This window comes from Talpa occidentalis, unplaced genomic scaffold, assembly GCF_014898055.3.
Source record: "Talpa occidentalis isolate TD23 unplaced genomic scaffold, MPIMG_talOcc4v2.1, whole genome shotgun sequence".
In the NCBI taxonomy this organism is placed as follows: Eukaryota; Metazoa; Chordata; class Mammalia; order Eulipotyphla; family Talpidae; genus Talpa; species Talpa occidentalis.
Genome location: NW_026555331.1, coordinates 143907759 through 143979847, shown reverse-complemented (window position 1 = coordinate 143979847; position 72089 = coordinate 143907759).

The following is a 72089-nucleotide window of genomic DNA, read 5'->3' as shown; positions in this document are numbered from 1 at the left end:
CCATGCCTGGAGTAAGTGGCCTTTAGCAAGTGCCAACTACTTGTCAGGGAGGTAGTCCCTTTGCTACAGCACATCACTGTTTCATGGCCATTCTAACAAGTGGGTGTTGCAATACTCATTGCACATCTGCACCTTGAGGCTCAGAGAGGTTAAGTATAGGACAAAGTCTTATCTTGCTCAGTAAATTACAGAACCAGGATTCAAACCCAGTAATGATGATCACAACAACTTGGCAGTTTATCATGCTAGGCCTGGACATCTGAGTCCAGGCAAAATGCACTGCGGGGCCAACCACACAACAGCACCGTGTAGTGCACTGTGGATGGGAGCATCTCCAGGGAACAGCTGTGGGAGGCAACTTCAGAGTAAACACAGGGCATCCATTCCCAACAGGTGGCTGCTGGATGAATCTTCCTTCCAGGGTGAAACTGTGCTTATAAGGATATAGATTTTCACCAGGCAGGAAAAGTCACAGCATAGTATGAGGAGGTGTCTGTTTTCTGGCAAATCTTACTTCTCCCCAAGTACTGTCCCAGAGGCTAGAGATGCAGGTGAGAAGAATGTTCCCCTGTTTCTGTGCCCAGATTGAGGGCCAAGATTGAGGGCCAAGTTCCTGGCTTGGATGCAAGGCAGCCTTTCCCTCCAGTCCTACTCTTGCCGACAGTGTATCTGCTGAGCATATGTTTCTTGCTTCTCAGTAGTCTAATGCAAGAAGAGAGCAAGTGTACAATTTCTGAAGCCAGAGCAGAACTTTCAGAATTAACACTATTTTAAGGTTCCAATGTTTTTAAAATACCAGCATCAGAAAGTAACTGAGAAGCAATGGAGAATAAGGGGATTAGACGCTACTTGTAACCAGGTCCTTGGCAATGGTGATACCAAAAACTTTCAGTTTATTAGTTCGCTTGCTGGCATGTGAAAGACATTTTCCGTGAGACTCTGTGTCCACCCTCCCTGGACCCAGTTATCGGTGGTTCACTTGTACAAAGGAGGGTATTGGTGTTCAGCGACACAGGCTTTTCCCAGTCATGAGGATGGGTTTGAGACAGACCATCATTCCTTTGCTTGAAAGTCTCATAATTAATAATAACAGAGTGTAAAAGAAGCTGGGTAGGCTTACAAGGGTTTTCAGGCCAGATTTTCCATATAAGGATTTTTTATTTCACCAATAGTATTGTAACAGGGTGGTAACCCTGAAAAAAGACTGTCTCCTAAGACTACACCCTGAGATCTGTGCCACCATAGATATGGTGGAATAAAAATTAAAAGGGGGGATTGTAACAGGGTGGTCCCCAGGAAAGGGGGAGGTTCCCTGCCCCACCCAAGGGAGGGTGGAGCTGAGCAGGAAGAGGAGAAGCTGGAGAAGAGACTGAGGAAGGAGCAGGATGGAGCCAAGAGACCTGGAGGAGGCGCATGGAGCCTAGAGACACGTGAAGAAGCTGCGCTTGTCTTTTGGTCGTGGACTGGGTGACACAGATGTGGGTGAGACCCATGGGGAGGTGACAATGGCAGCTTTTATCTTGATGTTGATTTTGCTCTTTTCCTTCCGGGCTTGTCCGGTTGTTTGTGACCCTTTTCTGTGGGTCCCCACTGGAAGATGCTGTAGACTTGTGGCAGGCCTTGGGGCCTTGCTCTGGGCCAATCCCATTTGGATGGACTTTTACCCACGAGGGGACGGGTAACTTTGGGTGCTTCATTTAGAAACTAGACTCTTTGCCTTTCCTGTATTGTTTCCTAGTTTTATTAAAGTTCCTTCCCATTAAAGTCTCCTATGTTTTGTGTTGATGCGGCGGATGGCAGAACCCATGTAGAATAGGCAGGTTTGCGGGGTTTGGGCTACCCCTCTCCCTGTCCTATAACAGTATCACCAGAAAAAAACACATCAAAAACACAATTAAAGAATGATAAAAATTAAATAAGAGGGCCTCCCCAGTGGCGCAGCGGTTGAGCACTGGGCTGCAAAGCTGCCCACAGCCTCTGCAGCGCTGGCTCGATCCCCGGCCACCGGGGAGGGTCCCACATGGCACGCAGACCTCTCCTGCTGCTCACTGCTGCCCTCAGCAGTGTACTTCGACAATCTGCCTGTTTTGTTCCCCGCTCTGGCTCTCATGAATTCTCTCACCCTCCCGTGCTTCTGTCTGTACCCAGTGCTTGTATAAACAAAAAATAAATAAGTAAATAAATAAATAAATAAATAAACAAACAAACATCTTTTTAAAAAAGTTAAATAAGAATGCATATAAAAAGAGAACAATTTTCTCTTCTCTACATTTCTTCTCCTAGATCGAAGAACAGACTGAAGGTGCTAGAAGATATCTTTAAAAAATAATGTATTCAACCATCACAGGAAGGGATTAGGACTTCTTTTCTTCCTTAAATTTAAAGTTAAAGCTTTGAGGGAAAGGGTTACTTGCTTCTCTTTATGTCTTCAGCAGTGTCTAGCATATTTCTTGTAGATGATCGACTTTAAAAATGCTTATTAGATTTATTGAATTAAATTGCCTCAAATAACACAGCTACAAGAAGACAAGCTGAGGCTAGAGTGCCGTAATTTAATAATTAATATCATGGTTTTCTCATTCCACTATGCAGTCACTACTGACTATACAGTCTATATAATAAAATGTGCCTGTGTACACTGAATATCCCAGACAGGTTGCAAAAATATATCTTTTCATGGTGGTAGTTAATTTCTGCTTCCTGGTATTCAGCAAATCCTAAACTGCTCCCTCATATTGTAGATTACCTTCTGTATTATGCTAGAGCTGTGATGAAATAATGTATAGGAATCTTTAAGGCACCATGCCCATTATCATCTGTGCATGGCTTATAACCACATCAAAGCAAAGTAGGATGAGTCAAGATTGTTCTGCCATTGGGCTTTCTTGTATACCTGATAACCCACACGTGAATATTTGTCTGTGCAATTTCCGGAATGTCACAGAAGCTTAAAGTAAATACCACGAATTACAGAGAGATGTATAGAAAATGAAATAGAATCTTTCAGAGATAAAAAGAAACTTTTAGAGCAAAGTAAAGGCACTGTCATTAACTTAGTAAGAGATGAGCATTGGCAACTGAGATGAGACCAGGGAATTGATGGCATCAATGCCAGATGACTTGAAGACAAAGATTAATGGGAAAAGCTGTAGAGAGGGACTAGGACTTAAATGATAAAATATCAATATATTAGACTTGATTTCAAAAATAATCCAATTACCTTTAAATTATATGGGAGAAAACAGAGCACAGAGACAAAAAGACAAATCAGAGGGACAATCCCGTGGCAGGAGTGGAACTGGAATTATGTCTGCACAGCCTTGCTGTGCGGAGACCTGGAAGATTAGTAATTCAACAGCAAGGATATACAATAATCTGATGTAAGATTTTGGGCTCAACAGAGGACAAATAGCAACTCCAGAATAGAATCCTGTGTGTAGTGCAAGAAGACAGCAGGAAGGAATAAATTAAACTGAGACAGCCAAGGACTGCAGAACACTTTTTTCTGTCCCTCAACCAGCTGAAATTTTCAAACTTACCTGCAACTAAAAGCCTTAAGTGAGTGCGGCACCAGGGCCTTGTCTGTGGCAATCATCCAGATTTGTAGAGGATGAGATGACAGAGCCGAAAGTGAAGTATGTTATGTTTGTGAACAAATTGGATTACTGTCTGGCAAATCAGTGGCTGAGTCCTATCTTCTGGGACAGAGATTTTTCTGTTGAGAACAGAAATAACATTAATGCTGATGCCTCTTGTTTGTAATTGTACGATTACTCAACATTTATGAGAGAGTGAGTGCATTTGCTTGGGGGCCTTGTATGCTCACACATACCCAGATGTTCATGGGAATAATAGACAAATTATAAAGATTCTTTTTTCATTTATTTAAAAATCTAATTAATGGTCTTCACATAAGGCAGTATGATTAGCATCAGCTTTAGAGTTCCTCAGAGGACACAGTCAGATAAAACTGGATTCAAGTCCATCACTTTACTTTTCAGTTTCCTTATCTATAGAAGGGGGGTGCTGCTGATAATAATAAATAATAACAGCAATAATATCTGTCTCATAGTGCTGTTGAGGAAATTAAGTAGTATAAGATATATAAAACAGTAGTCTAGTATGGGTTCATAATACATAACCTTATTATCTTGGTGAGATTGTTATTATTTAAATGGGCTTGTGTTTTCTACTCAAAGTAAGAAAGTAGTAGAAAAAAGACAAGGATAACTAACAATTATGAAGGACCCACTGTGAACTATATGAATTAATATGCATCCTCTCACATAATCATCACAACAGTGTATCAGGTAGGTATTATCATTCCTATTTAACAGATGCAGAATAGGAGGTGCAGAGTGCTATATTTAACGTGCCATAAAGTCACACAGCTTGTAAGTGGCAGATACAAGATTGGAAACCAAAACTGTATCCATTTTGAATAAATCACATGAATTATTCTCCTCATTTGGAAATTAGTTTGTTGGAGAGAAAGTAGAAGGTTCATATGTGTCTATATTGATTTAACAAGTCTTTGTTAAGCATTTACTGTAGTTGCTGGACACATTACCAAAAAAATCCCATAAAGCAATTGCTTAATGTCTGGCCTCTATGTTCTTCCAGTCTGGGGAAATGAGTATCCTCCTTGAACTTCCACAGAGACCCTCTCTGTGCTGGGAAGGAGGAAGGTAACTGCACGAGCCTGTCACCTGCATAGTCACAGCAGCCTGTCAGGCAGCCAGACTCAGCCACTGATTGCACAGCTGACATCTGTATCTCATATTAATCACAGTGTCTTCACTGGCCACAGACACAAAGACACAGTCAAGGAAGCAGCAAACAGCCCCTGTTCCTCTGTGGTTCTTCCATCTGTCTGTCAGAGATGCGTCAGCACGAGTATTACTAAAATGATAAACTCGGGAGAAATAGGCCATCAGCCAAAAAGCCAAGGACAACACCCTGGTATATATGAGATGTAGAGAACATTCTTGTTGAAAGCAGTGGTTTCTATAATTTCATGCATGTTTACCCCAAATGTCATGTATGTGTTATGTTTGTGAAATACTGTCTTCTATTCCTTCAACCCATATGAGCAATTCCATCACACTTCCTTGGGATACCTCGATCATATGTGTGAAAGTCTTGAAGATGTTATAACAAAAGGCTCTTCCAGTAGAAAACAGACTGGGTTTTGAACAAAAATGAGTCATGTGTTATTCACTTGTCATGCTCTTGATACCTAGCTAAGGTTTCTATCCTCAGTGTTTCTTTATATGCTACTCTAAAAAGCCCTGAATTTCCTATTGACTCATCTTCCTGAAGTCTGGAAAATCTAGTAAGCTCTACGTATCCATCAGCTCCCTATGCTCTAACTTGTCTACTCTAACATTTAGATAAGTGGTCTCTAGACACACGTGAGAGAAACTATTGAGGTGTCAGTAGAAAGATTTTAACACAAATAATAAGGCAATTACATTTTATAAATATTACATATCTATGTATTTATATGTATATATCTGTATCAATATAGTAGGTGAACGTCTGTGTGTATATAGATAGAACTGGAGATGCACAAATTACACAGAGAGACAGAGTGAAAAAGAGAGAGAGAGGAGAGGTTTGGTACCATCCCTTAGAATATGGAGAAACATGGTACGACAGAATGTGTAGGACCTTCTAGAAAGTTGGGGTAACTGTAAGCAGAGATTGAGACAGCAGCCTCACTTATTACCTATCAGTGGGCAGAGACATCTGACATTTCTGCAAGTCTCATTAAGTGTATTTCTGCATCATATCATCTAATGCACTTTAATTAGCCCTTTAACAAGTGAAGAGCCCTAAGAAAGTTCCTGTAAGGAAACTGTGGTTTGACCTTAATCCAATAATGCTAGAATAAATAAAGAGGCAAATGACTGAGCTGACACTGCTGCTTCAGCGCATCTGTGCAACATCTCTGCCAGCAACTGTAGAGACAAAACTAATTACTTCCAGTACTGTGCTACCTGGTAGACAATGGAAAAATTAAGCATATAAACTACCTCTTTAATGTAGAGGAATCCTTTCGATCATACCCAACAGAGTGACTGAATATTAACAACACAATATACATATAGAAATAACATTTTTTAAATTGGATATTCCAAAATAGTACCATGGTTGAATTTAGGTTAATGGAATAAAACTCTATTTAGATATAATAAAGTGCAATTTCCTCCTTTAAATTCATGAGAGAAGTGTATTAACACCAGGAAGATCTAGAAAAATAGTTTTTGAGTCATGTATGAATATAGGAACAGAGGTATTCCTGCAGTATGGTGGAGACATAGAAGAACTGGTCAGCTCTACTGCAGGAGTGTGTGGGGATAGAGGCATAAACACATTTTAATATTCTTAAGTTGTCCCTTTCAGAATGAATCAGGGAGAACTGGGAGAAGTTGATCAGAGACTAAAATATTTGTGAACAATTTTTGATCATTGTGCATTCATTAGGGAAACAGTAAGAGAACAGTATTGCTAGAGGAAGCTTGCGCATTATAGAGAATGGTTACAACTAAGGCTAGAACAGTAAATAGAATTAATCAGGAAGATTCATTATACTATTGAATATTTGAAAGTATGTGGAGTCTAGAGGTGACAGGAGACTACCTAGAAAGCAAAGTATCACAGTCATATTTACAATGCACAAAGGTCACCCAGGCAGGAAAATGGAGCACTGCATGGGAGGGTCAATTAATTGGGAAGCAGAGAGCCTAGTAGAAAAATACTTAAAATAACACAAGTTAATAGATCTGAAGGTCCTGAATAGAACTAGGAACAATGGGGACAGGAATGAAGAACAAAATGGAAAGATCTGAAGAAAATAATGTTTGATATATGTCCACACTTGACTGAGGCAAAGAAGATAGACAGAGGGCTAATGAAGCTATGTAGAAGAAACAGAATCTCTCAGAATCCATTCACACACTCCCACTAGGGACATAGGAAGCAAGGCATCTATTATGCAAAGATGCCTCAGAGACCATAGGTCACCAGTGTCTTCGCTCAGAATTATTTTCTCCACTTTCCAAATAGGGTTGTTAAAATGCATCCTATTCTAATTTTTACAAAATGGTGGTCATTAAAGATATAAAAACAATGGTACCAGGTAATACAAAACTTGCTTAATGGAAATCTGAACAAAGAAGTCCAGACAATAGAATTGTTCTTTATTTTTAATGATCGTATTCATTTAAAAGCACTTTGTGGTTAACACTGATGAACAACTACTAATACTCAGCTCTTGGTGATGGTGGCAAATGCCAGGCTGCAAAGGACAAGCTGGCAATGTTGTAATGGTTCTCTCTATGCAGTCAAGAAGGGCAACCCACTGTTACTAAGGATAGAAAATTATTCTGTCAGAGGTTAGACTGCATTGGGGAGATATAACTTTTATGAAATATTGATCAATTTCAATAGGGTAGGGAATAATAAGTATAGACTGGCAGATAAATTTAGAAATTCGAGGAAATTTAAGGTATCACAAGAAGAAGCAGAACACAGTAATTCTGTTCAGAAAAACTAGCATATCATTCTCACCTTAGATTTTTCCAGTGATACTAAAATCCATATGTCTACCTAAAGCTCAGTGTGGGTTTCCCGGTAAATTATTTCCTATCAAATTATAAAATGATACACTTTGGGTATTTTACGGAAGTAAATGCATTGAAAATTCTTTATTATTATTATTATTTTTTAATAGAGGCATGTTTTTATTTATTTGTTTGTTTGTTTGTTTGTTTGTTTGTTTATACATGCACTGGGTACAGTCAGAAGCGCGGGAGGGTGAGAGAATTCACCAGAGCCAGAGCGGGGAGCAGAGCAGGCAGAAGGACCGAAGTACACTGCTGAGGGGAGCAGCAGGCGGCAGGAGAGGTCTGCGCGCCATGTGGGACCCTCCTCCGGTGGCCGGGGAGCAGCCGGGGATCGAACCGGTGTCGCAGAGGCCGCAGGCAGCTTCGCAACCCAGCGCTCAACTGCTGCACCACCGGGGAGGCCCCGCATTGAAAATTCTTATTAGGAAAATGTATGTGTTATATTTAAGTCATTATAAATTTAGAATTTTATGTGATGTCTTTCCATTTTCAAGTAAATTTGGTTGTTTTTATCAATATGAAGTCATGACAGGTATGTATTACATTCTTCAACTGCTTTCAGGTGATAGATGTATAATATGTATGTAAAGGTATGCTCTGAAAAACTCATTTATTTATCATATGTCATAGACTAAACTGGCTTTTTGGTTGCTTGGTTAGTTAGTTTTTATTAATCACAGTGCTTTTTTAAGTTAAATTTATTATTTATTTTTAATTGAGGTAATAATTGGATGCCCCTATCAGGTCTCACCAGCATAGTGCACCTGTCCCCAAATCACCCATAGCCCACCATCATAACTCATTGGGCTTCCTTCTTCTTTGTTCTTACCCAGCCCACCTCCTTCCTTGGTGGACCAGTTCTGTAGTCAGCTGTCACGTGTTAGTTTTTAAGTTTGTTTTTATCTGTCTTTTAGTTTAGTTACTTTATATTCCACATATGACACCATCTGGAATTTATCTTTCTTCTTCTGACTTATTTCACTTAGCATTGTCCCTTCCAGCTCCATCCATGTTGCCACAAATCACATGAGTTTATCATTTGTGATTGCTGAGCAGTATTCCATTGTGTATATATACCACATCTTCTTGATCCACTCTTTGCAATGAAAACTATAAACTGTAGAAAAATCCTTAACATAGCTTTTGGAGATTCTGGATAAAATAAACATTAATATGATTTTGATGGATTTGTTTCCTACAATTTATTACCATTCTTCCAGAGAGCAGAGAAGATGTATGACAAGAAGATAAAGTTTTGGCTTTCACAGTGGAATGAAGTCTACTAATAATTGAATTACAGGATAATGAGTGCTAAACACCATGTTCCTTAAGAACACAGAGCAGGGACTAGCTGGGGGAAAAGGCTGTGCTAGGAAAGTTCTCAAGGGAGTTAAAATTCAGTGGAGCCTTGAGCAATGAGGAGAGCTTGTCAATTAGAAAGACAGGAAAAGAATTCGACGCAGATAGATCACTTCATGCAATAACAGGGTGAAATCATAGATTCTAGCCTTAGTTGGCCATATTGCAACCCTAGTTGACTACATAAGGCACTTAGGAATGGTAAAGGCAGGTGATCACATAAGGACATGATGAAAGGAAAGGAACACTCCAGTTGGCTTGGGATAGGCCCTGAATGCCATGGTGAAGAACTTGAGTTTGCTTCTCTTGACAAAGAGGAATAATTGAAAGTTTTAAGCTGAAATTAATATAATCATAGTGATCATTTGGTATCTGTAAATAAAATACAAGTAGATATATAGGGATATGGAGTCACATGAAAAATCTATTAATAAAGTCAAAGAGAGAAGTAGATCTTTAGATAACTTTATGACTCTATCATAATACTTACTAATTTTGCTAATAGAGACACCAATGGTGAGTTGAAGTAAACTGTGGTCATTATGAAATTAGAGGTTATTCTAGGATTGTCCCTTAACCTTACTGTTTCTTTCTTACAACTCTGATCTCATTTTTCTTTTTAGCAAGAGCATAAGTTAAAAAAAGTTATTGGCCAATTCTGCCTCAAAAAAAAGCTAACAATTATTATTTTTAAATATTTATTCTAGTATCTTATGCATTTATGCTTTTAATAATTTTAAAAAATCAACAGATTAACTTCATACAGCAAATCATGAATATGCAAGTGTATATAGAAATAAGATAAAATTTAATTGTCACTTTCTTTGTTAATTTATAAGCAGTATTCCAAACTCAGATATTCACAGGCAGGGGAGGAAAGCTATTTTCTTTTTACATAAAACTTCTAAGGAAATCATAAAAGTATCTCTAAAATTTTGAGTGCAAGCTTGATATCATATTGCTGTATATGTTAAAGGGGACCTGCAAGAGGATATTTCAGAAATACTAAGAAAATTCTAGATACTACAAGAAATCCTAGGGCAACCTGGGTCCATTGAGGCTCAGCTCTACAGAGTCATTAGAATTCTTTTTATAGCACTTACTGTTCTGACTCTGACATCACATATAAACAGTATGAATATCAGCTCTGCCCTAACTAACCAGGATTTCCAAGTTATTCAGCATCCCTTTCCTCCATTGTGGATAGCATCATGATTATTTAACAGGGCCGATATGAAGAGTTTTTCATTTAATTTAATCCATGCTGAGGCCTCCCTGGTGGTGCAGGGGTTAAAGATAATGCTATCAAGCTAGCACCAGACACTGCAGCACAAGTTAGATCCCCGGCTGGCCAGGGAACTGACTCACATGGTGCAGTAGACCTCTGCTATCTCACCCGCTGCTCCCCTCAGCAGTGTATTTCAGTGGATCTGCCTGTTCTGCTCCTCATTCTCTCTGGTGAATCCTCTCACTCCCCTCCCCATACCTCTGGCTGACATCCCAGTTCTTGTATGCATAAATAAATAAATCTTTATTAAAAAATAATAATTTAGTCCATCTAATGGCTTTGCCCAATGTGCAGCCAAAAGTGTGTGTGCAAGACGTTGCAGCTGTATTGTAATCATAAAATCAGAGCTAAAATGAATTTCAGTGATCTGAGCAACCCCTTGATATTGTAATTGAAAAAAATCTAAGGTCTAGACAGAAAGTATTAGCCCAAGGTCACATAGCTAATCCATCACAAAGCCAGGACTGTAACCCAGACCATTTAGATTCTGATCTGGTGTCCTTTCAACTAAAACACATCAACTTTAGTGCTGTGAGTGATACAGAGATACCGTGAGTTGCTCTACAGCAGATGTGCGGCAGGCCTGTCTGGCATAAATGTGTGCAGCTGAAGCTCCAGCAATTTGGTTGTGCCCAGGGGAATGGGTGGAATAAAAAAGTGAGCCTCAAACTCAGGCATAGATTGAAGAATCAAGCAAAATGATAATGTGAACTGTTGTCTTTCACCTTTGGATTCTATGGGATTTATAGATCCTTCCACCTAGGAAGCTGACTTCTTTGAAAGACAGGTAGTGTGAGACACATGCCCTGAGCTGGAGAGTAAATAGCAGCTGAAACAGCTGCTGGAGCCCCAGCCCCGCAGCCGAGCCCCTGCTTCATCTCTAGGCTGACAGATAGCTGCTGGCAGCTTCTGATCTGTCAGCTCCTCACTCCTGCAGAATGAGCAAATAGTCTGGGCCCTGATCTAAGACGAGGAAAAACAACAGCATAATCAGTAAAACCTCTGTCACTGACGCACATGCAATGGCAGTTTATGACAATGAAAAAGAGCCATATTGTTGGATAGAGAAGCCCATATTTATATTAAATAGCTGCAAATAAGTGCCTGGCTCATGTTCAGGAGAGGAAAAATTCTTCCATTGGGACTTTGCTCTGACAGTGCCATTTTCTTTTCTTTTTTTTAAGATTTATTTTTTATTAATATATTTTATTTTATATAATTCTTACATCATTTTTCATTTTTGCACAATGAATGCATTTACATTTTAGTTATATTCCCTATACGGTTCTGCCCCCCTTATTTTGACCCTAATCCCTCCTCTCTTCCCCTCTCCCCCCTGTAGTGTGTCTCTAGTTTATAGTTGCTTGATTTTGAATTTTTTTTTATTATAATTAGTCTTTTTCCTGGTCCCTTATTTAGGTTTTCCAAATTCCTGCTATGAGTGAGACCATCCGGTATTTTTCTTTTATGCATACAAGAACTGGGGTGTAGACCAGAGGTGGGGCTGTGGGGGTGAGAGGATTGACCAGAGAGAGTAGGGAGCAGAACAGTCAGATCTACTGAAATACACCACTGAAGGGAGCAACGGGAGAGTCAGGAGAGGTCTGCTGTGCCATATGGGTCACCTCTCTAGCCAGGGATTGAACTCATGCTGCAGTGGCTGTGGATAGCTTCATAGTGCTACGTCTTAATCCCTTGCACCACCAGGGAGACCCCCCCAACTCTATTTTATTATTGTGAGTTGCACTACTGCATTAGATCCCCTCTAAGAATGCTTTCATTCTGCATAATATTGTAACACCTGAGCTTAACGATTTAATGATTAATTCAACCTACACATATTCATGTATTTTTTATGATCATTTACTAACTCTCAACAGGGAAAGTTCCCAATCGATTCAATAGTCTTTAAAAAAATATATTAAGAAATCAGGTAATTTTCTAGAACTGATAAGAACTATTTAGCCTCTTGTTACATAGAGAAAATGATAGCTGTATCTAAGCTGCAAAAGATGAAAAGAAATAGAACACTAATACTTTATATTAAAAATATTTTATAGCTTTCCCAAATAATGTCTGTATATCACCTTTTATATAACTCTCACAAAACTCAAGAAGTACATATTTTTTCTTTTTTTCTAAAATTCTAAAATTCTATAGAACTTATCGAGGATACCACAACCCAACACAAGTTCAAATCTTCAGCATTAGTCTATTTCTGCCTGTGGATGAAGGATCAGTATTCCTCAATTAAATGCATACTCTTAATGAAGAAATGATAATTTTAAAGTCCTCTATTTTAGTGACTCATTTAAAATACATAAACATGGATACATGCTAAATATAAATTGTTTACCCATACAAATACATGAAGCAAAAGAATAAAAGTAGTTCTAGAATGAAAGAGAAATTTGAGATAAGAAGACTTCTTGGAATGGAGAGATAGAAATAGGATTGGGAAGGGATTTATACATAATTTTTTAAGAATCCAATGCAAAATGTGGTATATAGTATGTGTATACATACCAAGAATATATTAAGTATGCATATATACATATGAAGAACATTCTATCCAAGTTGGCATGTGGGTACATTAAAAAATGATAAGACATACAAAAGGGAAAGAAAAAAATTAAAATACAACATAATAGGTAAAGAAATAAACAGAATTAGATTCAGATATGATGAGAGATTTTGGAACTCTCTGACAAGGATTTAAAGTAACTGGAATTAATACACCAAAAGCTGTAATGAACAAGATAGGTAGTTTGCAGTTTGGATGGGTAAATTTAGTGGCAAAATAGAATCTGGGAAATAATAAAATAGAAACTATAAAATTAAATCCCAGTGAGAGAGAGTAAAGTAGGCTTTTGACAAGTTCAACAATAGATTCAAAGAGTCAGTGAACCAAAATGAATTATATAAAATGAAACACAAAGAGAAAAATATGAATAAAAACTCCATAGGTTCAAAGAACTGGGAGAAAATATCAACTTATATAACATATAATTGTAATTACATATAAATGTAATTACATAAGAATTAATGACAGAAAACTGAAGATCTTGAAAGTTCACAGAATATCGACATAAACATTTCATGTGTGTGTATATATAGCTCTTCATATATATGTATGTATACATACACATAGGTATGTATACATGCTGGTATACATACACACATGCACATACACACATATACACACACACCCTTAGGCTTATCATAGTCACAGGGTAGAAAAGCAAAGAAAATGAGAACATTTTGAATGCAGAGAATAAAAAATACATAACAAACAACAAACAAGAACAGTAACAACTTTTCAATGAGAAATGCCAAAAAAAGACAATGGGCTAACATTAAAAATGCAGAAAGAAAAAAACTGTCAACCCAGAATTCTCTACCTGCCAAAAATATTTTTCAAAATTATGAATACATATACCTTTTTTATCAAACAAACTAAATTTATTTAGCAACAGAACCACACTGCAAAAATTACTTCAGGAAGTTCTACAAATAGAAATTGTACTCTATACAAAGAAATGAAGAAATGGGAAACACAAAAAATAAGTTTTTCTTGGGCCTCCCCTGGTGGCGCAGCGGTTGAGCGCTGGGATGCGAAGTTGCTTACAGCCTCTACAGCGCTGGTTCGATTCCTGGCTGCCGGCGAGGGTCCCATATGGCGCACAGACCTCTCCTGCCACCCGCTGCTCCCCTCAGCAGTGTACTTCGTCACTCTGCCTGTTCTGTTCCCACTATGGCTCTGGTGAATTCTCTCACCCTCCCGCGCTTCTGACTGTACCCAGTGTTTGTATAAATAAATAAATAAATCTTTTAAAAAAACAAGTTTTTCTCTTATTTCTTAAATTTCTCATTAACACTAAAGAAAATATAACAATATCTTCTTTATTTATAGCATACATATATACTAGTAAAATATACAACAAAAGTACAAAGGAGGAACAGAAACAATTGGAAAAATAATGCTGTAAGATCTTGCACTACATAGGAGGTTATATGGTATTATTTCATCAAAATAATAATATAAATAGCAATATGTCCATAATGATATAAATAAATGATGGAATATTTGTAAATAGAGAAGAAGGGGCAGCTCTTCCTCATAATAGTATCTCAATAAATAAAATGTAAAAGCACTTAGGAAAACAGAAAATCACCATTAGACCACCATGTATTAACTGTTGCTGGATAGATATGCTAATAGTTTGTCAAATAAGTGGATAAGATTTGAAAAGAACTTGTATCTCTCCCAATATATTAGCCAAATTCAAAGGGAAAACTAACAAATGTTCAGTGCAAGAACAATAATACATGATCCTAACCAGAAAAACTTAATGAAAGATATGTATTTAGCAGAAAAGCATGTCAAAGGTTGTGAAGAAAAACATGAATAAAATGAAAAAATGAAGACATAAGGAAACATTAATTTAACCTCTAGAGATAAAAATCATTTAAAATGAAAAAAATACAATGGCTAGATTTAAGAGCAGATTACACACAATTTCAGAAAATGTCACTAAAAATGAAAGCATGACATGAGAAATATCCTATGTGAAACACCAAGGAAAAAGAAAATAGAAAAAAACAGAAGACTTCAAGTGACCTCTGCAATAATATCTAGTAGATGAAAATATGTATAATTAGTACTAGAAGAAAGCAGGAACATTAAAATATTTGAAACAATAACTGCTAATATTTTCCAAATCTGATGAAAATTACAAACATTCATTAGAATTTGGGAAGCTTTCTTTTTTTTTTTTTTTTTCAGAACAGCAAGGTAAATCATTATGAAATTTCTGAAAACTAACAATAGAGAAAAATCTTAAAATCTTCTAAGAGAAAGGACAGGTGCAAATAAAAATGACAGCAGATTTCTCAGAAAGAGTGGACATCAGAAGACAATTAGAGTAACGTAGTTAACGTGCAGAATGGAAAATATCTTTAACCTAGAATTCTCTACTCAGTTAAGATAACTTCCTAGAGTCAAGCTGTAAAATAGACATGTTTCAAACAAACAAAATCTGTGAGAACTCAATTACCAGCTAGTTAATACTAGAAGAGATACTAAAGGAAATCAATGATAACAATAAATTTAAAAATAAAAATAAAAAATAAAAATGATGTTTATGTGAATAACTATTTTTCAATTATCTCAACCTATTGAGAGACCACTGTATTTTAAAGACACAAGCCTAAGTATATGGCATTTATAACAGACATAGACATATACTGCAACCATTTCAGAAAGGATAGGAATGGTAAATTTAATTATAATATGCAATTCTTTTATACTACTGGAAAATGGTATGATATTTCAAAGTAGACTGTAATAAAAGTTAAAGATTTATATTTTCAACCCTGGAGCAGGGCTTGGCAAAAATGACCCACTGTCCAATCAGGCCCTTTGTGGGCCAAATTTAGTCATGTATGTTTGCTCAGTACTGTCTGTGGCTGCTTTTGGGTTACAAAGGCAAATTTGAGTAGCTGCAACAGAAACCATATGGTCCACAAGCTGTAAAGATCTGTCATGTTACAGAAGATGTTTACTAATACTTGTTCTAAAGAAATCACTAAAATATAAAGCCAAAAGGCACAAATAGTAAACACAAAGTGAAGAAAAATGGAATCATAAAAGATATTCTCTATAAAAGAAGACACAAATAGGGGACCAGAACAAAAAACATTAAATAAATAGAAAACAAATAGCAAATGATAATTTTAGATATAATATCAATTATATTAAAGATAAATGCTTTAAAACCTAGTTAAAAGTCAGAAATTATCAGAGCAAATAAAAAATACAAGAGAAAATAATGGAAAGAAAAATAGAAATACATGGCCACACAAACAGTTGTATATGAGTATGCATGGCAATTACATCACAGAAGTCAAAAGTGCTTAAATGCCCATTAACTAATGTAGAAGCAGAGTAGTATTGCTGTACAAGGAAATATCACTCAGAAGTACAAAAAACAAAAGACCTGATATATGTAATGACATTTATAAAATTATAAAGCAGTACGCTAAGTGAAAGCTAACATAAATCACAAGTACTACATGATTAAATTTATATGAATTTTTTTTTTTTTTAAAGTACAATGATGTGAAGAGAACCAGTGTTTGCTTATGTTTGTGGAAGGAGGAGAGGTTGTCAGCAAATGTAGACAAGTTATATTGCAGGGTGACAAAAATGGTGTCTAGGTTAACTGAGGTGATTATACAAATGCGTACATTTGTCAACATTCATCTAACTCTACGCTTGCAGTTGGTGAATTTTATTTAAGTTCTATAACTCAATAAAGAGTATATTCTCAATCAATTATACTACTGTAATACATTATGTTACTATAACTCAATAAAGTTAATTTAAACATATGTGTGGAAAGAGTAGGTAAGTTGCTATTTTTATTTATTTATTTTTATTTTATTTTATTTTTTATTTACTTTTCTTATTTTCTACATTTTTTACATCATTTTTAATTTTTGCACAATGTATGCATTTTCATCTTGGTTGTAGTCCCCATACAATTCTCACCCCCCTTGTTCTGATCCTATAGGAATTTAGAAAACCTAAGTAAGGGACCAGGAAAAAACCTAATTATAATAAAGTAAAAATCAAAATCAACAAGCAACTATAAACCAGAGACACACTACGGGCAGGGACGAGAGTATGATTAAGTTACTATTTTTAAAACTCAAAACTGCTCCGATGGTATTAAAAGTCAGGATGACAACTAGCTTGGGGTAGAGAATAGAAGGATACACAGAGGACTATCTGGGGTTGGCAATGTTCTAAGTACACAGATATGGACATTATGTATATACTTTTCTGAATGCATATTATTCTCTAGGGGAGCAAGAATCTTTCCCCTAACATATGTCTTTTAAGCAAAATGTTGATTGCACGGAAGGGGCTCTGAAGAATGAGTGGGGGTTGCATTTGAAAAAGATATTTCTCCAAAAGGGCTTTTCACTCACTGTACTGGGAAGACCTAATGTCCTCATCCCTTTTTAATGGAGAAGAACTAAATCTACATAACTTTGTTTTCTGTTCCTTTCTGTGTAAACTCCCTGACCTTCTCCAATACCCTCCTCTCTCCTTCCCTAATGCCCACACTCCCCCCTTGTCTTTGCTAAGCTAGTTAGATGGTGTCTGAAGCTCAGTGTCAGAGTACTGTTTTGCTGGGTCTCTCCCATGCCTACAGGAGATATACATGTTATCATTAAACTTCTTTGGACTTGTTCTCTTATCAACCAACCTGTCTGATGTTTTTTTGATTGTTTGCCAGTCTAGAAAAACCAAGAGGGGTGTGGGATGATTTTCTTTACACCCCCAAAACACCTTACCTAGTTTTCAGACAGAGTTCCATATAACAACAGCAAGGGGCAGGGGATAAATAAAACTGTGCAGTTGCTTCATAGTCACATGTTTGTTTGCACACCTGAATTGCAATCATTAGCCTTTAAAAGGGGGGAAATTAAGGGATTACAGTATTTTGTATGCATGTTGTTAACAATCTTAAAGTGTCTCCTAATGTCTTTTTAGAAGATTTGTACCAGATGAACCATCAGAGATTTCCTTCATGATTTGATGCTGTGACTACAATAACATCAGTATTACCTGCTGAGGGAATCAGCAATTATTTGAGATATGTTTGAACAATTATCAGTGGTAGATGAACATAGTATTAAATAGCATTATAAAATATGTTGCAAATGTTTTCTCACACTAATTTCAATACTTTTGATGGAATGAAGGGGAAAAATTCTGTTTGATGTTAATTTGTCTTTAATATTAGGATTGCTAATATCCCTCTTGAGCAAAAAGAGTATTATTATAGGAATCTTGTAACTAGAATTAAATATTTTTATTTTGTTTTGTTTCTTATGGCCACCTAAGTGTGATATGCAATAATAATTTCCCAGTACAAGTATTATTGTAAATATTTTAAATAAACTTTAGAAAGATAGTTGGGACTTCAAAGATAAATATAAAATAATAGTGCCTTGAAGAGGTTATAATATGCCACCCCAAAATACGCCACTTTGACATTCAAATTATTTTGAGCTGCAGGCAATTGAGATGAAACATAAAATAGAGCTGTTATGAAACTAAACGCTCTTTATAAAGGTGTCCCCCCACCAAATCCATCTTTCAGTAATGAAATGTATTGGAAGTGCATGCATTAGGCCACCCCTGGATTCTCAGCACTGTTTTCCTCCAGATGCCACCATGCTCTACCATGCAGAATATTATGAGTTAATGTTAGCACATCACTAAGGGGTACACCAGGGCCCCCAAACTTGCATGCCCTAAAGGAGTCTAGCCATTCATGCCCACAAAGACAAAGCATATTTAATGTGAAAGAACTTTGATAGATATAGTGTGTCTAGAGAAAGAAGAGAAGACATGATAACAGTTTCCCAATAAAACGTCCAAAGTTACCCATCCCCTCATGGGTAAATGCCCAGCCAAGCAGGTTTGACCCAAAGTGAGACCACAGTGAAAGTTTGTTACAAGTCTAAGGCACCTTCTGGAGGGGGAATGTAGGAAAGGGTTTCTGAAGCAGGTCCCAGATTGCTGGAAGCAAAGGGACAAAATCAAAGTACAGATCAACGTAACAGCTGCCATTGTCAGTCCCACCACGGTCTCTTCTCCACATGTGTCCTACAAGTCCCCCAAGTCACTAGTGCAAGTCTAGAACCAAGAAAGAAACACACGCTTCTCCACGGGTCTCCCTTGAGCCCACTGGCTTCATATTCTATAGCTTCACCTGGCCACCTAGCTCCACCCCCTAATAGGTGGGGCATGGAAGGAACCTCCTCTTTCTCTGGAGATGTCTCTATACACTGAAAACCCTGGAGGCTGGGAAGGATATTTTGCCCTTTCTAACTCCTTTTTATAGCCTAGAAGAACATAGCTTGGGGGTATCATGCAGGTGAAGGTTCACCGGTAAACACTTTCTCTCTTTCTTTGCTCTTGGGGGAGATGAAGTCATCCTTTCCTTGCCACGTGAAGTCTCCCTCATTTCTTTGGGGCACCTGCCACTCCTCACTAGGGATTACACCCCTTTTTCCCTAACCAATGGTGGACCTGCTTATTCATCGCAGCTCGCCTTGAGCATGTTATTAAATTGACTTTTCTTTTGCTAACCCGCCTGATGCTTTGATTATTTGACCAACCTGAGAAGAGCCCAAAGTGTGAGGGACTTCCCTCTGGCCCCCTACATTTTCAGTAGAGATAGCACCAAGATGAGCTTGCACAAAGCAAAGAAAGTGAAGGAAAAGAGAAACACCTGGGATTACATCAAACTGAAAATCTTCTGTACAGCAAAAGAGACATTAACCAAAACAAAAAGACACCCCACTGATTGGGAAAAAATCTTTGCATGCCATACAACCGATAAGGGACTGATCACAAAGAACCTAAACAACTTTTATCTTCAATTATTTCCCCCATATATTTACCTTCCCTTAATGTACGACACTGACAAGCCTACAGTGCTTCCCTTCTGTATTATCACCTCCACAAATGTATTGCTCTTCCTTGAAAGGCTATCCAACCCCAGGCCAAAGCACTTCTTTGGGTTTCAGCATTTTTCTGTTTCTGCAGCCATTTCTCCTGTTTGTTCATTGTCAGTTTAATTTGTAGATCGCAGAGGCTGAACTTAAGAGGATGGAGAAAAACGTTTTCCCTACCCTCTACTCTCATAAAATTTCCTGAAGTCTAACTCGCCGTGCTCTGGAACAAGCCTTGGCATTCAATTCGTTACTGAGTCTTTTTTTTTTTTTTTTTCTATTTCTCAGACAAAACGAAAAAAGATAGGGTAGGTCAAAGACTGTTCTTTCCTGCATATTGTGGGTCCCCCAGAGGTGGCTAACCCTTCCAAATGAGCCTCTAAGGCCCTTGCAGCCCAAGGAGACTGGCGGAGCACCTGTGATACAGGAGGTGAGAAGAATCTAATATTCTCAGCTCTGACTCCCCGACTTGACTGCAAAGGAACAGGAATCTGTTTCAATCAATAAAGAAAGCAGATTTTACTCTGAAGATACTAGCGCTACAAAAACATGGGGCTAAAGGTGACAGTGTGCTTTGCCTGGTCTTTTTCTGGAAGTAACAGCACTTACAGGGTGGCCATTTAACTCTTTTGTTATTTATTTAAGCAGTAAATCCAGAGGTGAGCACACCAACTTCTTGAAAACTTGAAATTGACCTCCTAGAGTCTCTGTAAACAAGAGAAATAGAATGAACAATAGCCAGAAGACTGAGTCATCCTGCAGAAAATGCTTTCAAATGCAGTGGATTTGCCTTATTTCCCACTTTAAGAGCTATGAAGTCTGAAGAAAAACAGATGACTGTAAGGAAAGAAGCTCTATAAAGCTGTTCTTTAGGGTTGTTATTTTTATGTCGTATTTGCAGGAGGAAGATATCCAAGTCATAACTTGGATGTGTTTATACATACATATATAAACATAAATTATATTTATATAATACATAAAATATAAAACAACTTCCAAGCTTGGCCACTAATGCCAGTAAATTAATGTATCATGCCTTGGCTTGCATTTCTGTTCTCAAATGTAATGGTTCAGTTAAATGCTTTCTGTTTTTATTGTGTTTTTAGACTATGAAAGTGATTGCTTTGTCTATCTTCTAGGGCATGCAAATTTTATGAAATCCAAACATATTTGAGGAATGTAAACATACTTGTATTGACAAGGACTATAACTGAGGATTGAGTTCTGATCTGAATTTTTTTTTAAAGTGTTTTATAATTTCAAAGCCTGTTCATGGGCCATATTTCATTTAATCATCATAACACTGTGAGGTAGATATTGCTATAATTTTTATTTGACAAATGGAAGGCCTACAATATAGATACGTTATTTTCTCACATTTAACAAAGAGTATAACTGTTTATAAGCCATTAATCCATTCATTCATTAGACTATGAATAGCTATTTATGCCACATGGAATACTGGATGGTAGAGGATAAAGAAAAGTAAGGCAGGGTACCAATATTAAAGCATACAGATGAAATACAAGGCTGTATACTTGAAACTTACAAAAACAACCAAAATGAACTCATAGACTCTGAGAACAAAATGGGGGGTGGCCAGAGGGGAAGATTAAAAACGAATAAACTGTTTGGTGGTGGATGGAAATTAGACTTTTGGTAGGGACCACATAGAATTAGAACTATAATGCTCTACACTTGAAACTTATATGTTATAAACCAGTGCTACTTCAATATTTTTTAAAAGGAGATACAAAATAGTGACAACATAGATAATAAGCAATTAAAACACAGTATTACTGTTCTAAGAAAGTAAGTCCAGAATGCTATGGAAATCCATAAACTGTAGGTAGGAAGAGCTACCAAAAGGAAAATAATTAAAATTCTAAGTACAATGAGGTTCATTAGGTAAAGGGCAGCACAGAGCAATCAAGGCTCAGCATCAGGACATGATGACAGATTCCTATACAGTCATAGAAACAAGGGATCCACCAGCAGTGCAGCGTAGCCACTAATGAGAACGCAGATGTGAACCGCCAGGTTACAGAAGCTCTCTAAGTCATGCTGATGAGGCTGGAAGGCAGTCTGAAGAAATGGGAAGCCATAAAAATATTTCAGTAGATACATAACAATCTTAGATAAAATAAAAAAAAAGAACACTGGCAGCAATTGGAGAAAGGTTTAGGGTAGGGAGTAGGACTTGAGGCAGGCAAATAGGTTAGGAAGGTGGAACAGTTAAGGGTTCCCATTAAGGACAGTGAGATGCTGAGTGAAAATGGGCACAAAAGAGAGGAAGGCAAATATAGGATACAGACAACTCCAAGTTTTCAGATTTGAGCCAGCAGGTGGATAATAAAACAAACCAAAGAAAGTCACCGGAGTTCAATTTTGAAGATGCTCAGTTTGCATGTTCAAAGGGATATTGGTTGAATATGTGAATCTAGAGACTAGAGGTCTGGATGAAAATTATATTTTCATTCTGCCAATTTTAGTTCTGTCAATGTTTATATACGCAAGGAAAGGTGATTAAATGTATCAGAGTATTAAAAGTGAAAACTGAAAGTATTTAAATGTAAATCTCTGGAGAAGAGTAATGTGCAGTGAAATCTGAGAAATTCTGTGGGAAAAAATGGAAAATCACCACCACCACTACCAAAAATCACAGATAGTGTTGAGCAGAGTGGATCATCAAAAGGGATTCTCCTACTGAGTGAAGTTAAACAAGTACCTTTTGGTGAAGTGTAAGGCAGTAATGCTAGTGAGCACACTTTTACCAAGGACGTACACACACAAGCGTGTAAATGGGCAAGTGTAACAGATGAAGAAATGAGGAAAATTAGCAACTAGTGTAGAAAACTTTCCGGAAACTGGAATGTGAAGAATGCAATTGCTCAGTACAAAAGAAAACACAAATTCACTACCCCTTTCTATATTTTAAAAACCTGATTTCTTATAACCTGTTAAGATTTTCTCCTGAAGCATTTATAGTTTATCTGGTAAGAAGTTGGTGTGAGGAGGTGGAAGTTCTCACTCAATGATACTGGCACTCTTGACCCCAGCTGAGGGCCTTGTAAATGCACCTTCTGATTAAAAAGAGAAAATGAGAACGCTTGGGAAGCTAAGAAGCTCATTATCATCCTATGCAAACTCTAGGTCACAGGTCAAAAGTATCCACTTTGTATAAATGGATAGGGCTCTTAACGATGGTAGAAATAGCGTAAGTTGCAGAGTTTCTAGATGTAAAGACAAGAATTGTGCTGTGTTTCTCGTTCTAACCAGCAGCCTCCTCCCGGTTCCCATAGTCAAAATGGCAGGATTGTTGTATGTGTCTGTGTGAAGCTCTCAGCAGTGGACTTTGACTTTGTTCCCCCTTCAATTACCCAAATCTCATGTGCTGTTGGACCACACTTTTCCTAAAAGCTCCCTCAGTCAAAACGTATTTACTAGACCTGAGCTTTACACCAGGCATTAAAGTCCTCCAAGAGCTTAAAGACTGGTAGCCAGTAGTTTGCTGTTAATAAGCTGGGGAATGTCATGTTGGGTGGATGCTGGGTGGAGACTGCCTTGACCTTTGTCCTCTGAAAGACCCATTAGTCTTTAGTTGACTGGGATTGAATGGCACACAAAAGCAAGCAGATTCCTTGGTGAGGTCCCTCTAAAAATATTATGAATATTCATCTGAAATTTGCTTAAAATACTTATATAGAAAAAAAATAATGATAGTATAAATAAAACAAGAATATCAGGATGTTGATAAATACTGATATTAAGAATGTACACGCTGCTATTATCAAACACGTGTATGATGTGTTAATACGCTATCTTCCTCGTTGGTAGATGTTTAAAAATTTCCAACTAAGAACTTTTCCAAAGCAATATATTAAAATGAAGGGAATCCAACAAGCAATCCACACCATGCTAGACTTTCCCCAGCCCACCGGTGATATATCACCAGCTGTATATGAATGTGCCTTGTTAAGAGAAGACAAACTTCGCTTACACTTCTTCGTGGAGCAGTATGGGAAAAAAGTGCCAATAAACAGACATGATTGGTTATGTCCCCACAATGCTGGAGGTTACTGTGTGTGGAGTGACAACAGCAGAGGTGATGAGTCTTGACAATCTAGTGAGATGCTAAGTATTTCCAGTGACTTTTTTAAATTATCTATCTATCTATCTATCTATCTATCTATCTATCGATCGATCGATCGATCGATCGATCTACCTACCTACCTACCTATCTTTCTATATTACATCATTGTTCATTTTTGTACAATATTTGATTCCTCCTCTCACCAGTGACGATTTTTAACTCGTCAGACAAGGTTGTTAAACTGAGGAATATTTTAGGCTGGATAGCGTCCCTGCCTGCATAACATCTTTTATATGGAAACTAACTCATTTCTCTACTCCCGGGAAGCGATATTGTTTCAATTGCATGACTGTGGCAAGTTTGAGGATTGAAGTCATTTCTCATCAGTGTTCCTGCCTAAATGTAATAGAATCCGTCAGAGGGGGTCATAATGCATTCATCCAACACCCTGTCCTCTCATCAGTGCAGGATTTAAGGAACTCAGAAAGTCAAAATCAGTGATACAATTGAACAAAAGGACAGCAAGGCAGAGCAGATCAGGAGCCAGCAGCAGTTTTATAAGCAGCAATTCTAAAGGCCACACAGAGGTTTCTCCTGGGATGGGGAAGGGAAATAGAGACTGACATAAACAATGGGAAATGAAGCCTGGCATGAGGACCTGGCCACAGCTCTACACTGATTTCTTGCTGAGCTTTTCTTGTATCTCTCTCAAGTCTGTTCTGGGCCTCTGCAGAGGCCATAACCTTCTCTGTGTTCACATCTACTTTCCTGACCTACAGGAAGAGCAGTTCATGAATAAGCTTCCTTGGCTGTGTGCTGCCTGGTCTCCCAGCTCTCCTCCTGGACATACCCAGGAGCCACAAGGCAGGCTAGTAGCAGCCTTATTACGTTTTGTTGATTTGTTTTTACTTTCAGGTAACACCTCCAAGCTTCTGGAATTTCCAAATGGTCCTTTTGCTTCTGGGCTTTGGTAGTTTGGAGACTCTGCAGATGTGATGAGTCATGAATAACTCAACTTCCTGGATATGAGGCATTCTGGTCTGACAGTGAGCTGGGGACTCTACGGTCACCAGGTGGCTCTCAGCCAAAAGATCACCTAACCACCAGTCCTCTTGAGGATCCACAGTCACCCCCAGAGGATGTCCCACCACCAGGATGACTTGTGAGAATGCTTTCAACCACTCCCTAAAACCACATCGCTACAACATGGCGTCCATTGCATCCACCATGGTTGTGTAAGGAGCCACAGCAAAGCACATGACTAGCATACACTTGCGAGGTTTGTTAGGAAGATTTATGGAGATGTATCTTTGTCATAATCCCTTCTTTGGGATTTTGAGTATTGCTTTTTCTGTGAATCCCATGAGGTGAAGGTCAATACTTACAAAAGTGAAGTGTATCATGAAGACCTTTATCTCTATAGGCAAACACTCAGGTAGAATCCATCAGTCTACTTATAACTTTGTAGAATATACATTACTATATAATGTTAAAAAACTAAATCCAAGGTTCTCCCTAAATTCTAGAGTATGCCTTTCCTATATCCTCTACTTCCAGGCATTCTTAAGGTTGCAGTCATCATGAGAAAGAATTTTTTTCAAATAGGAGATGGGACCAGCATCATTTTTGCCATAATTTCTGCACAAAAGCAGCCAACCAAGGTTTTCTAGAGGAAAGTGATTTTAAATTTGAAACCTGGAGAACCTGGTCACAGCTCTACTCTGATTTCTTGCTGAGCTTTTCTTGTATCTCTCTCAAATCTGTTCTGGGCCTCTGCAGAGGCCATAACCTTCTCTGTGTTCACATCTACCTTCCTAATAGGCATTAGACAGTCAATGAAGAAAGGGAAGATTGTTCTAGGTAGTGGAATACTAAGGGCATTTGCACTTAGCATAGTGGGGACATAGTGAATAATTAGGAGTCCCATGTAGTTTAATCAGTGGTAAGAGTAGTCAGTGGTACAAGAAGCAAAGGCATAAAGAATACACTAAACACTGCAGACGGGTTAGAGAATCATATTGGAACATCACCAACCTATGAGATGTTAAGTGAAAGATGGAAGTTAATAGTCTTTTTTTCCCCCCACCCAGTCAGGCCTCTGAGTGTTATCATTTCTCTTGAGGCCTCATACCAGATGAAAAAAGTTCTCTCTTAAAGGAACAATCTTAGTTTTATATTCTAAGTTATAAAACTTAAGATTCCTTTTATTTCTCATGCATTAATGATCAGTTAGAGGTTGAAATGTTATTACTTTGAGGTGACAGAGGAGTCCTAGATGAAATCATTTAATAAGAGTAAGTGTTCCCTAAGAACTCAATCAAGAAAATATCCAGAGTAAGTTTTTATCAGTAGAATAGTTTTTAAAGTGTTTATTTAAGTAATACTAAGAATAAATAAAAATATAATTATATAAATTGGACTTTTTTAAAATAAAAATGTTATTTAAGAACAAATAATATACAGAGACTAATAGAGGTATTGTGTGCCTCAAATATTTGTCTCAATACACTTTTCTCCTATTTTATTTAGTCATTTATTTTTGTGTAGAAGAACTGGGGTATAGGCCATGGGTGGGGATTCACCAGAGACAGAGTGGGGAGCAGAACAGGAGGATCCACTGAAATACACTGCTGAGGAGAGCAGCGGACAAGATAGGAGAGGTTTCTGCTGTGCCATATGGGTAGCTCCCTGGCTCGGGATCAAACTCAGGTTGTAGGGGTGGTAACAGAGACCTAACCCTTTGGCCACCAGGTTAAATCCCTATCTGAAGCAATTTAACCCTCACCGTATCTGTATGTGTGAGCTCTAAGACACCCCATTTTTTCTGTTCCACCAATAAAAATTCCACGTTAATGCAAGATGTTCTTAGAAAAAGAGGAGTAGATCAAAAACAAGGATTGAGAGATTCTCATCCCCTGAACTTCATCATCTTTGATAATTATGTCTACTATTTTGGGGGAGGTGAAAAATAATTAATCTCTGTTTGACTATTCTTTATGCATCCTGTCTTCTCTAATAATATTCTCTTACCAATTTATATTCCTTCCTCTTAAATATTTAAAGCCTTCTAATTTTCCATCCAGTGTGTACCTATGCAGATGCAGCATGTTTAATTAAAGGATTTGCCTTTGCCTACAGTTTATAATAGGGTTTTTAAACCACTTCAGAAAAATCTTGCAAAAACAAGTTATCGTAAAATGCTAAATTGCGTTTCAAATTCAAGCAAGATCTTCGGAGTTATATTTATTGCTGTGATAATGCAGTCCCCAGGATTATCTGTGGTCTTACCACTCTACTTTTGAGTATCTGAATAACCCAAATAGATCTGTGACTATTTATGGAAACTAAGAAAAAGAGATGCTTGAAACCATAAAAGATTCTAGAGATTTTTAGGCCCCAAACTATATTTTAATTTTCAATTTATGAGGACATAAAAAAGCCACAGGAAATAAGAAAAAAAAAACACAGTTGCATAAGGAAAGTGGACACATTCTCTAGTCAATGCTTTTTTCATAATTTTACTCTATATGTAGATCTATTTTAATTAGTAACAAAATATGTTTCTATGATGAAAGAATATTTGACATCTTACTAGGATGAACCTTCTATTTCCTCTCAATAATTGAAAACTCATTTATCAAAAAAAAAATTCCATTCATTGCTACAATTTTCCTTCTTCTGTTATCAAAAATTTTAGTGCATAATCCTTAATCATTTAAACACACTTGAATGTGTTATCGTCAGTCATTCACTTTCTTATCTTGCCTGTGGCAGGTCATGGGGGAATTTATTAAGGTGAGGGAGGAATGCCTGTTATACACTCAAATTCTTTTGTTTTTTAAGATTTATTTTATTTATGTATTCAAGAACTGGGGTACAGGCCAGAGGTGCAGGGGGTGAGAGGATTCGACAGAGTGGGGAGTAGAATAGGGAGACTGACTAAAAGATATTGCTGAGGGGAGCAGCAGGTGAGAGAGGAGAGGTCTGCTGTGCCTTGTGGGTAGCTCACTGGATGGAACTCTTGCCACAGTGCCTGCAGATAGCTTCACAGTGCTGTGCGTAACTCCTTGCGCCACCAGGGGGGCCCCACACATTCAAATTCTGCCTCCCAGGAAAGCTGAGAGGAGAAGAATGAGCACAGATGGCCAAGACTTTGCTCCCCCTAAGTTTACACTGGCTACCCATGATGCCACTGTCTCTTCTAAGTACCACAGATCCACTGATTCAAAATCCATTCTACAACATTCTCTTTTCAGTGAGGAGCAGGAAGTTTTCATGTCACTTTTTAAATCCACCATTCTCTTTCTTAAAACAAAAACAAGAGCCAGGATGAACCAAACACACAAAGCCTGAGGCGTATTTACATCCTTGGACTGGTTTCCAAGTGGGCCATGACATCTGTCGGTGACAGTCTCTCAGGTTTTATGTGTCTGACAAAATATTTTGCCTTTAGGTTTAAAGGCTATTTTCTCGAGACATTGAATTTTCAGTTGACAGGCTTTCTTTCATCACTTCAATGAGGCTGTTCTATTGTATAATGGTTTGTATTTCTGATGAAAATTGCCTTTATTCTTTGGCAGTTCTTAATAGTTTTTTTTTTTTTAAATCACTAATTTTCAGAAATTTTACTATGGTTACCATGGTGTAATTTTGTGTTTATTCTTTTTGAATATTTGAATATTCTGTTCATTTGAAGTTTTGGATTTGAGTGTTTAGAGTTTCCATAAAATTGGAGAAAGTTTTAGCTATTAGTTTTTCCATCATCCTCCCAATTTGAGCATATTGTTTGTCAGATTGACATTTTCCCACAGATCACTGATTCTCTCTTCAGTAAATTTTCTCTTTTTTTGTTCTCTCTCTGCTTTATTTTCTTAAAGATTTATTTATTTATGCATACAAGAACTGGGTGTAGGACAGAGGTATGGGGGTGTGGGCAGAGAGGATTCACCAGAGACAGAGTGGGGAGCAGAACATGTGGATTGACTGAAATACACTGCTGAGGGGAGCAGCGGGCAAGACAGGAGAGGTCTGCTGCACCATGTGGGTAGCTCCCCGTCCGGGGATCGAACTCGTGCTGCAGTGGCTGTGAATTGCTTCATAGTGCTGAGACTTAATCCCTTGCACCACCAGGGAGGCCCCCCTCTTCCTTACTTTGGTAGTTCTACTATCATACATTTGAGTGCACTGATGATTTCTTTTGCGGTATCTAATTTGCTAGAAAGCCCACCCAGTGAAATTTACTTCCTTTAAATACTGTATTTTTGGTGACCAGGAGTAACAGTTGCCTTTTTTTTTTAATTAATTTTTAATTTTTTTACATTGTTTTTCACATTTTCACAGTATTTCATTTCTCCCCTCAGGTGTATTCCACGTAAATCTCCCACCACCACGTCACCTATGACCCATTACCATGGTTACTTGTGCTCTTCCTTCCCCTGTTGTGACCCCACTTCCTCCCTTCCCCTGCTGTAAACCTCAGATCTATAGTTGCCTACAAATTGTCTTTTTTTGCCCAAATTGTCTTTTTTTTGCGTTCAGTTTCCCTATATTCCTCCTTAAGTGCTATCCTTTATTTTTCTTTTTCCTGCTGACTTATGTCATTGAGCATAATCCCTTCCAGCTCCATCCATGTTGCTGTGAATGACATAAGTTTATCTGTTTTTTTGATTGCTGAGTACACTTGCCTCTCTTTGATATCTTCAATCTGTTAGTTATGTTCTTGTCTTCCTTTAATTCTTAACCATATTTATAACATTTTTAAGCTTTTCATTGATTGCTTTATTTCTCTTCATTCTGAGTCTGTTTTGAGTGACTAAGTTGTCTCCCAGCTATAAGTCACATTGTTCTGTTGATCTCAGTGTCTGGTGATTTTTGATTTGATGCTTGCAGATGCTACATCATTAAATGTGTGAATTTCATTGTTTTTTTTGATAGTCTATGGGATTTTATTTTGCCTGGCAATTGTGTCACTTGCAAATTAGCTTGATGTTTTCAAGGTTTGTTGGAAATATCTCTAGAAACTTTTCATCTGGAATGTTTTTAGCCATCTTCCTAAGACTTTAATCTTTTATAATTCTAATTGTGATGTTCCAAGGGAATTTCCTCCTCTGGATAAATGAACTTATCCCAAACCTCTGTGAGAGCTTCAGAGAATTGTTAAGTTTCAGGTTCTTCTACATTCCTTGCCTGGCTTCCTGGACTTCCACTCTCAGTATGCTCAGCTTATTATTTAGTATGAGACTCAAGGCAGCTCTTGCAGACTGTTGGGAATCTTTTTCAGCATAACTATATGTTTTGTAGTAATTAGCTATGAACATTCTTACTGACTCACTTTTCTGAAAACATATCTGTGTTTTCTCAAGTCAGTAAGCAGTTATTTCTCTCCTTGACTCCTCTTTCTGCACCACCAAAGTGATTCCACATTGTAGTCTGGTCAAGCACAGAGCTGCCTCTGAGTGTTCTCACTTAAGGATTACAGCCTTGTGATGCAGGTGTTCACTGTTTGAAAATGTTATAGTAATTTAATTGCATGTGATAGAAAGTCAAGAACAGTACTACTTTTCCATCATCATATAAGTATCATCCATATCTTTCTTTTCCTTGCAATATTTATCTTTGTGCTATCTGGAACATCAATGATGCAGTTTTTCCCAAAATAATGCTCCATATTTTTAGTGGAATTTTCAACTAGGCTCTTGGTCCCACATGCACATTTTTATGTTGGCTCTTTTTAGAATTTACCAAAAGATAACAATAGATGATTTTTAGACACGACACATATTCAGTCCTTGAATGGGTCACAGCTTAATCGACTGGTCTGTTAAATACGTCCAGTTGTGTCACCAGGAAAAACCACCAAGCTGGATATGAACATGTAAGAAAATCATAGCTATATAAATCCTGACTGCAAGATATTTTTAAATATCCTCTCTTATAGCTGCATCCTCACTTCTTAAGGGTCTATCAGTCCGAAACTGATAAAACATTTTCTCACCACCGTACAACTTTATGTGAGTGTTCAATTTCTAGAGCATCAGAGGCTAGTTCAGATGAGAAGAGATTAGTGGCCTAATTATGTGTTTGCTGCTGAAGAACTGCTTCCTGTCTTAAAATGAAGAACTGATTTTTTGCATCTTTGTTTTATTCTTGATAGAGTAGACAGGGTCAGAGAGGAAACAAAAGCATAATAGAAGCTGATAGTAGCCCACATTAAGAGAGGCCTCTTTCACTGACCCCATTTACACAACCCTCTTTTGTAGTAGCTGTGGAATTTCAAAATACATGACAATTTCCAATGATAAGTAGCAGAAATTAGATCCAAGCACATGTCCATTAAAGGAGTAGCATACCAGGTATAACTTCCAATGGAAGAAACTTAGGTGTCTGAAAATTGAAACATTTGTTTCTCAGCTCCTTTTTTTAGGCATTTATATAGTATGTATTTTTTTCCCAAAGGAATCTTTCCTGCTAAATTTCCTGGCAACCTTACAGTGAATTCTAACATTATTTCTATATTGTAGGTGTTCTGATTTTGTATGAAGTGATATAAGAAAGGATATATATATAAAAAGATGATAATGTCAACACAAATATTTCCTAAATTCTCTAGATTGCTCTCTTTCTGTAACTCTTGTCAAAGTAAATGAACTCATTTTAGGTTAGGTTTTACTATTTCTATGTATCCACCTATTTACCATGCATGTTCTCTCTCCCTTCACAGTTAAATGACTACGCAAAACTGAGTCTTTAAACATTAAAAATGGTACCATTTTTTAAATGTAATTCAATAAGCATTCTTGAAAAAGTATGCAAGAATTATTCAACATATAAATATAGGGCTTCCCTGGTGGTGCAAGAGGTTAGTCTCAGCTATCCGCAGCCACTGCAGCATGAGTTCAATCCCCAGCCAGGGAGCTATCCACATGGCACAGCAGACCTCTCCCGTCTTGCCAGCTGCTCCCCTCAGCAGTGTATTTCAGTGATCTACCTGTTCTGCTCCCCACTCTGTCTCTGGTGAATCCTCTCACTCCCTCCCCCATATCTCTGGCCTATACCCCAGCTGTTGTATGCATAGATAAGTCAGTCTTTAAAAATATATATACATATATCATTTGGAAATAAATAAAATATTGAGCAATCCATTTTTTAAAAGATTTATTTATTCATGCATACAAGAACTGGGGTACAGGCCAGATGTGCGAGAGGGTGAAAGGATTCACCAGAGACAGAGCGGGAAACAGAACAGGCAGACTGACTGAGATACACGGCTGAAGGGAGCAGCAGGCAAGACAGGAGATGTCTGCCATGCTATGTGGGTATCTCCCAGGCCAGCCAGGATCGAACCCGCACTGCAGAGGCTGTGGACAGCTTCACTGCGTTGTGCTCAACTGCCTGCGCCCCCAGGGAGGCCCTTGAGCAACCCATTTTTTAATCTTTAATGTGCTGAAGTTTTTCAGAGCATCTATAATTATATGATCATCCTTCCTTTTTTCTCTCCACAAATTTTAGTTTTTATTTCCCAATTTTCAACAACTATGTTTTTAAAAATAATATCTTCATAGGTGATAGAAGCACTGTAAGTCTAAATACTGTAAGATACTGGTTAGCTGATGAATATAGGTCTAAAGATAGGAAGGAAAAGTGTTGGGAAAGGGAGGCAATGAATAAAAGGATGGAGAGAGAGAGAGAAAACCAAAGACATTTGTAGGTCAAAACATAAAACACCTGTGGAAATTGGTAAGAAAAGCTTGAAAGGAAGTGAGTATGTATTTATCTTTCTTTCAAATGTGCAGTTTTGTAAAAGTAAATCTCAAAGGCTTAAGATGTAAGATTTGATATATTTTCAAGGAAATGGTCAGTTCTCAAAATTACTGTGGTTTTCTTAGTTACATGAATGTCTACTCAGTGCTTGAGTAAGAACTGCATTGATTTAAACAGCTGGCATTTATAGATTGTAACTACATCTATTGTTGTTTATATTATTTTTTTCAGCACTCATATTTGTCAATCATCAAATTAGTATCAGACAATACTAGATTATTTGATGAAAAAATGTCACAGGTTTTGCAGTGTTGTGTGCCAAGTATGAACAGAGAGATTAGACAGTAGTATCTTACCTTGAAAAAGCAAGAGGAAAGCAATGTAGGAGAAAGTAAAAAGCAAAATAAACTTTAAGTCTATATGAAATGAGCAGTCTCTTCAATATGAAAGAAGTCACAACAGAACCTGCATTTGAATACATCACAGAAACAAAAATAAGTGTATGAATAAAAATACACAAAAAATAACCTCAATAAAGCACAGAGGTAATCACAACATCTAGCAATCTAGGCTACAGTTAAGGACTGCATGTCAGTAGGCATTGAAAGGTTGCAGGATGACTGTCTGCATTCATTCTTTGCCATGCTTTCACTGGACTCCTTATGCTGAAAGACTTCTGGTTGGAATTGGCCATAAAATGACTTTGGAAGTAACAGAGTGGGAGGACAGAACTCTAGATTTCTCCATTTTTGCATCACCAAGGATATGACTGTGACTACAGTTGACTGCTGTGACTCCTATGACTACAGTTCTGGTTGGACAGAGTCTCTCCCAATGGTCCAGTTCTACTGGCTCCTGGAGTATGGATTCCTCTCTGTGCTCTTCAAACTTAGTAGCAATAGTACCTTCTGGGTACTGCCAGTCTCAGAATTGTATTGGTTACATTAACATGGCCTGCCATTCCACAAGTAGTACTTTCACAAAAGTCTCTTACTTTGAATCATCTGGGGTGAATTTTGTTTTCTATCAGGAATGAGATTCGATAGAATAGGTATTTGTTAGATCCGTTCAAGAGGATCCTCTGTATGTTCTCCATTGTAAACACTAAGTACCTAAATAGATCCTGTGTGTTTCTACGAACACAGACATTTTGCTGAAGCTTACCTGGAGGATTCAGACTGAGTCACTGAATGTGAGGTAATAAGAAAGTCAAATTAATACTGAAAATCATTGTCAAAATATATACATAGTTCCAAAAGGTATTAAGTTGCTATTTCTGCAGTGGACATCAAAGGGGCCAATCACATTCTCATTCTATTCTTTTTTTTTAAAAAGATTTATTTATTTATTTTTAATTTATTTTTATTTTTTTAAAGGATAGAAGATCTTTTTTTTTTAAAATTAATTAATTTATTTATTTATACAAACAGTGGGTACAGTCAGAAGCACGGGAGCGTGAGAGAATCCACCAGAGCCAGAGCGGGGAACAGAACAGGCAGACCAACGAAGTACACTGCTGAGGGGAGCAGTGGGCACAACAAGAGAGGTCTGCGTGCCATGTGGGACCCTCCTCCGGTGGCCAGGATCGAACCAGCGCTGCGAGGCTGCGGGCAGCTTTGCAGCCCAGCGCTCAACGGCTTCACCACCGGGGAGGCCCAAAAAGATTTATTTATACAGGAACTGGGGTATAGGTCAGACATGCGGGAGGTTGAGAGGATTTACCCGAGACAGAGCGGGGAACAGAACAGGCAGACTGACTGAAGTTCACTGCTGAGGAGAGCAGTGGACAAGACAGAAGAGGTCTGCCACACCATGTGGGTAACCCCCTGGCCAGCCGGGGATTGAGCCTGCACTGTAGAGACTGCAGACAGCTTCATAGTGCTGCACTCAATCGCCTGCACCACCAGGGAGGCCCTCTCATTCTATTCTTAATGCTTGATATCCAGAGCAGTTTTAGGGGAATCATAAAAATGAGCAAAGTCTGGATTTTGGTGTATGGGAGTTCAATAAGGACTACAGATTGATGACTCTATTAGATTCTTCAATTCCCCCTACATTGTTTTTCTTAGGGATGGCACAGTCTTATTTGAACACCACCAGTGATGTTGGTGAACAAGTAAACTTGTTCCTTACGCAGGTCATTAAACACTTGAACTGTTTTTTGTTTTTTGTTTTTTTTTTCCTACTGTAATCTTTTTCCTCATGTTCACAGAAATATTTCTCCTAATAACCTTCCTCACTGGTCCTGGTTTTACCCTTAAATGTCATTCTCAATAGAAATCTAATTTCTCTCCCACATGATAATCTTTCAGACACTTGAATATAGTTATTATGAACTTAATTAATTTTCTTTTTTCAACTAACTTTTTCAACAGCTTGCCAAACTCCTCTCAAGTTTAATGATCAGACAACACTTAAAATTAATTTTTTCTATTTCCCCAACTCTTCCCTGTCTCCCTAAAAAGATTTCCTTTATTGGAACTTGTCCATCGCAACACTTCTGTACAGATTAGGGGTTCTCTCGGTTCCCAAATTGCATCAAGATACCTTACCCCCTGATACTTTTGTCAATATCTTCTGTGTTTCCACATAAGCTCCTCATTCATTTCACATCCAGCTATAGACACACAGATGGGTAGAAATCAAATTTTACCTAATTTGGGCCTCCCCTGGTGGCGCAGCGGTTGAGCGCTGGGCTGTGAGGCTGCCCGCAGCCTCTGCAGCGCTGGTTCATTCCCCTGCTGCCGGCGAGGGTCCCACCAACAACAACAAAAAAAATTTACCTAATTTGACATGGATTTATCTACATCTGACTATGATTATTTGTAATTCATTCAGACAGCATTAAATCCAGTTCCATGAAGTGGGGGAGAAGTATTTGGTTTTGTACAATTCTATCTCAACTTAGTGTTAGAAGGAATACCTTTTATTCCCCTTAATTGATCATTAACACTATTGTACCTCTGTCTTGAAGCAGTTAGGGTTTGAGAGGTAGGGTATATATTTCATCAGTTTCAGGTTCTAACTCCAACTGACTTTGGAAACACTTATGAAATGTTTGCTAACTCCTTGATAATAGCTACATCAATTAGCTTTGTACTAATATACAAAGCCTAAGATAAAATTTGTCTTGATACAGCAAATATTCATTCATGGATTCATTCAGAAGTAGTTATTGAATATTTTTTACATGTTAGAATCTCCTCAAAAAGGGGAATAAGAACCTGGTCTTAATCTGGCTGTTAGTCTTCTCTTCCTTGAAGTGCCTGGTCTTCTGCCATGGAACAATCTGTCCTACTCCAGGAGAAAAGTTTCAACATTAAGGAAAAAAATACCCAAACTGTTAGCATGTACCTTAAGTGTATCCAGGGACCCCAAAATGGTTAAAGAGGCACACTTTAAAGGAATATGGTCATCTATATGTAAAAAGGCAAAGGAAGCAGGCTATTAATGTGGAAGTTATTAAATATAATTAGTATACATAGAGAGAAGAAAGGATATTTCTAATAAAGCTGAAAATTGCCCATCCCCTCCTTGACAAATACCCAGCCAAACAAAGTCAGCTGAAAGCCTTTCTGAAAGCTTTCCACATGTCCAAGTTACCTTCCAGCAGGGAACAGCAAGAAAGAGATAATGCAAGACTGGGACAGAAGGAGAGACACAAAAATACCAGCAAGGATAGCAACTGCCATGTTTCTACCAAGGACAGTGTCCCCATGTGTCTCTTACCCACATGTCTCCTACATGGCTCTCCACCACATCTCCTCCAAGTCTCCTTCCCAACAGGACCACGGTGCAAGTTGGGCTACAGAAGAGAACAATGGCCCCACCAGTCTATGTTCTATAAATCACTCAGCTCTACCCCTAGTTGCTAGTAGTTCCCCTGATCAGGAGGGCTATTCATGACATACTGGAAATTGTAGTCCAGGGCAGCTGCACATAAGTGGGGCAGAGAAAATGACATCACTGCACTGTGATGCTCCTCCCTCCTTTCATAGAGATGCATTTACAGAATATCTCCCATAATGTCTCTATTCTTTTATAAACAAAGGAATGATGAAGATGAAATGGATATAGGAACCCAAAGAGTACCAATTATTTGAATAAGTATTGAAAGTGTATCTCAAGTTTTAAGTTGTCATTATTTCCACCATTTATTTGTTTGTGTTTCTAATGTTTTCATATTCCTAAGCAACAGTGAGGTAGACACTCATGTACTCCTGACCTTACCAAATATTATGTAGTAAAGCATGACAGTTCATAGTGGAAACTGAAATTAGTCAACTAGACATCATAAAAAAAAGTAATGACCTGAAAGTCATAAGTTCTAACCTTAGCTCCACCTCAACCAGTAGTTGAGTTAAAAATGCTCATCATATTCTAGGCCCTCTTTTCCTCTCTTGTATATGAAAGGCTGGGTTTGTTAAAGTACGATTGCATATAACATATAATTTTCAGGTGTGTATCATTGAGAATCAACATATGTATAAACTACCCTGGCTGGAATTTGATGGTGTCAAGGCTCATTATTGTTCAATTTTTTGATTTCATCATTTTGCTTGGAAAGCTGGAGAAGGAAACAGAAGGAGCCAGATTGCCCAGTTGCAAAGAGAGTCGAATGCTGGCACAGGAATTCAGGACTGTATGTGGGAAATGTGTGATTATAGTACAATCATTATGATTCATCAAGAGAATAAATTCCCTTGTTGGTTACACATACACATTCCCCACCCCTTCCCACTCACAACTTTTACTTCCTGGTTTAGGAACAGTCTAAAAGTAGGAAAAGAAAGTGGGTGTAGTGGGCAGAAGGGAGGGGAAGGAGCGGGAAGTATTCTCTATTTGGAAGAGATTTTTGGAAGCTCTTTTTCAAGCTCATTTATACCACCTACGGTGCTTTTATACTTTCTTGCTGAATGTTTGATTATCCTAACCAGACAGAAAGTAATAAGTCAAAATAGTTATCGTCACTCCTTTTCAAGCATAATAAGCTCAGTTAAAACATTTTCATACATACACAAATGATGACTTAATTCACTGAATAAAATTAAAAGAAATCAAAATTGAGAGACTCAATCATGCCAATAAGAGAGAAGAAAAATTCTATGCAAGGCAACTCAATTCCTGTGCTTATGGGTAAGAAAGAAATGACCAAAATTGACCATTAAAAGCAATTTTCCACTTTTTATTCTCCAATATTGTGAATCCACCCTCACAGTCATCAGAGAGTTTGAAAGTAGAGCTGAGAAGTCAGTTTTATAACCAGATAATAAGCATTCAGTTGAAGGACACTTTGGAGGAAGGTAGTGGGGTTTGGCTCTATCTATATCACAGCAGGAAAATCACTGAACTTGGAAGTTTCTGAATACTTGTGGGAAGCCCTTGACAATAAGAAGATGGAACATTTTTGCCAAACTTTCTAAGGGCCTCAAAACCACATATGATTTCCAGTGGGAACATGAACATAGATTTATTTCTCTCTTGTTCCTTCTCACTAAGTACAACTGAAAATCCTATAAAATTTGAAAAACTATCAATGGCAAACACTCAAAAATGGAAAGAGGAAGGCAAACTAACTGAGGAACTCAGGACTAGAGGAAAAACATGGTATCAAACATTTCTTAAGATCTTCTACCCAACAGGAAGAAAAAGGTGGCCACACTCTGTATCCCTGAACTCCAAGTTGGCAACAGAAGGGAGCTGTCATGGACTAAATGTTTGTGTCCCCTTAAAATTCATGTTGAAGGCCTAACACATAAAGTGACAGTTGGAAATAGAGTCTTTGAAAAAGACCTATTAGATTTAGATGTAGATGAGGCCCTGAAGATAGGATATTAGTGATGGGATTAATGGCTTTAGAAGAAAAGGAAGAGAGAGAGACCTCTATCTCTAACTGCATGCTGAGAGGACAGACCACATGAGAACACAGAGAGAAGACAGCCATCTGTCAGACAGGAAGAGGGTCTTTACCAGAACCAGTCCATGCTGGTACCTCAATCATGGACTTTCAATCTCTAGAAGTGCAAGAAAATAAATGACCCACTGTATGGCATTTTGCTCTTGTAGCTCAGTCTTGACTAGGCAGTTATCCAAGTAGGTCTTTCATTCCCAGATGGAATGGGGACATTCTGGCAATAACAGAAGACACTGGGGTACTAGAAAGGGGACTGATCAGGAGATTAACTAACAATAATAGGCCAAGGGGTGTATTTTCCTCCCCTACTGACCTTGAGAGACCACTGAGAGACATCACTGCCACCACTGAGAGACATCAGTGGCTGATAATTCACTTATTTATTCAAAAATTATCTTAGCAGCTGTTTTATGACATGTACTGTTCTCAGTGCTGAGATATGCCCATGGGAAAATGAAGTCAAAACACCCATTTCTAGTTATACTTAAAGGTATTATTTGATTTATAATTTTAAGAAATTGATAGAATGAAAATAATATGCAGCTTATCATGGTAACTTTAAATGCAAATATTCATGCACAGATTAACTTTTAGCCCCTCATCTGAATCTAATTTTTTTCTAAGAATGTGGTGAAAACCTTTGATTAGGATTCATAATGTAATTGTTTCTGTTCTCTTCTGCTTTGTCATCCAGGTTTTGCAAATTTTCTTCTCATAAATCTGACAAGTTTGTGCTGAGGTAGTATTTCCCTTTATCAGAATTCTTAGTCTCTGTACCAACCATTGTACACACTTCAGATTTAAATACAGATCTCTACAAGGCGGCTAGGAAGACTGCTCCTCCCCAATGTACTCTGTGGAATGCCAGCTGCCTGCTTTAATGTAGAAAAGGCATCTGTTGATGTAATGCAATAGCGTTCTGCTCTATGAGCACATTCATGGGCCTTTTATTTGTCTGGATATTTACTGGGATCTGCCCAACACTATAGCAAAGGGAATAGCTTAATAGTCTCTAACAGGTTGGAAGAAAAAGTAATTTCCAAACTGAATCCAAGCTTAAAAAATATTCCACATAGACCAAAATCATGGCATGTCAGTGTTATTCTATTACACATCCAAGTGACTGCAGCTTCCTAAAGATTAATTATTTAAATACTTCAGGCTAACTCTCTAGGCAAAATGGGATCACGTACTCCTTTTTTTCATTATCTCATGTTGCCTCATATATAAAATATTGCCCATTCAATTTATAATAATAGGATTTTTAAATCTATGTTTAAAAATATTTATTTTTTTAATTATTTTTGAACACTCTGTTTAGGGGAGTGATTTCAGATTTATAGAATAGTTGCAAATAGAATATGGAGGCTTCCTGTATTTTCCTTACCCAGTTGTACTGCAGTATTTTCCTTACCCTTGCATTGTTAATATTTTAAATAATTTTGTTACATTTGCCAAAACTAAGAAACTGACATTTGCACATTACTACTAAGTAAATGCTATACTTGCAATTTCATCACTTTTTCTATGACTGTCCTTTTTCAAATCTAGGATCTACCCAAGCACCATATTGTTTTTGTTTCCAATCTCTGTTCTATGATCATTTTTCAGCCTTTACTTATTTCTCATGATCTTGGCTGTTTTGAGGAGTACTGGGCAGAAACCCTAGAGAATGCCCCCTCATCTGGGTGTATCTAACATTCTTCTCATGACTAGAGTGAGCTTATAGATTTTTTGGAAAATATATGATAGATGTGATTTTGTTACATCAAGTCAAGGGGAACATGAATACCCCCAAATTTTCACTGATGATTGTCAATTTCAGCACTTTGACAAGTTGGTGCTTACTAAGTTTGTCCACTCAAGAGATATTATATTCTCCTTCCCCCATTCCTTGGACATTTAGCTCATTTAAGTTTTTATTTGTAAAGGAATGTATTACAGAAAGCATAACATTTGTATACCTACCACAAAGATTTTAAAAAGATGTAAAAATTTAGTCATTTTTGCTCATTACTTCTAATTACAAAATGAATTACACATCAAGATAATTATTTATGCTACTCTTCTATTTCATTTTATTTTTATAAATTAAGACACAAATTAAGAATTAATGTTGAGTTAAAAGAAGAAAATTTCATTTTGACAATAACACTATGACTACATTTATATAAATTTAAAAAGCAATATTATTTTATAATATAAAAGGGTTAAATTTTTCTTTCCTAGAATTTGTTTCTTGAACTACTTTCTTACTTTAAGTTTCAGTTCTTGTTTAAGTACATCATTTCATAATATTCCTTTAGCAAGAGTTTCAAAATACTGTACTCTTAGGTTTGAACTATCCCAAATTATCTTCATTTTATCCTGGTTCTTGAATGGTATGTTAGCTAGGTATAGAATTTTAATATGAAAGTTACTTCTGTCATAATTCAAAGATAAGTACCTCATATAATTTTATCATCAGTCTAACAATAATTCCTTTGAAGTTTATCTGCCTTTTTTTCCCCTGATTTTACTTTATTCTTTTTATTTTTGTACCACTGGTTTACAATGCTATATGTTTCACCTATTTACTTTAAATGTTTTACTTCATTTTGTATGGTTTCACTAGCCTTAATGTGATTTAATTTTAGTTATATGGCTCAAAAGTCAATGTACCTCCTTTGACCCTTTGAGCATTTACATTTTGTGGGTGACTTTTATAACAACTATGATTACAATCCATTGAAAAACCTTCCCTTAACTGTTAGATAGAACTTACCTCATTTTCATTTCTAGGATAAGAAAAAACTTCATGAATTCTGGCTTTTTGTTGATTGAGCAAGTTTATCTACGCTTCTGGGCCAAATTTTTTTTTTTTTTCTGGTAGGACACGTTTGTAGTCTGTTTCTAAATTCTAAGGCTGATATGGTTTTGATGCCTTGTTGAGTATTTGTGTCTGAGCTCTCTAACTTCAGTCACTTTCTTTTCCCTCTTTATTTATAGGAATTTACATTTTTACATTTAAAAATTTGAAATGTATATTAATTTAAAACAAATTTTACCTTGTTTTATTAAGAATGTCTAAGAGCTTCTAGCAGAGAGTGAATTTTCTTTGTCATATCATGTTAGCCTGCCATGTTAACTAAAAGCAACTGACCACCATTTTTATATAAAATATTTCCCCATGGAGATACAAAAATGAATGCTGACCAAAAAAATAATATCTACTTCCAAGATGGGCAAAGTATCATTAAAAATATCAGATACATACTCAGAGAACATAAAAGGGAAATATTATAAGGCAGCATAACTTAATTATTTAAGTAGTACAGATTAGTTATTAGAATTCTTGGCTTTAAGCCAAGATTTAAATCAAAGCTCCATTATTTGACTAGCATTGAAAATTTTCATAAAAAACAGTGAGAACTGTTCTTAAAATTAACAAGTGATAATAGTGATTTGGCAGAAAGTGAATTTTGTAATAAGGATTTGTTTTGAAACAAGCTGTACTATGCCTTGAATCCATCCCTAAAGTGTAGTTTGAATGCCTGCCTTCCCTCCAACTGACTGAATTTGAAGAATGGTAACTTCCCATGGGATATGGGAAGAAACAACTTGGGCTGGTCTCTGATACAAACTATCTAACTAAGGGAAACTAGGTGTGGACTAGTTGTGCAGTTGAACAGAAGCCACTTAGCTTTTGTCCAAAAGAACCACTAGGGCAAAGTTCAAACCACCAGAAATTATCTCTTTGCGGTGGATTGCTGAAAACCCATGATCTAAGGAGATGCAAGAGGAATGAAATGCATCACTTCACAGAAATTGCAATAAGCAGAGTCCAGCAAGGGAATCTGCATGCAAGCAAAGCAAGAATATATCTGCAGGCCTCCCTGGTGGCGCAGCGGGTTGAGGGCCACACTGTGAAGCTGTCTGCAGCCTCTGCATTGCGGGTTAGATTCCCGGTCGGGGAGAAACCCACATGGCGTGGCAGACCTCTCCTGTCTCACCCACTGCTCCCCTCAGCAGTGTCTTTGGTCTGTCTGCCTGTTCTGCTCCCCGCTCTGTCTCTGGTGAATTCTCTCACCCTCCCGTGCCTCTGACTGTACCCAGTTCTTGTATAAATAAATAAATCTTTAAAAAAAAAAAATATATATATATATATATCTGCCAGTTTCAGAAAGTATGAAAGTATTTTACACCACTATCAATCAGATACAATCTTCCTGCTTTTACCATTAACTTGACAAGTGGGAAAAGAGACAATCAACAATGAAAGAAGGCACCCTCATCCCATTTCAATGCTAAAGACTCTCCCTTATAAAACACTGTTTGTGGAGTCCCTCTATTACCTGAGAGTGAAGAGCAAAATGACAGGATTGCCAACTTTTAATTCAGTGACAGAAGAACATTTAATCTAGCTGAATAAAATTTAAGGGAACAAAAAGTATTCTTCTAAACTTATAATTCTTTCTTCTGAATCCTCTCTAATCCTAAATGGCTTTCATTATTAATTGTATAATTTATTTCCAATCCAAATGTTGATTAATTTTTTATCCACTATATGTAAATAAGATATATTATTCAGTATGATTATTGTGACACTAATATTATTTTTCTAATGAGTTAAGCTAGTATTCTTTTATTAAATGCATTGATTTAACATATTGTATATTATAATTCAATACACTCACTTTATTTCACAGTGTAAGTTTCCTTGAGCCAAGAATTGTTTAAGAGGATTTTCTATTATTATTAATTTCTACTTCATTGTGCTTCTGCTCAAAGAATAAACTTTTTAGAATTTCATCTTCAAGGAAGATTACCAATGGGATCAATTGCTTAAGCACTCTGATCTATTAAAAAGACCATATGCCCTTAAATTACAATATTTTATACATACTGTTTAATCAAATTTTACCTTTTAGTTCCCATATATTAGTTTGTTTTATGTTTATTTCATAAATCCAACTATAGAAAATACTAAACATTTCATATACATATATACTTACATATATGTTTATATACATATGTGTATACACATACTACATGAAAACTCTGGATACAAATTTTATGAACCAACAATTGGGACAAGAAGTCTGACCATAGGAACAACTATTTTAAATTGCCACTACATCCCCTAATCAGGAATTTGTTATTTCTGATCCATAAATTTCTTCATATTCTCTACTAGTCATTTTTTTAGCCTATCATACCAAAGAAGGTTTACTGCTTCAAAATTTGAAAGGTTTGAAGATCATCATGAACCATAAGGATCATAAAACTAAAGTAGGATGAGTACTTTAGTTTTAAAGTATCAGAAAAAAACTAGAGGTCCTAATAGATTCATTTCAGTCACATTATTATTTCTATAGGTATTTAAATGTTTGAAAGCTTAGAGTAGGAACCTACACATCATTTCACCATTATCAAATCCAATGAATTCCAAATAGATTTTCAAAACATTTTTTGTAAAAGGCCCCCAGAGTGAGTTCATCTCCTACCTTGAATATTTTTTTCTTTTCATTTCCCCCACTTTACAAAGAGATTGCAGAAATCATATAGTTTCCCATAAGCCTTATATGTCATCAAAATCAGGGAATTTCAAGCAAGTCTTTGAGTTCCACGAACTGCTTCATGTTCCCATCCCATTATGAAATTCTGAGTGGGCAGAAATCTGGACCTCAGCCCTTATTTTACTCAAATAGGTTCTTTTTGATCAATTTTATATGCAATTTGGTTCTTTAGGGGCTTTATCTGAAAAATGAACTGCCTTCTCATTAAAAAGAAATTGAAACTCAGCAGCTTAAAAATGCATATACTTTCATTCTCTCCTTCAAACTTCAAAAATAGGGCTCTACTAGGAAGTAGGAGAGTTCCATACTTTTCTTAAATAGAGTAGTCACAAAGAGCACAAATCAATTGTATTTACTCTGCCTAACACAAAGACATGTGTACATCGTGAACCAATGATCAACCCAAAAGGTGAAAACAATTAAACTGTTTTTCAAAATCATCAACATCATCATCAACATCATCACCAGGTTCTTTGCCATCAACACGAATAAGAACCTAGAGAAGAAAAAGTATGAGTGGGAATGAAGCACTATGGGAAATTCCTTATAGTAGCTAATAACTATTTTAATGAAAAGTGTTGACTAATAAATTCTTACAGAAAAAAAAGTTCAACTCTGTAAATATAGCTTAAGTAGTTTACTCTCCATTCTCATACAAGAATCTGTCTTTGAGTTTATTTCCTAATGATGTTTAGTGTTTAGAATACAGATAACTCATACTACATGAGAAGTATAATAAATGTTAATCAGAAGCTTTGGTAAATTTCAAACAAATGCCTGCCAGAGGTAATTTCAGATAGTGCATATTAAACTAGAATAAAGAAGTTATATTATCATGGTCTATCTTTTTTTTAAAGATTTATTTATTTATTTATACAAGAATCAGGGTACAGGCCAGATGTGCAGGAGGGTGAGAGGATTCACCAGAGACTAAGAGTGGGGAGCAGAACAGGCAGATCTACTGAAATACACTGCTGAGGGGGGCAGCAGGCGATACAGGAGAGGTCTGCTGCACCATGTGGGTATCTCCCTAGCCAGCCAGGACGAAACCCATGCTGCAGAGGCTGCGGACAGCTTCACAGCATGGCACTCAACCACCTGCGCCACCAGGGAGGCCCTATCATGGTCTATCTTAAAAAAATATTTAAAAAATAAAATAACATGTATAATTCTAAAGAAAAGGATGATAGTATTTAAAGTGTTCTAGAAAATTTGTATCAAATGTAAAATTATATTCTCCTCTATTATATATCTCTTCAAATTCATATATGTCTTTATAATTTTCATAAAATTCACATTATTTAGGCTTTCCTTTTTAATAGTATCTTAACTTAAAAAGCATATTTCAGGAAAAGCACTCACCGTATTAACCAAAACTAGGACAGGAGAATCTTGATTTGGGTATTTCTTTATAACCTTGTAATTGTAGTGGTAATTTTCATATATCAAAATCAATGTCAGAATTTTCCAAATTTTAATATTCTGTGTGAAGGCTTTCTTAAGTAGATTTGAACACAACATGACACTTTTTTGAGTTGCAGAAAAGAATAAAAATTAACATTGAGTTCTCTGAATCAGTTAAGGCCTGCATGGGGTCAACAGTGGGGGAGAAGAGAATACAGGGGCTCCCATAGTGGAGGTGAAGTGTGGCTCCCATCATCTGGTCACTTTCTGGTTTATCACTGATGACCCTCCTGGGCACCCACATAAATGAGTCCGATCAAATGGCCTACTGAGGGCACTCTGCATTGATCTAAGTTGGCTTCTGCTTTCTTTTTTGTTTCTTGCTTATGGTTTCCTACTTTCTGGTGTTTGGTCTTCTTTATGGATCAGACACTCCTTAGGAAGACTCACTGTCCACTACAACAACTGTTTCCTCTTAGTTCCTCTAGGACTGTCCACTGTCCAATTCACTAGGCGTTCACACATAGTCTATATTGCTATTTTATTTTTAAAAATCATATGGGTTTAGGGTAGTCCTTAAGAGTCAAGTCAAGTGTGAAATACGGCATGGCTCACTATAGGTACAATGTTGTACAGTAAGTCTCCAGGACTTACTCATATTGTTCAACTAAAACTTTATGTGTGTCAATCAGTGACTCCTATTTCTTCTACTTCATGATGCCTGTGTCTATACTTGGGTTCTGCGAATTTTACTCTTTTCGATATTTGATGTAAATAAAATCTTGCAGTATTTCTCTTTCTAAGGATGAATTATTTCATTTAGTAGAAGGACTTCAAGATGCATCTGTGCTGTTATACATTGCAGAATTCCTTTCTTTTGGTATGAGTTTGTCAAAATTCATAGTGTTGGGCCTTCCTGGTGGCGCAGCGGGTTGAGGACAGCACTGTGAAGCTGTCCACAGCCTCTGCAGTGCAGGTTCAATCCTGGCCGGTGGTGGAGATATCCAAATGGCACGGCAGACCTCTCCTGTCTCACCCACTGCTTCCCTCAGCAGTGTATTTCAGCCATTTGCCTGTTCTATTTCCCACTCTGTCTCTGGTGAATCCTCTCACACTCCTGCACATCTGGCCTGTACCCCAGTTCTTATATGCATAAATAAATAAATCTTTAAAAAAAATTCATAGTGTTAAAAAAAAATTCATAGTGTTGAAGATGTTTCAGAGCCAGACCAAGGGGGATGGTTGACAGCATTGTGAATGCCCTAATTTCACTGAATTGTTCCCTTTGAAATGGTTAACTTTGTCATGTAAATGTCACCTCATGAAAAATAAATATTTTTAAAGAACTTATAGTATTGTTTACCTAAAAGGTGTGGATTTACAATAGATAAATATGGATATGTGGTGGTGGACATGGGGTGATATACACAGGTACCGAGGTGAGAAACTAAATGTGAAACCTACATGGTGTATAAACTACTATCACTTCAATTAAAAAAAAAAGAGGAAAGTATGGAGTCAGATGACCCTGGGTTCAAAATCTGCCTCTGCCAACAAGAAGCACTCAACAAACTTAGGCAAATTATTTAACTCACTGCTGTTGAGTTTCTTCTTGTGTACAATTATAGTAGTAACACCACTGAGGATGTGTGAGCTGAGGTCCAATGAACAAGGCATCATGGTATCTGTTGGAATCATAGCCCAAGCCCTCCCTTCCAGTGTCACCTCTTCCCCACAAAGTCCTTAAAGTTAAAAAGGAGTCAGGTAGGCTTCTGAATGCAGACTTCATAATTTAGGCTGAATAATTGTACTTTTTCCTTTATGACCTCAAACAAAACCAGGTCAGGCTTATTCCTTTCATATCTACGCCAAAGTCTGCTTCATGTCAATTCAATATTTCAATGGTGAAATAGAGACAAATAAAACTCTACTGTTAATGCTAAAGGAAAAAGAATGGGCGATACATGACCCACACTTGGAACAAAGTCAGCTCAGACTCCTGTGCAGGGACTGGCTACAGAATGTGAATGGGCAGAAAGCATTTTGAACTATACTGTTTCTGTGCTGGTGCACATCCTTGGGTTAGGACTGAGGTCCGGCCTGAAATCTGTCTGCTCCAACTATGGACACATCTTTCTTGAGGTAGGGTAACTGGATTTTGATCCCAATTCATTCTTGAGAAGCAATCAGAGAGAAGATTGAAAAGAAAGCCAAGATGAACCCCACAAGCCTTTTCTAAGAGGCCAACAAATCTCTTCCTCAACAGTTCATTATGAAGACTCAAGGAAACAAGGCATAGAGAGCAGAGAACAATAGTGGAAACAGCCAGCAATTATGAGTAGGAGACAGTAGAAATATTTGTTGAATTGACTATATCATTTTGTCAAATTATCTATCCTGCTTTCTTCCTTTTGTCTTCACTGCAGGAGACGAGGTTTGGGGCTGCGCAATGACTTTGTAGAAGATCACTGCATTTTAACCTCTTTAGAAGCATTTTCCTTTGAGCCCTGTGCAATCAGAACATAAAGGTAAAACGATCTGTATCATTGCTTTGAAAAGCTCAGGACCATTCTAATTGCCTGGCAGGAGAGAGGGACAGAGGGGGCTTGAGCACTAACTCGAGCTGTTACGAAAAGCGTTACTTATATCTTAGCTCTGTTGGTTCTTTGAAAATCAGAAAGTCTGACAATGCACCCTAGGAAGCAGCTGTGCGTGTGCCTTTCAGGCAGATGAGCTTAATACTCGGCATAGCCGTGACTTCAGACACATTGCATTTCAGGAAATAAGAGTGTATTTAAAAGAACAGGCTCTTATTATCTTGTTTCTCCCATAGAATAATGAGGAACAATGGTTTCTTTGAAAGGGGATTTTGATGTTTACTCTCTCTTAACATGTTTGGAAATTTAGGACTAGCCCTCTGAAACTGATCATATTCCTCTGATAAGTCCTATGCCTGCAGTTACAGTAGATGTCAGCTTAAATCTGATTCTACCTCCAACAATGATTTTCCTTAGGTTAGAACCACTGATCTAAAAGAGAATAATAAACAATTCCAATCATGATGCTCCCTTTCCGTAAAATGTAACTTCTTGTGACGTAGGATCAACATTTTTATTGGGCATGTGGAAAATCTATTTAGAATGCCTGAGTTTGTTTGTTTGTTTGTTTTTTTAAGGGTGTTTAGAGAAATATCAAAGTAACATAACAAGTAAATTTAAACAGATACAGTAGATACTACAATAAATCATCTTGCTACCACAAATCATCGGTTAACTGAACTTTGGCTGCTTTTTTCTTTCTAGTGAAATGTTGACTTTCTCCCAGGACAAGCTCTGGGGGGAATGTATGTCTGATGAGTTAACCACTTGTAGGTTGTGTTTTCAAAGGTCGATCACATTTATATCAGCTTCTTGCTTAACTGAAAGTCGCTAATGCCAGGGTTTCTTAACTTTACAGGTTTTCCCTATCACTTAGTCTGCCCTGTAGCACAGGGAGAATGAATCTTTTGTCTTCTTTCATTCTTGATGTTCCCTATTCCTTGAGTAATCCAAGACAAAAATATATACACATATTCTTGATGTTCATAAAGTCTGTGTTCAATTCCAAGATCACTTCTTGTCAATGAGAAAATTGTTAATGTGGCAACCAACCTGGTTATTAATTCACTGAAATACCTTTACCCTTTCTCAACAAGATTCAAATAGCCCATCACTTAAACCTACAGTTTAACATTCTGCTCAAACTGTTCTAAAGGAAGCAATCCCATGCCTCTATATATTTTCGATATTTCATATAACACTTCTTAAAATTATTCCATGCTGGTTGGGATGGTGTGGAGAAACACCAAGCATGCTGAAGAAAAAGGAAAGGGTCTATAAGAATGGCAGCCCAGAAAACAGAGATTAGATATTCTATGTTGCCATACCTACAAAGTATTTGTTAGTTAAACTCCTTTTTGAACAGATTCTATAAATACACTGCTCTTTTCTAGAGATTATTTTTCCTCCTAGCTTGTGAAAAATAATTTTGAAGAGCCACTGAGCTCTGAGGAGACATCCTAGGGAACAGTGTATTGCTACAGATTTTCTCAAAAAGGGGAAACTCATGTAATATCATGACCTTTATTTGGTGTTTTCAAAATATATTAAGAAGCCTTCAAATCTGGTAAAATTATACTTGAATTGTTTAAAATGGCTTTGATATGTGACATGATTGTACCTTATTTGGATACCCATCGTTAGTCTTTTGTAGATATTAAAAAGGGGTTTTATATGAAGAAATGGCTATGCAAATCTAAACCCTTACATACACAACCCATAGTAAATCCAGTGTCTTAAAATGTAGCAAAGATACTTTCCTTAAAGTTGGTCAGATTCTTTAAATTGTTGGCACCAAGCAATTGAGTAAGACTTACATAAGAGTCCCAGTTCATGTAATTTTTTTAGTGCTGCAAATTCCTTTGTTGAAATATATTAGTTATTCAAAGATTCATGTTTCTGGTTAATAAAAGCACAGTGGGTCAGTAAAAGAGGAGAGGAAGTTTTTCAGTGTTCTCTATACTGTGTCTCGTGTGATTGAACTTACAACATTTGAACTCAAAAACTCCAGAGAAAACATTTATTTGGTTATAATCATATCATGTTTTTGAGGCAACAAAGAAAAGTAGTTACCTAAGCTGGAGATATATAGACCTGGCTTCAATCCTGAAAAGATGTTTAATCTTTCATACCAAAGGTTCTTTTGTGTAAAGTCAGGGTCATAAGTTCTATTCCATAATCTGGTAAATGATTAAATTAAATGTCATATTAAAAAGGTTTAGCATAGATCCCAGCACTGGTAGTTATTTTATGTATATAGTTATGTGCCTACTATTAAAGAAGCTATAAGCTATAAGGCCATTCTGGTCCCCATATCAATGAACAAGCAAGAAAGAACAATTACTGCAAATAAAAAGAAAATACTTATACTAGAATAATTGACTCTGTAAATACCAATGTAGGTTCAAATAATATTTGCAAAGAGGCAAAGGAGAATAGAGAGAGATCACTTCTGGAGTGGCAGTGTGAGAACTTTGAGGATCCTCTCCACCATGAAGCATCATAAATGGTGAATATTTAAAAAAAAAAACAATTTAAAATCTCTAGCAATTCCCATAAGAGCATACCATAATTGAAGAAGCAACAAGTGCTATTAAGAACACAGGGCTCCCTCTCCCTCTAAATCTTAAGCAGAGGCTGCAGTATGTCCTTGCGAGGGGCAAGCCAATGGTGTTACTCATCCGTCTCAGCTATGTGTTGCAGAAACTATTCCAGAAAAGAGTTTCTGAGAGTTTGGGCTCTTCAACTCAGTCTTTACTCATAGGGTGAAAGCTCTACTTAAAGTACAGCAAGTGGAAAATTAACAAGGCCCTATCTATCTTTTCTCAGATTTGCTTACAGGGAAGAGGTGCCACTCTGAGAGAAGAGAGGCCAGTCATAAGGGCCAGAGGCCAGTGCCCTCAGCACAGGGCCCTGTTGATGAAGCAGAAATTTTACTCTGAGAAAAGTGGGGAAAATGTCCTGTTGTTTAGCTCCAGAAAACTGGTGCAAAAACTTAGACCAGGAGTTGAAGATCAAACAGAGAGCTCAGAAGCTCTCCCCAAGTGAAATGACTATATGAAATAGAGTGTAAAGAAATCTGAGATGAAGGAATAACCAATTAAGAACCAATTAAGAAGAGGATAGTAGTTCCATGACAGCAACCAGCTAAACCATAAACTAGCTGAAAGTTAATCAGCGAAAGAGACATCTAAGAAGACTCCTATTGGAATCAGAAAAAATCTCAAAGAAAGCCTCAAAGGTCACCCCCACGAAGGGGCATGAATTTAATTGGATTAGATTATGAATCAATTTCAATTCTAGGGCACTATTACAAGCAAGAATAATCATCTGGAAATCCATAGAAGCTAATAGCTGGGTGTGATGTTAACAGATGCAGATAGCATGACAGAGATAGCAGGGAGAAAGACTATCAAAGAAAGTTCTACTGAAACCATTGTCTCCCCATGGCGACTGAGTGTTTGCCTAAGGCTGTGCCTTCTGAAAACTTACAGGATGCAGCTGAAGCATTATTTAGAGGTAAATTCATAGTATAAATGCCTACTTTTAAAAATGAAGGAGGAGGAGTAGAAACTAAACTTAAAACAAGAAGAAACTAAACTTAAAGCAAGCACAATAAAAAAAAAATAAAGACTGGAGTGGAAATAAATGAAAAAGATGAGAAAACCAATAGAGAAACCAATTAAACCAAAAGTCATTTCTTTGAAAAAGTTAACAAAATGGACACACCTTGGAGTAAATTGAAATGATAAATAAATAAAGAAGATGCAAGGTCACTAAAATTTAAAATGAAAGACAGCTAGTTCTACTGAGCTTGTATAAACTAGAAGGGAAAGGAAAACCATGAACAACAGTATGTAGGCAAATTAGATAATTTAGAAGAAATAGACAGATTTCTAGAATACAAGACAATGTGGTTTTACGCAAAGACAGGCCTATAAATCCATGAAATAGAACTGAAAGTAAGAGTCCCAATTATAATATTCTTAAAAGATAATACAGGAATAAATCTTTATGAACTTGAATTCATAATCTTTCTCAGATATGATATCAGAAGCACACATGGCAAAAGAAATGACAGATTTACTGGACTGCATCATAATTTTTTAAAGTGCTACAAAGGACACCATTGGGCAATTAAAAAGATAACACAGAATGAGAGAAGATATTTCCAAAACAAATAAGGGATTTCTATCCAGAATACATAACACCTTATCACTCAACAATAAAAGGACAGCTAGCCCAATTTTCTAGAATAAGAATTAAATACTTTTTTAAAAAAATATATATCAATATGTTCAATAAGTACACAAAAACATGTTCAATATTATTAGCCATCAGAGAAATGCAAATTAAAAATACAATGAGATACTACTTCACACCACTCAGATGACTTTAAACAATCCTCACGATATCCTCGCACAAATCATGATTCCTTTTTCCACAGCAATGGAGAACATTTATCTCCTTCCTTTTAATATTCATCTATGTATTTATTGTCACCTCTCAGACAGCTGTTTTCTATAATAAATAATCATGACTTCATTTTCTTTGTCAATCAAAGAAGAAATAGGAGGAACAAAAATTGATAAAAATCTGTGCATAGATGTGTAGGATTAAAATAGACAACTATTTAATGACAACTAAATAAATAAATAGACAACTATTTATACTACATGAAATAAACCAGAGAGAGGAAGACAAATACCATATGATTTCACTTATGTGTGAAAGATAAAGAAACAAAGCAAGTGAACAAACAAAGCAAAACAAAAACAAACACTTAGATTCTGACAACATAAAGAGGTTACAAGGTGGGGGAGGGGAATCAGATGGATTAAACTAGGAAAGGGGGTCAGTTGTTTGGTAATGGATGGAAACTCACCTTTTGATGATGATCATAATGTGGTATATACAGATGTAGATATATAAAGTTGTATACCTAAGACTTACATTATGTTATAAACTAATATTACCTCAATTATAAGAACTGACCTTTACTGTTTAAGCAGTATATGTATATATACTTTGAAGAAGTTATTATTACCCCTATTTTACAACTGAAGAAACTGAAGCACAGAATAAATACTTGTTCAGTCACAATTATGCACAATTTAAGTTATTCTAAAACATTCAAATAATAGAATGTAGACTGAGAAAGAAAATGGTAAATATTTAAAATAATTGGTAGATAAATAAGTGGAATTATTTTCTGCCACTTCATAAGCATAGGCAAATTTTCAAAGATACATAAAGATAGCCAGACCCATCCAATGAATTCCCATTTATCCATCAATAGCCTCAATAACCATCAACTTCCCACCTTCCTTGCTTGATTTATACCACCTTTTACTCATACGCCCCCTTGAGTATTTTGATGCAAACCCAGAACTCATTGATAACCTATAATTTTTCTGTAAATATGTAGTATGTATTTCTCAAAGAAAGAGGCTCTTTTGATACTCTTATAATACATAAAATAAATAATACCCCTTTGATACTATAAAGTGTACAATTAGTGTTCACAATTCTCCGATAGTTCCCCTTTCTTCTTGCTTTTCTAATTAATTTTTATTACAAGTTATGTTCATTGAAGTAAAGTGACCTTACATCTGCTCTGGGGGGTTGCAGGCTCAAAACTCTACAAAAGTATACTTTCACCTCCTGCTTATTACCAATGTCCCAACAATGCTCTATCATGTTTCACTGAGTCCCTCTTCTCCCCGACTCCCACTCTGCCCCTTTTTTGACAGTTTGAATTGGTATATCCAAATAAGGTCCATATATTACAATTGGTTAATAGATCTTATGTTCTATAGATTTCCTTTCCATTATTATTATTTTGCAATTTATTTGCCCAAGTAATCACTACTGTAAATAAGCAACCCCTACCCTATCTGTATTTTGCAGGTTATATTACAGTGGCATAATATCCACAGGACCCTCTGAATCCTGTCCTTTTTGCATTCTCTATAGTTAACTATAGAGCCCTGATTCCTTTGTAGTTTTAATCTTTATCAGGACTGCTTCATAAACCTAGATTATTAAAATGGAAACATGTTGGTCTTTCTAGAGAATGAAGAATGCAAACAGAAAAATCTACTATCCATATCCATGCAGTTAAGATTAAACAGAATGAATAGAGAAGAAAATTTTGCCTGCAATTTAACATCCAAGACAGATTCTAGAATGTAGAAGAGTTGACTTAAAAATGAATACATAAAAGTATTTCCCCAAAGCTTGGCCAGAATTATTGGGCCAATCAACATGGATTAAGCACTTTCTAAGCTTTAACTTGAAATATTTGAACACGATTTTCAAATTACAAATAATTATTCTCTGCCCTTTGTTATTTCTCTACTGGAGTTAGGTCCTGGATAACCTGTCACACATTTCTGAGGACAATGCTTAATTTCTATATAAAAGCATGAAATCAACTTTGAAAAGTAGTAATAATATTGGCAACAGGAAGTTTTCCTGAGAAGAGATTAGAGAAATTTGTTGACAGTATCACAAAACGAGATTCTATTTTTGTTTTTGAAAATTTATGGGACAAAGGAAGTCTATCATCTCTTAGTTTAAATCCAATTGTATAGAATGGATTGCAAAAGATAAAACCATTGGTCACAAATTTTGTGATTTTCTATCTTCAAGCCTAGGAGATAGAGATAGTACCTATTTTTGACCTACCTGCATCCTGCTGTCTGAAATTACTGGCTTTGTATGAAATGGCAGGAGAATATCAAAAAGTGATTAAAACACAATCCAGGGGCAAGATATCCCTGCAATAAGAATAACTTGGTATGTCATGGTTCTTTTTCCCCTTCTACCATCCAAATTACCCATGGAGCTCTGTTAATGCTATCTTCTCCATAAATATTTTGGTAAGATACAGAATTTTTATGCAGGCTTAAATGGAAATCAGCTATTAAACTCTTCCTTCCAATCTCCACTACATTCCCTCTTCTGTATTCTTTATATTGAAAGCTAACTCCCAATCTTAATTCCGCCTTTCTCTTTCTTTAGAAAATGCCTTATATTTTTTAATGGCATGGAACTCTCTAGTTTCTGCTATGCAAACATCAAGTTCAGGTCAACTATTTACTCTTGTACCACTGAATAGCAAGAGGGTCTCAGAGTTAGAGCCTCTATGTATTTAACCATCACAAAGGCATAATATTCCACAGCGTGATATTCTTCATTCAAAAGAGGTCAAGCTACTTGATAAAAATAGTGGTCTCTGAGGTCACATAGCCCAGATTTTAATCTCAGATCTAGCACCTCTTACTCTGAGAGTTTCCTCAAAAGTAAAATTACGAATTATGAGGTAATATCAGTTTACGACATTGTATATGGTTCAGGGGAATATACTCACAACTCCTCGGATGTATGTGACCAAACTATATGCACCCCCAAAGTACCCATTCACCTTAGACCATTGGGCTCCTGTCCATTTTGTACCCACCCTCCTCTTCTCTAATCTCAATTGTGCAGTTGTATTTCTACAGTTTGTTTTGGTTTAATTTTGTCAGTTCTTTAGTTTGTCTCTCTATATTCACATTCATACATATAAACCTGTATTTGCCTTTGTTCTTATGACTTATTTCACTTAGTACAATCCTCTCAAGTTCCATCCATGCTGTCACAAATGGCAAGAATCCAATTTTTTTAAAAGCTCCGTAGTATTGTATCGTGTGTGAAGACCACATCTTCTTAATCCACTGATCTGTGGCTCGGCACTTAAGTTGTCTCCATAATTTGGTTACTGTAAATAGTGCTGCAGTGAACACAAGAGTGCACGTATCCCTTTGAATTCATGTTTTTGCATTCTTTGGGTAAATATCTAGGAGTGGAATTGCTATATCTATTTTTAATATTTTGAGGAACATCCAGACTGTCTTCCACAGGGAATATACCCATCTACATTTCCACCAACAGTGGATGAGGGTTCCTTTTTAATGAGAGCTTTTAAGATCTCTAACATAGCCCTAGCTTTGCATGGTCTTGCAGAACTGTAAAAATCACTGTGCATACTGGGAAAATTATGATATAGGGTGAAAGTTATGATTGTTACCTTTAAACTTTTTTGTGACAATACTAAAAATTATTTTTTTTGTTTTAAATGTACAAGTTGAAAAATGATAAAAACTACCTTTTCTTTATATTTAAAGTATGTTTCTGAAAGATATCACATGGATATGGCATGGTTTTTCACCCAATCTGATAAATTTTGTCTCTTTAAGCTATCGTTAGTTAATATTTAACATAATTACTGATTTTGTTGGATCAAAGTGTACTATCCTCTATCCCCTTTTCTTATATTCTTTACCTTCTTTTTCTGCATTCTCTGGGTTTGAGAATTTTGTACTTATTCTTAGCCAAAAGGCTGAGAAGTGATAAGTGAACACTAAATTATTCTGTTTAAGTAACTGATTTTTTCTTTATAACTTTTATTACTTAATAATTTTGGTGATTACATTAGGTTTCACAATATAACAATTTAAATACTAGAAGACTACCCTCAAATAATATTCTCATGCTTCCATATAGTTTGAAGGTTTCCTAACTGTATTTCCAAATAACTCTCACCCATCTTTTCTGTTATTCTTGTCATATATCTCTCACATCAACTACTAAAACATACATTGGGTCTCCTCGGTGGTGCAATGCATTAAGTCTCAGCACTATGAAGCTATCGCCAGCCACTGCGGTTTAATTCCCAGCCAGGGAGCTAATACACATGGCGCAGTAGACCTCTCCTGTCTCACCCGCTGCTCCCCTCAGCAGTGTATTTCAGTGAATCCTCCTGTTTTGCTCCCCACTCTGCTTCTGGTGAATGCTCACCCTCTGCAACTTTGGCCCACACCCCTGCTCTTATATGCATACATGGATAAAATAAATCTTTAAAAAAACATATGAGGTATCATTATTATTAAGCTTTAAACATTGTGTTACTTTTTGGAGAATTTTTAAAAGATTTTATTTTACCTTTACTTTCCTATTTTGGATGGTCTTTATCTCCTTGTGTAGTTTCCAATTTATAACCTGTATTATATGTCATCTGCTTGAAAAACTTTCTTTAATATCATTTGTGCATAATTCATGCTTTGAATATATTGCCTCAGATGTTTGTTTTCCTCAGAAAATCATTATTCTCCTTTATTGTTGAAGAATATTTTCAATAATTTGAGAGTTTTTTTTTTTTTTTTTATTTCAGGACTTTAAATACATCCCTACACTATCTTCGTGTTTACATGGTTTCAGGTGAGCAGTCTGCTATGTAATTCTTTTCCTAGTTCTCTTGTGTCTTTTTTATTTTCTTCTGGCTACCTTCAAGTTTTTCTCTTCCTTCTTAGCTTTCAGTGTTGAATATAATGTGCCTCACTCTGGACTTGTTAACGTTTGTCCTGGTTGGTGGTCTCTAAGCTTCCAGCATTGGTGGTTTCGTGTCTGTCACTAAATTGGGAAAATTTGTAGCAATTATTGCTTCAGATATTTCTTCTTATCCTTTGCTGTTTTTATTCCTGAAATTCTAATTACTCATATTCCAGTAACCTAATTACACATTAGATAGTGCTGCTTAAAATTGTCAGAGCTCTTTCTTCTGGCTTCTCCCTCTATCTTCCTCTCACACACACACACACACACACACACACACACACACACTCTACACCACCACCACCATCTCCACACATGTCAGTCTGGGTATTTTCTATTGACCTATTTGCAAGTTCACTGATGCTTCTTCAGCTTTGTCCAGGCTTCTGATTAGTCTGTTTCAAGCATCTCTCTAGGTGAAAATAAACTCCCTGTTCAATGCTTAATGATGGCCATTGCTTCTGTCCTTCTCACAGGTCTCTACTATTCAACACTGAATATTGAAAATCTAAATAAAACTCACTCAACTCTGAATTGTGACTTGTCATGATGCCACATTGTGCTATGAATTGAAATAATCCAAATTTTTGATTTTACATTTAATTTACTACTTCTACATTTTATGAAACAAATATTTATTCAAAGAAATAATACATTTAATAGTATATATTTTATAATCAAGACTATTCAGGTTGGTGTCTCATTTTCATTTGAAAAAATTCCATTTCTACATTTTACCATCGTCCATTCATTTACATGATATTGCCAGCTCAGAATGGATAAGAAGTGATACACATAATAAAATAATGGAATCCTTTCCCTCTTGGTTTCTGTTTAATGTTGGAAGTATGACCAAGGAGGTAATTTCTTCTTTCCCTCACACTCATACATCCCAGACTGTCAGGTTGGCTGTGGTCCAAACTATGTTATAAATTCAAGTTGACTGGGGAGCCTTTGGACCATTTCAATGCTCTTTCCAACCAATTTGCAGAAACAGTCATGCCTAAGGCCCTATCCTGCAAAAGCTAATTTGGGATTGATGTGACAGGAATTCTAAGCCTTCGCTTAGAATATAAGAAATAAAGCATGCTGTAGAAGCTAAGAATAAAAAAGATCTAAGCAATATTTACTCACTTTCTTTATATTGCCTCCATGCAATGCCTACTTTTTGTTTTTCTTATATTTTGTTTGAGGTGATCATACATCCATACAGTTCAAACTTTTATACTTTATTTATTTTTGACCATGGCAACCAACAGTAAAATAAATAAATATTGGAGTGGCAATATAGCAAAGTAAGTAGCACTAGTTATTGAGTAAGAAACATAAATTCAAGGCAGTAGATCTGAGTTCTACTAGTGTATTTTCCTTAGGAAAACTATTGAAGCAACTTTAACTTAGCTCCCACATCTGTAAAATAGGGACTCTTATAATATCTAAGTCATAATGTAATTTGTTTTGTAAATTTATGCTGAGAATTCAAGAATTCTTTGCTGACTCACTTCCTTACAGTCACTCACAGAACAATTTTTCAATCTTCTCTTTTTACCATACCTTACTTCATTTGAAGATTTCATTATTCTCTTGGGCCTGGAAGTGTACTGAGAAACACTTTCTAGGGGATAGTCTAAGATCACACACACACACACACACACACACACACACTTAGTTTTCTCCTAAGTGATTCTGCCCAGCAATGCTCACTTAAACTTTACTATAAGGCCAAGTTACACCAGCAACATCTTCCTCAGATTTTTCCCATTCCTATTCCAAGACACAGAGCAGGAACCTCTAATAGCCACCGTGCCCTTGGCTCCTGTGACACATCTGAGGTCTCCTCCGTTCACTTGGTTCCACAGAGACAGAATAAATTATTTCCCTCATATCTTAAGGACTGTGAACTTTGCCCCCTTTCCTTTCCTTTCATGACTAAAAATAAAGGCAGAGAGAAAGAATTGGAACTGTTGTTTGAAATACAGGCTTTTAGAGCAACATTGCTGTTTTAGCAGATGCCAGTGCCTTATATTAACTGTGACAGAAATTGCATGTCCTGAGCCAAGAGAAAACAAATGTTTACTATCCAACTGGAAAGCTGAAAATCAAAGGCAAGGGGCTTGAGGCAAACAGACAAAAAACCATGGAGAATGGCAATACCATGGAGATCAGCTCGGTAAATCTGTGCGCATCCACGTTTGCATAAATCAAAGGAACTCAGCTATGGAAATATTCTGGATCTGTTCTTGTTGGGTGCAGCATTTCATCTAAGGTTGTACACAGAGTATAGCATAAACTTTATGAAAGTTACTATTTCTTCAAATGCATACAATGTGGTCCTTCATACTTCCTGGTAGAATTCTTAGCTTCTTCAAAAAAGAACAGAATTATTCTGGAAACATGACTATGTTAAATAATGGAATTCCTGGCCTACTGAGCATATATAATATGGGTGTTCTTTGGAAAAAATTGGTATGACTCTGCCATGTTTGGGAGTCTTCATAGGACAGTCTGAGGAGAAATCAACTGTAGTCTTAAATCAAGAACTAAGAAGGGGCCTCCCCGGTGGCGCAGCGGTTGAGCGCTGGGTTACGAACCTGCCCGCAGCCTCTGCAGCACCGGTTCGATCCCCGGCTGCTCCCCGGCCACCGGAGGAGGGTCCCACATGGCGGGCAGACCTCTCCTGCCGCCCGCTGCTCCCCTCAGCAGTGTACTTCGGTCCTTCTGCCTGCTCTGCTCCCCGCTCTGGCTCTGGTGAATTCTCTCACCCTCCCGCGCTTCTGACTGTACCCAGTGCTTGTATAAATAAATAAATAAAAATAAAATCTTTAAAAAAAAAAAAAAAAAAAAAAAAAGAACTAAGAAGATTGAAGGTGTTCCTACCATTATTCAAAGGAATGTACAGTGTTGTAACAGTTCTATTGGAACCAAGAGAATTAAATTACTCTAGGGAATGTCAAAGTCATCCTTGATTGTTCTGGAGAATGTTTAAATCAACTCTTGAGAGACTCGAGGATCTCAGACACTGAACCAAATCAATTCCTAGGTTGCATGTGAGAAGACCTAAGGGTTGAACATGCACCCCAATATTTGTTACACATGAACAGATAGAACCTCTAAAAATAGTTTTCCAAAACATGCAGAAGCATGAGAGATCTCAGACACATTCAATAAGTATATTAATTAGGGTGAATATATACATTCTTAAAACCATTACACTTATAAAAGTGAAAATGAACTTATTAGTAATTATGACAAAACAACAAATATAAATCATATATTTTCTGGGCAAACCAGGATGTATAATCATGGATCAACTATGGTGTATGGAAAAGGAAGTCATGGAGTTGGACTGGGGATACAGGAAGTGGAAAATTATGAAGTGTCATGAGTACCAATAAAAGATACTTGGGGGCCTCCCAGGTGGTGCAGCGGGTTGAGCGCTGCGCTATGAAGCTGTCCACAGCCTCTGCAGTGCAGGCTCAATTCCCGGCTGGCCAGGGAGAAACCCACATGGCGTAGCAGACCTCTCCTGTCTCGCCCCCTGCTCCCCTCAGCAGTGTCTTCAATCCATCTTCCTGCTCTGCTCCTGCTCTGTCTCTAGTGAATCCTCTCACCCTCCTGCGCTTCTGGACTGTAACCCAGTTCTTGTGTAAAAATAAAAATAATAAATCTTTTAAAAAAGAGATATTTGTACTTTTTCTCTAGATGTTGGAAAACCATTCTACACCTCCATTAATCTGACAGTTTAAATACCATATCAATGTTTTCTTTTCTATAAATCTAAAAACCAAGAGCAAATGTATTCTTTAGTTCCATCAGCCTGAGTCTTCTAAGTGTGTTATTTTCTAGACATTTATCTAACACCCACCTCATACAAGGCAAGGTATTTGAATGAAAAGAGAAATCGAATGACTATGATCTCTGGGGAAAATAATGATGATTTATATAAACTAGATTTACTACAACACATAATAAAATAAGTTCGATAAGATGGAAGTAGGGTCTCTGTTTAATATCTTTGTTTTCTACATAATAGGTGATATAGGACTCTAAATAGAGGCTAAAAATGTTTATTTGGACTAATTACTTGAACTCTATTTTCATAAGCACAGGCACTCTCAGTAAGTTGGATATGAGTTCAAAATGCCTTCATTGGACAATCCTATGCCATCCATGGTTCCCAGTAAAAACCAGTATGCAGATAGTTGATTAAAAATTGTATCAGCCCATAAACTTTGTCAAAATGCGTTTTCTGTTTGGTTTTTACTTTCCCATAAAATCCATCCTACAGATCAACTGTTTCCAAGTACACAGGCATAATTCATTTCCTAATGCCTTGCAATTTAATGTGGGGGAGTCCCTTATGAAAGCCATTTTCCGAGAATTATAATAGACTACAAAGAAAGTGGGGATGATTACTTATAAGCAGAATGAACAAGGCATGAGAATGTTGTACCTTTGGGAACAACAAGATAAACATACGTGTCATCTGAAATTATACCTGTCACAATTTAATGAAACAGCACACAGGGATTTTTTTCCTCCAGACTATGATACTTAGCTTCTTTACTTTATATAAATATTGCTCTAATCCTTCGATTTACAATATGAACATTCGAAGTTCAGAGCTTAGTCATGTTGCTAGTTACTGAAAAACAAAGTAATAAAATTTGGGGGGAAGAACAATCATCATTACGAATTAAACATATGTGGGTATCCCAAATATAAGAGTTATTTACATAAATTGGAGTATCTGAGTTTAAAGCATTTACTCAAGGAGGGTATGCCTACAATTTAGATATATTTTAAGATAGGTTTTAGTCCTGTCCATCCAAAATATGAGCATATTAAATTTGGTATTTTCTTTAGTTTATTTGAATATATCATATATATGAACCAAGTAAGTCAGAACTTTAAAGTACTCAATTGAAAATTAGGCATCCTTTAAGTCTTCATCAACCCATCCATGTGTGATAGCAAGCAGCAAGGGTTCACACAGCCTAAAAAAGGCTAATGCATTTGTAAAGTTTACACCTTTAAAACATTGCAGAACCTAAAAAAATTTGGTAATTTTTAACTTGATATGTGAGATTTTGAAGAGTCGCACAAATTCCTCAGAAGATTCATTTATCTAAAAGACCATGATCTCCCATCCAAATAAATAACCAGGCCTGACCCTGCTTCCAGAGGAGATGTGGACTGATATGGGTGCTAGGGCTGCAGATGAGGGGTGCTTTGGTGGTGGGCGTGGTATGGTAAGAGAGGTACGATCCTATGCCTCTGAGTCAATAATAGTGTTGTAAATCAATGTTGCCACAGTACAAATAAATAAAGTACCATGGTCATAATAGATGGGTATGCTCCACTACTGCATTCCTTAGGAACTAATAGAAACTAAAACACTGAGGTTAGGGTCTCCTGGTGGAAAGGAGTTTAGTCTCAACACTATCACTGCTAAGTTCAATCCCATGCCTGGGAACTGACCCACATGGCACAGCAGACCTCTCCTGTTTAACCCGCTGCTCCCCTTAGCAGTGTATTTCAGTCAGTCTGTCTGTTCTGCTCCCCACTCTGTCTCTGGTGAATCCTCTTACCCCCACACTTCTGGACTGCATCCCAGTTCTTCTATGCATAAATAAATAAAAATAAGTCTCAAAAAAAAAGAAAATAAATTGAAGTTAGAGATGGACCAGCAGGTTGAATCAGTGAAAAATGAAGATTAACTGAGAACTCTCTTGAACATGATTTAGCATTACGTCAATTAGGGATTGTGTGCGTGTATGTAAGTAAGCAAGACAGACAGACAGAGAGATAGAGGCTGCACATTGAATACTAAAGATGAAATGTTATCTAAGTTTCCAGAAAATAATAAATTTATTTTTTATAGATTAAAATTTTACCTCCATTCGTATGGCTAATCAGCTATATTTTGGTTATCTTTTAGTTGTTGAAAATGAATGCCTGAGACTATTATAAAACATAACTTTTATAACGTAAGCCCAACATAATATCCAAAAATAGTTTCCATTTCCCTTAACATGAGTGGCTATCATCAAAATAGTATTTATTGTTTAAGATCACACTCAATATAGATAGAAAAATAAGACACTGGTATATTCTAGTAATTATGGTCCAAACATAGATATGAACCATTATTCTCCATTTTAATCACTGGGAAAAATGGTTTCAAAATATCTTTGAAAAATTTTTTTTAATTTTTTTAAAGATTTATTTATTTATTTATATTTTATTTATACAAGCACTGGGTACAGTCAGAAGCACGGGAGGGTGAGAGAATTCACCAGAGCCAGAGCGGGGAGCAGAGCAGGCAGAAGGACCGAAGTACACTGCTGAGGGGAGCAGCGGGCCGCAGGAGAGGTCTGCGCGCCATGTGGGACCCTCCTCCGGTGGCCGGGGAGCAGCTAGGGATCGAACCGGCACCGCAGAAGCTTCAGGCAGCCTCGCAACACAGAGCTCAACCGCTGCGCCACCAGGGAGGCCCAATCTTTGAAAAATTTAAGCCAATAATATTTATTGTTACTTTTACATTGAACTAGAAATGAGTTCATGGTTTAAGAAAGGAAATGCCAAAAGTTTATGAAACCTCCCTTGCATATTAGCAAGAACAAGGAGACTCAATCCCAACTGTCTGAATAGGAGGTCAATAATCAAACAAAACAAATTTCTCAGAGGATTTCTTCCCCCAAAATTATATGCAAAGCAAAGATTTTCCAAATAGTATTTTAGGACTTTTCTGCACCTCTGGATCTACCTTGGTGAGACTGGCCTGAATTCCTTTGCTCCTCCAGTGGACTGATGTCTACCACAGATGGCAGCTACCATTTCTGGAGAAGAAAAGGCTAATTCTACATAAGATTTATAAAACTGTATAAACATCAGGCTCCAAAGGGCCTAATAAATGTAAGATATTAAACTGCTTAATCAAAAGCACCTTGACTTTATCCTCTGTCAAGCTGAATAAACAAAAATGCAAAAGAACACAATAGATCACTGCTGGAATATCCATCAGAAATAGTCACAACTTTGCCATTTGGGGTGGATACTATTTGTACATCATTGAGTTCCAAAGATTTCCAAAAGCTTGTTGAAATGCAATGCCACCCCCTCACCTTCCAGCAACCTCCCTCACTGATTTAATCACTTTCTAAGTGCGAAAGTAAACAAAGCTATGTAGCCTTGTTTTGTGAGGTTTATGCCAAAACCTTCTGCTGATAAGATGATAATAAACCATAAACATTATCTCTGGCTATCAAACCTACAAATGCAGTTGTTAAATTTTAAGCGATTTTTAAAAATGGAGTAGGATCTGTACATATTATTCAAATGGATTAACTTTCCATTGTCCTCAGGACTAGTGAAACATGATTATGGTCCCCATTTTCCCCCTATGTGGTCCAACTTGAGTGGCAGTAGAGTCAATCTAAGGCCATTGGTGGCCTCTTGTGCCTTTTAAAATAAATAACTTACCTTTTATTCATTCAAAAACCTCTGACACTCCTAGTTATAGGATAGGTTTATTTTAGTTTGGGAAATATGGGACCTATTCCAATATACTGTTGAGAGGGGCAAGAGACAGATTTAGAGTGAATGGAGGTTAATGGAAATACCTGTCTAGGCATAAATAGCTTCATGGTATTATAAAGGTTACTGTTACCACAGTCTACACTCATTCAGTATTTAGTATGTGGCAGCCATTATGCTAAGCTCTTTACATACATTCTTTAGGTATTAGGATAACCCTGTAGGCTAAGGACAAATATTATAGATCACATTTCAGTGATTAAGTGACCTGTTTTAGATTACACTGCAAAGATTAAGATAAATCTGAAGGTTCTGGAAAACCACGGGATTACAGCCTTTAACGAAGGGTTGATGGCCAAAACATATTCCTTGGGAGGTCCTATCAATTTCCAGACTCAGGCCAGACCTAACAGTGACAAGAGAGGACACTTTTTATTTTTTTTGAATGCCTGAGGTCAGTGGGGTGGGGAGGTCAATGGATGTGGTTAGTATTTCTTTATGGGGTAGTATTAGGGTAAGAGATCTTATTGGGATAGTAAAACACTTCATTTATAGGACTTGTCTTTTACTTTGCAAGGCACATAAGATAGAGAAACTATCAGTAGTCCATATGTAAGAAGTGTGGAGAGGAAGATGAAAAACGTTAGCAGACATTTTAGGGGAAAAACAAAAGCTTCAATAGCCAACAGTCACCCACTGGTACCACCGATGTCTGAGGCTCCCAGGTATACAGAGATGCCCTCCCCCTTCGAGATACCCTGGCCTATGAAAGAATCAGTAGACTCACATCTCCAGCTTCCGTTCTTAGAGTAGACTTACCCCTCAGGTATCCCACTGAGAGTTCTCCTAGCTCCAATACATGTATTGTTCTCTGACTTTCTAGGTCTCTTCCATTATCCCACTCTTGTTGCCTTACTGGAGTTGGGAGACCAAAATCAAATAACCTACCCTCATAGCAAACTAACCTTCAGAATGAGATCCAGTATAACACCTCATAACTGTGTGAAGTGTAAGAACTCTGTCAGGTGATTTACAAAGATCAGTCCTGGAGGCTGGGCTGGCTTTAGTTTTTTTTGGTTTCTGTTTTTTTTCCCAGAAGTAGGAGAGACTACATAGTATGGAAAAGCAGAGGAAAATAGCTTCAGTTAGCTGTTCCATTCATGAGATTCAGTTAATTTTAAAGGAAAGTATTGTGTTAACACTCTCAAAACCATCAAATCCAGAATGGCACACAAATAATGACCAAGCAATTTAGAAAAAAAATTGCATAAAAGAGGAAAATGGGAAAAGTTTTCTTGGTGGATAAGGCAGTGATGAAGGACCTTCCACAGCTGATGCCCCTTTGTTTGACAGGTTATAATACAGGAGCAACTTGAAAACAGAATGAACAAGAAAAAAAAATTGTGTAATATTGGGCTGACATTAAAACGTATCTAGGATCCAGGGCCTCCCTGGTGGCACAGCGGTTGAGCGCTAGGCTGCGAAGCTGCCCACAGCCTCTGCAGCACCGGTTCAATCCCTGGCCACAGGGCAAGGGTCCCACATGGCGCACAGACCTCTCCTGCCGCCCGCTGCTCCCCTCAGCAGTGTACTTCGTCAGTCTGCCTGTTCTGCTCCCTGCTATGGCTCTGGTGGATTCTCTCACCCTCCCACACTTCTGACTATACCCAGTGCTTGTATAAATAAATAAATAAATCTTAAAAAAAAAAAAAAAAAAAAAAAACTTATCTAGCATCCAAAACCGTAGGCACAATCCTTTGAAAAGAAAAAATTAAGAGGATTGTATTAGGAATGTTCTAGACCATGGAATACATGTAGAGGGAATCTGACCTCCCACACAAACACAAAAGTAGTAGACAACAGCTGTTGGTCTGTTGTAATAGGGGTGCAGAGCACGGAATTCCCCCACACTTTGCCTTTAAACCCCTCCCTGCAAGGCAGAATTAATTGTCTGGTCTACTCTCCACGATGACTGTTCTTTTAACTTATGATATCTTGCTCACCACTGTAGTGTAAGTACAAAAATAGAGCTAAGTACAGAACCAGCATTCGCTATGTTTGGGGTGAATAAATGCAATATTGTTGTGCACATGAAATGAATGGTAAAATAGGTGATAGAAATCAGGAATAATTGGTAACAGAAAGCAGAGCAGAGAATTACAGTTCTCTGTTTACTCTGAGCTGAAGACTTGTTCTTCTCTGGTCCTCTTAGACTTCTAGGTTCTAAGTCTCTCCTTTATGCCAGGGTAAATGCAGTACCTCTGGACCCGGAATGACCAGGAAGGGAGAACTGGCTATGTGCCCTTTGGCTTCACACATAAAAATCTCACAATCTCAATATCAGGGTCTTTGCCCTCCAGTGTCTACCCTGCAAAGCCCAGTAGCAGAGCACCAGAGGTGAGTCACAGGAGGCTACTGGAGAGTCCACTTCAAGCACAGTTATGAGGAGGTTGCCTGAAATGCACCGCAGACTTAAAGGGGAAAGAAAAGAGAGATGGGAAAAGGTTTCCATACCAGAAAACAGATCATCATGATGATTCTGATTTATGTGATTTATCTTCATGGTCAGGAAGAGCAAATATTTGTCTGAGCAAATAATGAAATATATATAATGAAATAACTAAGATGGAGGACAACTATTTATATAAATTACTAGTTTTGTATATTAAACCGAGAACTTTTCTAGTTCAAATACCTTTTAAATTAATGTTTATGACAGATATTTGTTTTCATCTTTTCCAGGTATTAGTGACGAGGGATCACTTGGATTATATATTTATGGAAATCTACACTTAGTCACATCTATTTATGGATCCTTGGTATTTTTGAGGTGCCTGACAAAGCCATCTCTCTCACACCATTTTAAAGATAGGTCAGATTTAATTTAAGCTCTATTTCTTTGTACTGCAGGCATTCGTTATCTTTTTGTCATGTAGAATGTTAACTTGGACCGATCCCCCTACTGGGCAAGTAGTTGGAATATTTTTTTTCTATATTCCATTGGTCTATTATTAGAATTATTCATACTTTTAGAAAAATTATATTAACAATTATTTTTAAAAGACAGATAGAAGTGCAACTTGAAAAGCAAGAAAACAGTACATTTGTTGGATGAAGCAATTAAGAGGGCCACAGGAACAAACGTATTTCCAGAACATTGTTTATGGTGTGGCCTTTTTGACCCAGCCATTAGCAGGGAATTCTATTTTGACTTGGTATCCTAACAGGAAAATATGTCATTCTGAACCATTCACCTTTATTCATCCTACTGTTCAAGCTGATGACATTATTTGCAAATAGGTAGCCATGATTAGAAATCAAGGAGATCTGAGTCCACAGAAAAGTTGATACTATAAATATATTCTATCTCCCACCCACTGACAAGGTTGAAAGTGACTAGCCATCTATTTTGAACTGAGGCTGTTTTTACTTTTATTCATTAACATGAATCAATACTTTCAATTTGGTAGTCATTCCTGCAGTTAGCTTTCACACACACACACACACGCACACACAAAGATGGACAAAGGTAGAGTGAGTGGTAAGAATAGCTTTTCCATAGGAAGCCAGGAAAATAATCCCCTGGTTCTGATGACAGCATCATACATATTTTTATTAAAATAACAACACACATATAAAAACAAACAGAAGACATTCTTAAAGGCAAATACTAAAGAAATCAGGTATCAAATTATTAATAATATAACTAGATTTGCAAATGTTCACATTTTCTATTTTCAGCTTTTCTCAGTCCTTTTGACTTCTGTATGCTTTGTTTAGAAGCTTCCACATTATTTATCTGGAATCATAAATCACAACATTTTGGGGGTGTCACTAATGACTGTCATAATGCCAATCCAATGAGATATGTCTCACCTTATCTCCTCAGGTTCTGTAGCATTTAACAGTGATGACTACTTCCTCTTTCCCAAAGACTCCTAAATATTGCTTCTAAATGTTGGTTCTAGGCTCATCTCTATTCACAGCAATAATTTTTCTTTTTAGGTGAAATTATCGTAACATGTGGGTTTAGCTATCATAGTATATTTATGCTTCTTCATCCTAAACTTCTAGCCAGACCTTCCTCTAGAGCTTCGATACTTGGATCAACCCTATTTCACCAAGTATGAAATTATAACTATACATCTAACATTCAGAATCATTTCTAGTCTTGGTTCTCTTGTTCTGTCTCAGAAATTACATTATTGCCAATCAGCTAAATGGACAAATTTTGATAATCATCAGCCCTCATCCATCCCAGTATAAACCTAACTTCTTTATGTCTTAAATTATTTTTATTCTATATAATAACTAGTATTCTCCTCAAATATAGAACCCTTAATGTTATTATCCATGATTGGATCCAATAAGATCGAAGACCCCAATTAAATAAGATGGTGCTACAGTCTCTGAAGAGACTTGAAAAAAGCCATTTGAGTGTTTTGCTTCTGGTCAATGTTTGCTCACAGTTCATCATGATTGCATTGATGGAGATGATTTTGTTAGTTTCTGAGTGCTATTTCCATCTTATGGTTTTTTAAAATATAATTAAAATATAATCTGTAACTTTACAATTTATTTACATGAGGTATAAAGCAGGAAGAATTAGCTGAAATATGAGGGACAAGAATATGAAGAGATTAGCAAGTGAAAAGAAAGGAGAATGTAGAACAAAGGGACTCATCAAAATAGAATACAGAAGGTTTTGAAATGTGCAGAACTTGTGAACCTTATCATATTCTGAAAGAAAGGCTTTTTGAATCTTGCTTGGTTTGAACATGCACTCAGCCATTTTAAGAATGAAAACAAGAAAATGATTAAACAAGTTTCTAAAGCGTATCTTCATCCTTGCCTAAGAGAGTAGAGGTTTGTTATTTATTAAACTGTGATAACAAATGCCTTTGTATGGTGTCAGACACTGAACTATCTAGAGCGCTGATCCCTTGGATAATCAAATTCAAACTAACATATCAAATTAGCCCAGCATTAATCACCAGAAAGTATCCAGAGGTAAATTACTTGAGAGGTCATTTAAATGAATGTGGAGACTTGAAGATTATAGTGGGCAGGGCATATAAATAAAACCAAGGATAATTACGTTCTATTTTAAGCAAAGATCATGGAAATCTCTGTTTGAGTTATGGGAAAAATCAATTAGTCATAATTGAACTTTTTTTTTCTGTCAGACTGAACAAAGCCCAGAGGACAACACTGATAAGACAGGTAGTTTTTTAGTTCATATTTAGTGTTCTCTAAAGAATATCATCTTAGAAAATTATCCATTAGTAGAAAAGCTGACATTTCTCTTACATGTAGATTTCTAACTGGTATCACAACAGAGAAAAATCCAAGTTAAGTCATTAAATAATTAAAAGAAAATTGTATATTAGTAGAGAAGCCATTAACATTACTAGGAAAAAAAAAAAAAAACACAAGTGACTTGGAAACTTCAAGATCCAGGTTTGAATGCTACTCCCTCATTCACTGAGACCACGGACAGGTTTCTTAATATCTTTGGGTCTCAGTTGTCTCAAGTTTAAAAACTTTAAAATGAGCCTGTGTTTATCTTTGGTGCTCAGGTGCATAACCAGGACACAGCAGAAAGTTGAATTGGTGAGTTCGGTCCATTTAATTTTGGGGGACTACTGGTATCGGAGGTTCTGATACTGCCATTTTGTCCTTAGGTAGAGTTCATGATATTTACTTCCAAGGACTTACTTGAGAAGTTAAAAATATAAAGTTTATGCAAATCCTAATTCTAATACCTGACAGACAATAAGTACTTGATAGGTTATAATTATAGATGAGATGATGATGATGATGAGACAATGAACTGTTTTTATTATCGCTCCATGATAATAATTTTTATTCATTAGATTGCCGCTTAATAAAGCCAGACATTTTAATTTTCTCAAGACCACTCTCCTTGTCCTTCATGCTCCATACTTCTCTGACAGAAGTTGAATGGAACCCTCCCTCCAGCAACCCAGGCCCATTGCCTTGAGACTGATACCACCAAGATCCATTGTGCTCTTCATGTCTGTTCTCATCAGTCACTGAATCAAGCCCACAATCCCTCAGCTTCCAACTCTCTTTCCCTAGAAATGTTTTACACCCCACCTTTCATTATTGCCCAACCCCGAAAACCTACCACCTCTCACTTTTAAATTCACAGTCCACAATCAGTAAAATCTCCTTTCATTTCTAACTGTTCTCTATACTTCTCATTCAAATTCTTCTCTACTAAAACACGATTTTCCTGGAAGTCCTAATAAATTTCTATTTTGGCTTTCATTTCCACCCTATCTCTAGGTCTATGTATTCCTTCTGCTTCTAGAACACTCTCTTTCCTCTCTAAAAGCAATCACAAACAAAAATCAGTATTTCCTATAAGTAAGTTATACTTGTAACCATTTATTTTCACCTAGTGTCACTCACACCTATTCCTTGAAGATTTTAGCTCCAGGCTGTCTCTTTCAGCAACAACCAACCCACCTAGGACAGTTATGAACAATGGCAAAATCCAGGCTCTCAATTCCTTAATTCTCTAAAATGAGTTTATTCCCTACCCTACCACAGCCATAATTTCAAGTTCATATCCCAGACTTCCTTATTACCAAACACTACAACCCCCTTCATCTCATTTATAAGGCTCCCATACTTCATTCAAAACTCTTACTTTTATATTTCTTTCTATCTAGTGCCTCAGTCTCTACAATCCTTCATTCCCATTGAGACTTATAATTAATTAATTCTGCTTTTTTTTTTCCTTTTATTTTCTTTGCACTTTATTTTCCTTAGGCTTTGCTTGGCTCTGAATGAACTGAAATATCATGGTTCAAATTACAATCGCCCCTTATATTTACCTCAAATCTTCTCCCCCGCTCTCTTTCCCCAACTTACTTGGCAAAATCCAGTGCATTTGCCAGACTGCAGGTGAAAAGCAGACAACATGTATTCATGCTGTTAGTCTCACATCCAAATGATATCCACTAATCTCGGATAGACCTTTCAAGGTAAACCTTCAGCCT